Below are 72089 nucleotides of genomic sequence, written 5' to 3' on the forward strand. Positions count from 1 at the left end.
ATCCTAGAGAGGTCAGGTTTGTTTTAGAGTACTCCAAATAACAGCCCCTATTACCTCAAAAAGGAATGGAGTCATTAGCACTTATGGTTTTTAAATGGCACCCAGAATTATGTTGCACGAAGCACAATTTCACATCATTCTGGGTCGATTTGTGTGAAAACAAGGTCCAATCAGGCTGAAACGTTACAAGAAGGTAGAATCTATTGAGTTGTAAGTGATCTGAACGTTTCATGATGATCGCAGATTGCTATAGGGGGTCAAACCATGTCCCAAAGGTCACCGGGCCTGGTGTCACTTTAAAGAAGTAGTCCAGTTACACCTTTGTGGGCTTATAACTTGGCTTCTGAATGTCCTAGAGAGATCAGGTTTGTTTTAGTGTACTCCAATCAACAGCCCCTACAACCACAAAAAGGAATGGAGTCATTAGCACTTATGGTTTGTAAATGGCACCCAGAATTATGTTGCACGAAGCACAATTTCACATCATTCTGGGTCCATTTGTGTGAAACAAGGTCCAATCAGGCTGAAACGTAACAAGAAGGTAGAATCTATTGAGTTGTAAGTGATCTGAATGTTTCATGATGATCGCACATTCCTAAGGGGGTCAAACCATGTCCCAAATGTCACCGGGCCTGGTGTCACTTTAAAGAAGTAGTCCAGTTACACCTTTGTGGGCTTATAACTTGGCTTCTGAATGTCCTAGAGAGATCAGGTTTGTTTTAGTGTACTCCAATCAACAGCCCCTACAACCACAAAAAGGAATGGAGTCATTAGCACTTATGGTTTGTAAATGGCACCCAGAATTATGTTGCACGAAGCACAATTTCACATCATTCTGGGTCCATTTGTGTGAAAAGAATGTCCATTCAGGCTGAAACGTTTCTAAGAAAGTAGAATCTATTGAGTTGTAAGTGATCTGAACGTTTCATGATGATAGCACATTCCTATAGGGGGTCAAACCATGTCCCAAAGGTCACCGGGCCTGGTGTCACTTTAAAGAAGAAGTCCAGTTACACCTTTGTGGGCTTATAACTTGGCTTCGGAATGTCCTAGAGAGGTCAGGCTTGTTTTAGTGTACTCCAATCAACAGCCCCTACAGCCACAAAAAGGAATGGAGTCATTAGCACTTATGGTTTGTAAATGGCACCCAGAATTATGTTGCACGCAGCACAATTTCACATCATTCTGGGTCCATTTGTGTGAAAACAAGGTCCAATCAGGCTGAAACGTCACAAGAAGGTAGAATCAATTGAGTTTTAAGTGATATGAACGTTTCATGATGATCGCACATTCCTATAGGGGGTCAAACCATGTCCCAAAGGTCACCGGGCCTGGTGTCACTTTAAAGAAGTAGTCCAGTTACACCTTTGTGGGCTTATAACTTGGCTTCTGAATGTCCTAGAGAGATCAGGTTTGTTTTAGTGTACTCCAATCAACAGCCCCTACAACCACAAAAAGGAATGGAGTCATTATGGTTTGTAAATGGCACCCAGAATTATGTTGCATGAAGCACAATTTCACATCATTCTGGGTCCATTTGTGTGAAAACAAGGTCCAATCAGGCTGAAATGTTACAAGAAGGTAGAATCTATTGAGGTGTAAGTGATCTGAACGTTTCATGATGATCGCACATTCCTAAGGGGGTCAAACCATGTCCCAAAGGTCACCGGGCCTGGTGTCACTTTAAAGAAGTAGTCCAGTTACACCTTTGTGGGCTTATAACTTGGCTTCTGAATATCCTAGAGAGGTCAGGTTTAATTTAGAGTACTCCAATCAACAGCCCCTACAACCACAAAAAGGAATGGAGTCATTATGGTTTTTAAATGGCACCCAGAATTATGTTGCACGAAGCACAATTTCACATCATTCTGGGTTCATTTGTGTGAAAACAAGGTCCAATCAGGCTGAAACGTTACAGGAAGGTAGAATCTATTGAGTTGTAAGTGATCTGAACGTTTCCTGATGATAGCACTTTCCTATAGGGGGTCAAACCATGTCCCAAAGGTCACTGGATCGGTGTCAATTTAAAGAAGTAGTCCAGTTACACATTTGTGGGCTTATAACTTGGCTTCTGAATGTCCTAGAGAGATCAGGTTTGTTTTAGTGTACTCCAATCAACAGCCCCTACAACCACAAAAAGGAATGGAGTCATTAGCACTTATGGTTTGTAAATGGCACCCAGAATTATGTGGCACGAAGCACAATTTCACATCATTCTGGGTCCATTTGTGTGAAAACAAGGTCCAATCAGGCTGAAACGTTACAAGAAGGTAGAATCTATTGAGTTGTAAGTGATCTGAACGTTTCATGATGATCGCACATTCCTACAGGGGGTCAAACCATGTCCCAAAGGTCACCGGGCCTGGTGTCACTTTAAAGAAGTAGTCCAGTTACACCTTTGTGGGCTTATAACTTGGCTTCTGAATATCCTAAAGAGGTCAGGTTTGTTTTAGAGTACTCCAATTAACAGCCCCCATTACCCCAAAAAGGAATGGAGTCATTAGCACTTATGGTTTTTAAATGGCACCCAGAATTATGTTGCACGAAGCACAATTTCACATCATTCTGGGTCCATTTGGGTGAAAACAAGGTCCAATCAGGCTGAAACGTTACAAGAAGGTAGAATCTATTGAGTTGTAAGTGATCTGAATGTTTCATGATCATTGCACATTCCTATAGGGGGTCAAACCATGTCCCAAAGGTCACCGGGCCTGGTGTCACTTTAAAGAAGTAGTCCAGTTACACCTTTGTGGGCTTGTAACTTGGCTTCTGAATATCCTAAAGAGGTCAGGTTTGTTTTAGAGTACTCCAAATAACAGCCCCCATTCCCCAAAAAGGAATGGAGTCATTAGCACTTATGGTTTTTAAATGGCACCCAGAATTATGTTGCACAAAGCACAATTTCACATCATTCTAGGTTCATTTGTGTGAAAACAATGTCCAATCAGGCTGAAACGTTACAGGAAGGTAGAATCTATTGAGTTGTAAGTGATCTGAACGTTTCATGATGATAGCACTTTCCTAAGGGGGTCAAACCATGTCCTAAAGGTCACCGGATCTTGTGTCACTTTAAAGAAGTAGTCCAGTTACACATTTGTGGGCTTATAACTTGGCTTCTGAATATCCTAGAGAGGTCAGGTTTGTTTTAGAGTACTCCAAATAACAGCCCCTATTACCTCAAAAAGGAATGGAGTCATTAGCACTTATGGTTTTTAAATGGCACCCAGAATTATGTTGCACGAAGCACAATTTCACATCATTCTGGGTCGATTTGTGTGAAAACAAGGTCCAATCAGGCTGAAACGTTACAAGAAGGTAGAATCTATTGAGTTGTAAGTGATCTGAACGTTTCATGATGATCGCAGATTGCTATAGGGGGTCAAACCATGTCCCAAAGGTCACCGGGCCTGGTGTCACTTTAAAAAAGTAGTCCAGTTACACCTTTGTGGGCTTATAACTTGGCTTCTGAATGTCCTAGAGAGATCAGGTTTGTTTTAGTGTACTCCAATCAACAGCCCCTACAACCACAAAAAGGAATGGAGTCATTAGCACTTATGGTTTGTAAATGGCACCCAGAATTATGTTGCACGAAGCACAATTTCACATCATTCTGGGTCCATTTGTGTGAAACAAGGTCCAATCAGGCTGAAACGTAACAAGAAGGTAGAATCTATTGAGTTGTAAGTGATCTGAATGTTTCATGATGATCGCACATTCCTAAGGGGGTCAAACCATGTCCCAAATGTCACCGGGCCTGGTGTCACTTTAAAGAAGTAGTCCAGTTACACCTTTGTGGGCTTATAACTTGGCTTCTGAATGTCCTAGAGAGATCAGGTTTGTTTTAGTGTACTCCAATCAACAGCCCCTACAACCACAAAAAGGAATGGAGTCATTAGCACTTATGGTTTGTAAATGGCACCCAGAATTATGTTGCACGAAGCACAATTTCACATCATTCTGGGTCCATTTGTGTGAAAAGAATGTCCATTCAGGCTGAAACGTTTCTAAGAAAGTAGAATCTATTGAGTTGTAAGTGATCTGAACGTTTCATGATGATAGCACATTCCTATAGGGGGTCAAACCATGTCCCAAAGGTCACCGGGCCTGGTGTCACTTTAAAGAAGAAGTCCAGTTACACCTTTGTGGGCTTATAACTTGGCTTCGGAATGTCCTAGAGAGGTCAGGCTTGTTTTAGTGTACTCCAATCAACAGCCCCTACAGCCACAAAAAGGAATGGAGTCATTAGCACTTATGGTTTGTAAATGGCACCCAGAATTATGTTGCACGAAGCACAATTTCACATCATTCTGGGTCCATTTGTGTGAAAACAAGGTCCAATCAGGCTGAAACGTCACAAGAAGGTAGAATCAATTGAGTTTTAAGTGATATGAACGTTTCATGATGATCGCACATTCCTATAGGGGGTCAAACCATGTCCCAAAGGTCACCGGGCCTGGTGTCACTTTAAAGAAGTAGTCCAGTTACACCTTTGTGGGCTTATAACTTGGCTTCTGAATGTCCTAGAGAGATCAGGTTTGTTTTAGTGTACTCCAATCAACAGCCCCTACAACCACAAAAAGGAATGGAGTCATTATGGTTTGTAAATGGCACCCAGAATTATGTTGCATGAAGCACAATTTCACATCATTCTGGGTCCATTTGTGTGAAAACAAGGTCCAATCAGGCTGAAATGTTACAAGAAGGTAGAATCTATTGAGGTGTAAGTGATCTGAACGTTTCATGATGATCGCACATTCCTAAGGGGGTCAAACCATGTCCCAAAGGTCACCGGGCCTGGTGTCACTTTAAAGAAGTAGTCCAGTTACACCTTTGTGGGCTTATAACTTGGCTTCTGAATATCCTAGAGAGGTCAGGTTTAATTTAGAGTACTCCAATTAACAGCCCCCATTACCCCAAAAAGGAATGGAGTCATTAGAACTTATGGTTTTTAAATGGCACCCAGAATTATGTTGCACGAAGCACAATTTCACATCATTCTGGGTTCATTTGTGTGAAAACAAGGTCCAATCAGGCTGAAACGTTACAGGAAGGTAGAATCTATTGAGTTGTAAGTGATCTGAACGTTTCCTGATGATAGCACTTTCCTATAGGGGGTCAAACCATGTCCCAAAGGTCACTGGATCGGTGTCAATTTAAAGAAGTAGTCCAGTTACACATTTGTGGGCTTATAACTTGGCTTCTGAATGTCCTAGAGAGATCAGGTTTGTTTTAGTGTACTCCAATCAACAGCCCCTACAACCACAAAAAGGAATGGAGTCATTAGCACTTATGGTTTGTAAATGGCACCCAGAATTATGTGGCACAAAGCACAATTTCACATCATTCTGGGTCCATTTGTGTGAAAACAAGGTCCAATCAGGCTGAAACGTTACAAGAAGGTAGAATCTATTGAGTTGTAAGTGATCTGAACGTTTCATGATGATCGCACATTCCTACAGGGGGTCAAACCATGTCCCAAAGGTCACCGGGCCTGGTGTCACTTTAAAGAAGTAGTCCAGTTACACCTTTGTGGGCTTATAACTTGGCTTCTGAATATCCTAAAGAGGTCAGGTTTGTTTTAGAGTACTCCAATTAACAGCCCCCATTACCCCAAAAAGGAATGGAGTCATTAGCACTTATGGTTTTTAAATGGCACCCAGAATTATGTTGCACGAAGCACAATTTCACATCATTCTGGGTCCATTTGGGTGAAAACAAGGTCCAATCAGGCTGAAACGTTACAAGAAGGTAGAATCTATTGAGTTGTAAGTGATCTGAACGTTTCATGATGATCGCACATTCCTAAGTGGGTCAAACCATGTCCCAAAGGTCACCGGATCTGGTGTCACTTTAAAGAAGTAGTCCAGTTACACATTTGTGGGCTTATAACTTGGCTTCTAAATGTCCTAGAGAGATCAGGTTTGTTTTAGTGTACTCCAATCAACAGCCCCTACAACCACAAAAAAGAATGGAGTCATTAGAACTTAAAGAGCGGGTCAATTGAGCCTCGGAGTCCTTCTCCACCCACGTATCAATTTTAAAAAATGCAACATTAGTAGGCGTTGCCTGGAGGACCGAGAGGGCGGAGCCGCGGCAGTGACGAAGACGATGGCTAACTAGACGAAGCTAGCTCCCTTCACTCTGAGCAGTTGATAGAAGTGGAGGACGTTTCTCCCCCTCCTTACACAGACACTCGAGAAGAAAGGGACCAAGTCTATTTGGAGGAGACAAGCGGACCTGAGTCTTATTGTTTTGAGCTTGTGAGTTGCCTGAAACTCCCAGAACCGACCCAACAGAATCACCTCTGAAAGGTAAGTAGCCGTTAGCCATAGCATTGGATTAGCTGCAGGGTTTGTCTCCACGGCCCTAAAAAGCTAGTATTCAGCATGTTTTAGAGGTTTATCTGCTTCAGCACACCTGGTTTTAATCAGCAACAAATAGCTGAGCTGCTTAACAGCTAATCTAACCTGTTAAAGCAGGAAAATCCACTGAAACATGCTGGATAGCTCTCCGGTAGCCCTGGGCTCAAGTTACAGTCTGCTGAACCCTTACCAAAAAGAAGTACACCGAAGTATACTTGAAGTATACTAAAAATGAATACAGTATACTTCCAAGTTTACTTTCAATGTACTTATCAGAAGTATAGTTATCCGAGTACATTTTTTAAATACTACTAAGTATACTTTAATACATACTTACATTAAAGTTTACTTACATTTAGACTATACTTGTACTTGACTCTATCAGAAGTATATTTCACCAAGTAATGTATAAGTATACTTAATATATATATATATATATATATATATATATATATATATATATATACTTATATAATATAATATATATAAGTATATATATAATATATATATAATATATAAATATATATATTTGGAACTTTTTATTTTTGAATTAGAACAACAACATTTACATGGAGATGCATTTGAATTTCTTCTTCCCTTCTCCAGGGCAGTGTTTCCCTGAACAAAGTTCGAATTTCCTTGTGGCCATGAGATCTATCCAACTTAACCAAATCACCAATCATTACATATAGTTCTGACAAGCTTTCTCTGTATTCATCTTATCTGCTCTCTACTACATTCTACATTTTACTTTGATCTAGCTAAATAACTCACCCAAAAGACAAAAATACATAAATAAAAAAATAATAATAATAATTTTCACATGAGAGTACTATCTTTCTAACATTTGTTTTATAGGTTCCCAAATTTTTTCAAATTTCCCTAGTCCCAGTCATAGTCTTGCATTAAATTGTTCCATTTTGTAGACCTGTCTAACTCTGTCTCTCCACTGTGCCACCCTTGGGGGTTCTGTGTCCAGCCATAAAACTGCAATACACTTCTTGGCAGTCATAAGCAGAATTTTGATTAAGTATGTCTCCATTACGTGTGTAAGATAGCATTCCCAGTACAAACCATTTTAACTTAAATTGTAATTTCACCTTCAAGGTTCTTTCAATTTCTCCCTAACACCTTCCCAGAATGGTATGAATTTAGGGCAGTCCAAAAGTATATGTGAAAAGTCTCCCACTAGCCCGCATTTTCTCCAACATAAATTTGAAACATTACTATTTAGACATGATAAGTGGAGTTTTAAAGTATATATAATATATATATATATATATATATATATATATATATATATATATATATATATATATATATATATATATAATATAGAAGTATATATTATTCACCTTCCATTCAAATTCCCTCCAAGACAGACTATTAGTTAGTTCATGGCCTGCTTCAAGTGTTTCCTCCCATTCCTCATCTGTTATCATTATGGTCACTTCCAGTTCCCATTTTTCTTTAATATCTGTATTCTTAACAATCAAATCCTGTTGCAAAGCTTTATATATTTTGAAATCAGTCCTTTTTTTTTGACATGTCCTTTCTGTTTAACATAATCACTTCCTCCATATTAAGTTTATCCTTTTTTGAATCTTTGCCTTATTTTGAAATAACTAGTCAAGTGAGTATTGAGTGGTACTGGACTTCTGTAAAAATAATTTTCATAGGGATGAAAAAAGTACTCTGTCTGCCTGTCCTAAATAACATATTAAGCATGAAATTACGAATTATTGTGAAATTACACGCACAGGAAGTGCTTTTATTTTGTAGCATTTGCTCAGTCGGCTCTCGAAGCTTCTCAGCAGACCGAGAAGAGCAAAGGTTGGAGGAGCATTAACCGTTGGAGGTCGCGCTTTTGTTCTGCATCTGCACTTGACAGTCACTGGTTCTGCACCACTGAGCTAAATGTAAGTAGCCACCATAAAAGTTGCTTAAATGTTTTAAATGTTTTTAAGACGGACATGGTGAATAATGTTGGCCACGTAGCAAGCTAATATGCTAAGTCATTGCATGAGTTAGCTGTGTTATTAACTTTGTGTGGACTAAAGTATTAAATGAAATGAGCAGCGCTATCTCATTATTAAAGGTTAGCATTACTTTAGATACTTTTTTATTAGACTTCTAGAGACTTATTCCCTCCATTTTTGCCCCCTCCATCGTAATTTTTTAAACGTTCTGAGAAAAAAATAAAAGCGGGAGCTCAGCGCCACCAAGTCAAACTTAAACGTCCACTTATTAAAAGTAAATGAGCAGTGGTCTCTTGTACAGCAATGAAAAAATCAGTCTGTGTTGTAAACTATTTCCCCGTAGCACCCGTGCGATAGCTTTGCAAGCAGCCTGCTTTTTTTTTAACCGTAGAAGAGGATTGTGACCGCAAGAGACAAAGCGGTGCTGTATCTCGATGCTGTGTTCCCTCCTTCCCTCCATTTTTGTCCCCTCCATAGTTTTTGTTAAAATGTGATGTTCTGAGGACAAAAAAAAAAAGGTAAGTTCAGTTAGCTCGCGGGAGTTTGTCAGTTTTTGTGAAAAGTTTTATTTAATACACACATAGACATCGAAATTTTGTTAATGTTTTATCATCAAATTAAATAGTGCTCAGTTGCACATATCTTGAACCGCAGAACGCTGTTTTTATTAATTTCACAGTATTTTAGTGTTGTAATTTTGTCCTTGCTGTACGCTGTTACTCCAGATTCTTTTCTTTAAATGTTATGTTTTTAGCTTTGTGTGGATAAGTCAAATTACACTTGAATCTCCTCACATAGCTTCATATATAGTGGAGGACTGCCTAAATTTTGCAGACTAACACAGACCTACCTTGTGATTCACAATGTTTGCTATCTCTGTACTGATTATGCTTCTTGGTGTAGATGTGTAAATGTAGAGCATCTGCGTTCCTATGAGCTGTCAGCCACACCGGGAAGCCTGTCTATGAATCTGCAGCCAGACTTCACTGATCCAACCCCACTCTCTGCACACAAGATTGATGGCATGCTGCTGTTGACCCCCAAGAGGTTCATACAAGGGAGACCACTGGTGAGTAATTCTCACAATCTGCATTTTTGATGGCACATCCTAAATAACATGACTATATATGTATGTATGTATGTATATATGTATACAGATTTGTCTTTTAAAACTGGTGAACATACAATTTACAGGTAATGCCTTTATGCTATGAGTATTAGAGCCACTGATGGAAAAAAAGTATAGAATTCTGAGAAAATAAGTCATAAATCTGAGTTTAATCTCAGAGTTCTGACTGGTACCTAATACAAAAAAAAAGGGAAATTGGGGAAGATTATGAGGGGGGATCAGAATTCTGACTTAAAGTGCATGTCAAGTGTGCCTCAGAGTCTTACCCCACCCACGTATCAATTTTAAAAACTGCAACATTGGTAGGCGTTGCCTGGAGGACCGAGAGGGCGGAGCCGCGGCAGTGACGAAGACGACGGATAACTAGACGAAGCTAGCTCCATTCACTCTGAGCAGTCATTAGAAGTGGAGGACGTTTCTCCCCCTCCTTACCCAGACACTCGAGAAGAAAGGGACCAAGTCTAATTGGAGGAGACAAGCGGACATGAGCCTTATTGTTTTGAGCTTGTGAGTTGCCTGAAATTACCGGAACCGACCCAACAGAACCATCTCTGAATGTAAGTAGCCGTTAGCCATAGCATTGGATTAGCTGCAGTGTTTGGCTCCACGGCCCTAGAGAGCTAGTATTCAGCATGTTTTAGAGATTTATCTGCATCAACACACCTGGTTTTAATCAGCAACAAACAGCTGAGCTGCTTAACAGCTTATCTAACCTATTAAAGTAGGAAAATCCACTGAAACGTGCTGGATAGCAGGTCTCCAGGAGATCTGGGCTCAAGCTACAGTCTGCTGCATAAAGTTATGAAAATATCCCATGAGAAAATTATTCTGTAATGTGTTCAGCCCATTAAAACTGCCCTGATTTCATTATTTATTTACTGATACTAGCTGCTCTTGGTTGCAGGTGATCCTCTGGTGTCTGCAGCTGGTCTCCTGCTGGTGTCTTCAGGATCAGGAGCTTCCAGAAGAATGTGCCTTTCAATGACTCTTTCCACCTTATTTGTTATATTAATTAAATAAATCTCAATTTATATATTTCCTGTTTTTGTTCATGTCCATAAATACTTAAACATGCTTGAAATTAAACCGAGCTTTTAACAGTGAGGTGCTAGTTTAGTTCATCACAATAGAGCTAGATAAACATGCGACAATGTGATAATTCAATTAATGTAATTTATAAATATCCATTAAAATATCAAAACTGGAATCAAAATGAGATATTTGGCAGCACAAAAAACTTGTCAAACACAATATTTATTATAATAATTGTAGGCAGACAGGAGACAGAGCTGATGGAGGTTCTCAGTCATCGAAGGATGGCTGAAGGCTTTCCAGGAACAGGAGATGTGGTGTTGTCTCTTCTCTCTCTATTCTGCCAGATGAGCTGATAGGTTACAGGTGTGTGAGGACGTCCTCATGCTGTCATAACCAGATGACAGGAGTTATCAGGTGATCAGCCAGGCTAATGATGAGATGCAGAAAGAAAACAAATCATGCAGAAAGAAAACAAATTCAGGACAGTGTACAGTAATAAAAATAATATGTGGTGTTGCTCACCTTATGTGCTCTTATAGTTATTAACGTGTGCCTGCCTCATGGTGTAGAGTCCATATTTTGCTGAATGTCCTGCAGTAATGCAGGTTATTAGTTAATTTACTTTTGATAGCAAAAACAAAATATTTAATTTAAAAGTTGTTTTCCAGGTGAATCAGCTCACACGTCACCACCAAGTGTCACAGGGCCAGAATCAGTAGCCTCCTTCATGATGTAATCACATACTTATTTAATTGTTAATATCTTAAAAATTCAGAAATGTTTTAATTTTTTTTACCTTGAACAGTTCACTGAGCTTGTACTGTCACTGAGGTGGAAGCTGGAATCAACAGCAGACACCTCACATCTTGGTCTTTTCAGGAGGTGTGGATGCTCTGGGACCTTCTGGAAGATGAATTTCTGTCATGGTCCCTGTGTCACAAGACACTGAGGCTGTGAGCTCTATAAAAACAAAGAAGCAGCACATTTATAAATGTTTAAAAGAGCATAAAATCACTTGTAACAATCTGTAAAACAAATGAAAACTAGAAGGTAATGAAATGTTTACATAGAAGATTATTAAAAATAATTCACCTTTGCTACGGGTAAGGCTTCACGTCAGCCTGGACAAGTGCATTCTTGCAGACTACAAAATCAGTCTGACAGCCAGTGTCTTGGGTAGATTTAGCCTGAAAAAAAATAGAAGCACATTGATGTTTATAAAGTCAGATAAAATACAAAAGAAACTGTCCCATATAGGCGCTTTATAACATTCCTAGTGTGTGATGTTATTATAACGTAAAAGTCAGTCACATATGATGTGGAGATCCTGAAATGCGACCTCCTGAACAGAATTCCTCACGGAACCGGGTCACGCTGTGCTGGATTTCACGCTGTAATGCTGTCTGTCAACTAGTGCTGCATTAGTTAGAGCCACTGTTGCAGAATTACCGACTGACACAAAAACAACCCGAATTTTCTCTGAGCCTGACAGTCAGGTGGACCGTTTTGTCGGCCAGGCCTTCGAGATATGTTCCGATTCGCCACTGATTCTAACCTTACATCCCGTTCCACATTTTGTGAACTTGACAAATCAGCCCGAAGGCAGTGCAGGCTGATATTAGCTAAATGGAGTGAACCACGTCTCTCAAACTTTGCATTTAGGAAGGGAATTGTCTTTAGAAGATGTTAAAACTTTTATTTAGCTTACTCACCTCAGACTGGAGCCCGTCATGGTGGGGGAGCAGAGTCGGTGGGCTGTATCTAAATCGCGGAAGAGCCACGGTGGGCACAGCCTCCCTCTTGGAACGGAAACGTGCAGAATCGCGGGTAAAATGCTGGTTGCAAACTACAGCACCAGGCGGGAGCTGAATGTTTTCCAGACACGCAACCACTGGCGCCTAATTTCTAAGTCCAGCGGAAAGGAGTGCAACCCGACAGAGCTCCGCAACCATACTACACTACACCATCTCACCATACCAACACGATATGGAGCACTAAACCCGAACTACTTTCCTAATTACACTAACAGCCAAACAGTAACTAAACTACAATATCCAACAGCCAAGCTAACACTAAATAAGTATGTATAACACTAAAAACTATGCTAAAGACTAGGATATGCTAATGCTATATGCTAATGCTGAACTACTGCTAGCCTCCTACACTCGCATGCAAATCCAACTCCCAACTCGCCACAAGGCGTGGCCGAGACTCCCGATGCTTTTATAACGTTGACACAGAGCTGCTACGTAGTACTCTACTGGTTTACGTAGTATCTTACTCTTTAGCCATTGGCTAAAATTTATTCAAAATGAGTCAAATTCTATGTTTTAAGCTGAAGGTGGAGCTATACTGTGGTATTTAGGCAGAATTTTTAATTTTTAAAGAAAATGCACCAAAATGCTAAAATAATGAATACACACATTTAAAACACTATTAGACACTCATTTATACAGTTCATCAGCAAAAAAAAGTTAATTTAGACGTTACTTGCTCTTTAAATCTTAAAATTCAGGCTTTTTTTTGTTTGTTTGTTTTGATTTTTTTTAACAAAAAAATTCCTAAATAGTTTTTTGTTTGTTTGGTTTTAGGTTTATGAAAAAAGTCAGAATTTTGACTTTAATCCCAGAATTTTGAAATTATCTGACCTTTTTTTTCTCAATTTTCTTTTCTTTTTCTTCAGTGACTCTAATTAGGCAATAAGGCAGTTTTAGGGCCACTGAAGGAAACAATTGAATACTGAGATAAATGTCAGAATTCTGACTTTATTTATTTTATTTATTTTCAGATTTTTTTCTTCTTCAGTGGCTCTAATACCCCTCCGTATTATGTAATGTTAAACACTTCAAATTAACTTTTGAATTCAGCAGTTTATCATTGGATTTAGATGCAGATATCATTGTCTTGGAAAATTGGTCACAGCAGTTTGGCATTAAGTTTGATTAGTAAACTTGACAGTATTTACACTCTTAATCTTCTTAGGAATTACATGATGTCCACACAAGGCGTACCACTGTTCTCCATGCCCATCCAGTCTATCTACTTGAGGAAACCTCTGGGTTTTTGAGGACATGTGTGGTAAGTCCCAGTATTGTAAATTTGAACAAATCATTCTATTTATTTATGCATAAAGACAACACAAGGACAACGCACATGAACATTTTGGAAAAAGTGCCATTGTTTCAACTACAAACCTTTGGCAAGATGTTTAAGCCTGCCACACACGAGAGCAATCAGCTGAGCAAACGGCCTCGAATGACTGTTTGCTCAGCAGATTGCTCGCCATGTGCGCCTGATTTTCACTGAGTTTTCTGCCTCACGAGACGCTGAGGTGAATATCTGACCAGTTAGATATTTTCCGCCTCACAGGGGTAAAAACTCGCTGTGTGTGCACTACTGAGCTGCTGGCTGAGCTGAAATATTCTAGTGGCCAATCAAAGCACTTTCTCCGCTCACATGACCCCAAGATGTATTCAGATGCAGCCCCTTACCCTGTCTGCGTGTCTGAAAAATAAACAAAACGGTACCTTGTGGATCGATGGGCCCACTGTTTCCATTACCCTTTCGGAAGGATTCTGGGTCTTCCAGGTGCATCTCTTGGAGTAAATTGGCATAAACTCCTTGCCTGGTCCATCTTTCCAGCTACTGTACCCATATTTTCCTAACCTTCAAATGCCGGTGGCGGCGACGTTTCATCAACAAAAAAGGATAGGTATTTCCTCCGTTTCCAGCTCTGTCTGTGTTGTTTCTTTTCTGACATGCAGACGGGGCTGCCATCTTGGGGTCATGTGAGCGGAGAACGTGCTTTGGTTGTCCACTAGATTATTTCAGCTCAACCAGTAGCTCGGTAATGCGCACACGGTGAGTTTTTACCCCTGTGAGGCGGAAAATATCTTAACTGGTCAGATATTCACCTCAGCGTCTCGTGAGACGGAAAACTCTGTGAAAATCAGGCGCACATGGCGAGGTATCTGCTGAGCAAGCGGTCATTCGAGGCCGTTTGCTCAGCAGATGGCCCTCATGTGTGGCAGGCTTTAAGGCACTGAGAAAAATCAACAATCACTGCAAAGAATTCAAGTAGCTTTCATTAGCATAACACTGGCACACACTGAAGCCATCTCACTTTATTCGTAAATGAGAGCACAAAGCAACAGAATGAACAGGAGTAGGGCTGGGCGATATGGCCTAAAATCAATATCACGATATATTGAAGATCTCACCCCGATAACGATAAGTAGGCGATAACTACAGGAATGCGTAGCAACAATATTTGTCCACTAGATGGGGCTGTCTCATGTATTACATTGACTAAAATTTTACATGACTCAAGGTGCTACAGCTTCTTAAAGGGACATAAATGTGGCCAACTTACACATCTTTTCATTTTTTTATTATCAAATTTATTGACATGGGAAAAATTATCTGGATGAGAGACAAGAAATTTGATAACGATAAATCTTTGATATGTTGCCCAGCCCTAAACAGGAGTCTATCAGACTGCATTTATTGTTACTTACATGACAATCTACTGAAATAAAAATGGCCACAGTCAGAGTTTCAGTTCAGATGTGATTAGTGTATGATCTCCCTTTCATTTTTGTAAGGATGATACCAATGAGCCGGACCTCAGGGATGCAGCAGTTGTCCTCCTGACAACCATCACCGATGATGCAGAGAGTCCAGTTACGTACGACCCAGTGAGAATCTGTTATCCTAGAGGGTGATGTGATTGTCGACCTCTCCAGGCTTCCTGATGCCTTCCTGGTAATGTTCGGCCTCATCTATGCCTTACATCTAGATTATCCGAAGGGACTGACCAACACATTTGAGTTCACGCAGAAAATCTTACTTGGTCTTGATGAGTCTAAACTATCACCCAAGCTGCAGAGTCAAAAATGACCTGATGTTACACGTGTAACTCAAAATCTGAAAGAGTGGTGGATTCAGATGGCTCACTCTGTTAGAGCATTGTCCACATCCACAATGTAATTTACTATTTGTCTGCTCTTTAATTGTTGATGTTAAAGTAACACACCACCATTTGGGCAAATATGTTCATTTTCCACTTCTCCTTGAGTTAACCCTCCCACTGTCCTAATGGGTGTGACCCCCGCGAGGAAAGTTGACCATTGAGCAGGGTTGATGGTTCATCCCTTCGGTCCACGTGGCAGGGGTGAGGAGTGAGCACCACCTCACCCCTGCCACGTGGACCTCAAGGGATAAACCATCAACCCTGCTCAATGGTCAACTTTCCTCGCGGGGTCACACCCATTAGGACAGTGGGAGGAACAGTTGAGTTTTACCTTTTCTCTGTTCGTCCAGCCGTTCTGAGTCTGGCAACTCTCATTTGTGGCTTTAGTTTAGCGTGAATAATTGAATCGGATTAGCCCATAGGCTAATCCGATTCAATACTCAACTGGTTTTATGCCAAATGGCATAAAGTACTCAATGTCTTACTTGATAGTGGTTAGTGTAATTCATATTTTGTTAATGTTGAATTGATGTGCATCCTGGTGTTGCTTTAAACCACCTACTCAAAGAAAGACTACACACTGCTGTTGTCCAGTTTTCAAAAGTGTGCGTTTGTAATTGTTTCTTTCAAATTTTGTTTTATTTTCTGTTTGAGTTGGCTTAATCAGTAACTTTAATTTGATCATAATTTGAAAATATATTTAATATAAACTCCAAATATTTAAGTTTATTTATGGTCTGATTTACTAAAATATCTGAGTTTATAAACTCAGAAAATATGAGGCAACTGATTGCCTTACATTTTTTGAGTTCTGCCTACTTATTCGGGTTTACAGTGTACGAACTGTAAAGATTTTGTGGTGTCAGAGTTCACCTAACAGTTCAAGTGTTCATTTATTTGCTTTGTGTGTTCACAGGGCATGCTCAGTTGAAGTTTCCATCTCTGCGCGTTCAAGATGTAAGAAAAATAACACGAAAGAAATGCAACAATGAAAACTTCAAAAAGGCATCAACAACCAAGCAAGTGGATCCATAAAATGGACTGATTTTTTTAAAGGCATTTTTAAAAAGTCTTTCAAAATGGACAGAATTAACGCGTCATGTTCAGAACAATTTGTGTTCTCATCTTTGATTAATCCTGGTAAACAGGTCTGTTTTTGTTCTGTTCTAATTCTCTCTGTTTAATAAATTTAAACAAAATGACTTAGCTATTTTATTAAATTTTTTTTCTCTGCATAAAGACGAAGTATCAGTAAATAGTGGAAATTAAATGTATTGGTAGTAAGCAAATAGCAGATGTTAAATGTTACTTGCAGTATGTGTTTATAGAAAAAATAGAGATACTTAAATGTACTAAAAGAATATTACGTCAAGTTTACTGTAAAGTGTACTTTCAAAACTGTAAGTATACTCAATTATATAAGAAGTACACTACAAGTAAACATATATTATTACTTTAAGTATAATTTTAAGTATACATTCAAAGAGAAAAGTATACTCAATTATTTCAGAAGTACACTACAAGTAAACTTATAATGTTACTTAAAGTTTATTTTTGAGTATACTTTCAAGGGCAAAAGTTTACTCAATTTTATTAGAAGTAAACTTATACTGTTACTTTTAAGTATACTTTCAATGAGAAAAGTATACTCAACTATATCAGGAGTACACTACAAGTAAACTTATATTGTTACTTTTAAGTAAACTTCCAAGGAGAAAAGTGTACTCAATTATATCAGAAGTACACTACAAGTAAACTTATAAGTATACTTCCAAGGAGAAAAGTATACTCAACTATATCAGGAGTACACTACAAGTAAACTTATATTGTTACTTTTAAGTATACTTCCAAGGAGAAAAGTATACTCAATTATATCAGAAGTACACTACAAGTAAACTTATAAGTATACTTTCAAGGAGAAAAGTATACTCAACTATATCAGGAGTACACTACAAGTAAACTTATATTGTTACTTTTAAGTATACTTCCAAGGAGAAAAGTATACTCAATTATATCAGAAGTACACTACAAGTAAACTTATAAGTATACTTTCAAGGAGAAAAGTATACTCAACTATATCAGGAGTACACTACAAGTAAACTTATATTGTTACTTTTAAGTATACTTCCAAGGAGAAAAGTATACTCAATTATATCAGAAGTAAACTTATAAGTATACTTTCAAGGAGAAAAGTATACTAAATTATATCTGAAGTACACTCCAAGTACACTTGTGAGGTTACTTTAAGTATACTTTCAAAGAGAAAAGTATACTCAATTATATCAGAAGTACACTACAAATAAACTTAAATTATTACTTTGAAGTATACTTGTAGTATACTTCAAGTATACTTTTAGCGGCCCAATTTAGTCCCAAGGAGTATACTTTGAAGTAAACTTTAAGAACAAGTATGCAAATAAACTTCTGTACACTTAAGTATACTTGAAATTAGATACTTAAAGTATACTTCTTTTTCGTAAGGGAATATAAAGTTATGAAAATACCCCATGAGAAAATCATTCTGTAATGTGTTCAGCCCACTAAAACTGCCCTGATTTCTTTATTTATTTACTAATAACAGCTGCTCTCTCGGTTCTAGGTCCTCTGGTGTCTGCAGCTGGTCTCTGCTGGTGTCCTCAGGATCAGGAACTTCCAGAAGAATGTGCCTTTCGATGACTCTTTCCCCCTTATTTGTTATATTAATTAAATAAATCTCAATATATATATTTCCTGTTTTTGTTCATGTCCATAAATACTTAAACATGCTTGAAATTAGAACGAGCTTTTAACAGTGAGGTGCTAGTTTAATTAATCACAATAGAGCTAGTTAAACATGCAACAAAAATGTGATATTCAATGTAATTTATAAATATCCATTAAAATATCAAAACTGGAATCTAAATGAGATATTTGGCAGCACAAAAAACTTGTCAAACACAATATTTATTATAATAATTGTAGGCAGACAGGAGACAGAGCTGATGGAGGTTCTCAGTCATCGAAGGATGGCTGAAGGCTTTCCAGGAACAGGAGATGTGGTGTTGTCTCTTCTCTCTCTATTCTGCCAGATGATCTGATAGGTTACAGGTGAGTGAGGACATCCTCATGCTGTCATAACCAGATGACAGGAGTTATCAGGTGATCAGCCAGGCTAATGAGATGCAGAAAGAAAACAAATTCAGGACAGTGTACAATATGTGGTGTTGCTCACCTTATGTGCTCTTATAGAATATTAATGTGTGCATGCCTCATGGTGTAGAGTCCATATTTTGCTGAATGTCCTGCAATAATGCAGGTTATTAGTTACTTTACTTTTGATAGCAAAAACAAAATATTTAATGTAAAAGTTATTTTCCAGGAGAATCAGCTCACACGTCACCACCAAGTGTCACAGGGGCAGAATCAGTAGCCTCCTTCATGATGTAATCACATACTTATTTAATTGTTAATATCTTAAAAATTCTGAAATGTTTTAATTTTTTTTTTTTACCTTGAACAGTTCACTGAGCTTGCACTGTCACTGAGGTGGAAGCTGGAATCAACAGCAGACACCTTACATCTTGGTCTTTTCAGGGGGTCTGGACGCTCTGGGACCTTCTGGAAGATGAATTTTCATCATGGTCCCTGTGGGTCACCAGACACACTGCGGCTGTGAACTCCATTCTGGCTGGCTATGTAAAAACAAAGAAGCAGCACATTTATAAATGTTTAAAAGAGCATAAAATCACGTGTAAAAATAATCTGTAAAACAAATTAAAACTAGAAGGTGATAATAAAATGTTTACATAGAAGATTATTAAAAATAATTCACCTTTGCTACAGGGAAGGTTTCACGTCAGCCTGGACAAGTGCATTCTTGCAGCTAAATCAGTCTGACAGCCAGTGTCTTGGGTAGATTTAGCCTGAAAAAAAAAAATAGAAGCACATTGTTGTTGGGAGTTTATAAAGTCAGATAATATACAAAAGAATCTCCTATATAGGCGCTTTATAACATTCCTAGTGTGTGATCGTTGTTATAACGTAAAAGTCAGTCACATATGATGTGGAGAGCCTGAAATGCGACCTCCTGAACAGAATTCCTCACAGAACCGGGTCACAAGCTGGATTTCACGCTGTAATGCTGTCAACTAGTGCAGCGTTAGTTAGAGACACTGTTGCAGAATTGCCGACTGACTAGCTAAAGGAAGTGAACCACGTCTCTCAGACTTTGCATTTAGGTAGGGAATTGTCTTTAGAAGATGTTAAAACGTTTATTTAGCTGACTCACCTCAGACTGGAGCCCGCCGTGGTGGGGGAGCAGAGTCAGTGGGCTGCATCTAAATCGCGGAAGAGCCACGGTGGGCAGCCTCCCTCTTCAAACGGAGGCGTGCAGAATCGCGGGTAAAATGCCCACAGAGTCACCGCAACCATACTACACTACACCTACTCACCAATACTAAGACGATATGGAACACTAAACCCGAAATACTTTCCCAATTACACTAACAGCCAAACACTAACTAAACTACAATATACAACAGCCAAGCTAACACTAAATAAGTATTTATAACACTAAAAGATATGCTAAAGACTAGGATATGCTAATGCTATATGCTAATGCTGAACTACCGCTGACCTCCTACACTCGCTTGCAAATCCAACTCCCACTCGCCACAGGGCGTGGCCGAGACGCTCGTTGCTTTTATAACTTTGGCATGGAGCTGCTACGTAGTACTCTACTGGTTTACGTAGTACTTTACTCTTTAGCCATTGGCTAAAATTTATTCAAAATGACTCAAATTCTATGTTTTCAGCTGAAGGTGGCGCATTACTGTGGTTTTTAGACAGAATTTTTAATTTTTAAAGAAAATGCACCAAAATGCTAAAATAAAGAATGCACACATTTAAAACACTATTAGACACTCATTTATACAGTTCATCAGCAAAAAAAAGTTAATTTAGACGTTACTTGCTCTTTAAGGTTTTTAAATGGCACCCAGAATTATGTTGCACGAAGCACAATTTCACATCATTCTGGGTCCATTTGTGTGAAAACAAGGTCCAATCAGGCTGAAACGTTACAAGAAGGTAGAATCTATTGAGTTGTAAGTGATCTGAACGTTTCATGATGATCGCACATTGCTATAGGGGGTCAAACCATGTCCCAAAGGTCACCGGGCCTGGTGTCACTTTAAAGAAGTAGTCCAGTTACACCTTTGTGGGCTTATAACTCGGCTTCTGAATATCCTAGAGAGGTCAGGTTTAATTTAGAGTACTCCAATTAACAGCCCCCATTACCCCAAAAAGGAATGGAGTCATTAGCACTTATGGTTTTTAAATGGCACCCAGAATTATGTTGCACAAAGCACAATTTCACATCATTCTGGGTTCATTTGTGTGAAAACAAGGTCCAATCAGGCTGAAACGTTACAGGAAGGTAGAATCTATTGAGTTATAAGTGATCTGAACGTTTCATGATGATCGCACATTCCTAAGGGGGTCAAACCATGTCCCAAAGGTCACCAGATCTGGTGTCACTTTAAAGAAGTAGTCCAGTTACACATTTGTGGGCTTATAACTTGGCTTCTGAATGTCCTAGAGAGGTCAGGTTTGTTTTAGTGTACTCCAATCAACAGCCCCTACAACCAAAAAAAGGAATGGAGTCATTAGCACTTATGGTTTGTAAATGGCACCCAGAATTATGTTGCACGAAGCACAATTTCACATCATTCTGGGTCCATTTGTGTGAAAACAAGGTCCAATCAGGCTGAAACGTTACAAGAAGGTAGAATCTATTGAGTTGTAAGTGATCTGAACTAGGGCTGCAACAACGAATCGATAAATTCGCTGAAAATCGATTACTAATAGCGTTGGCAACGAATTGCGTCATCGATTCGTTGTGTCGCACAACTCTTCCAAAAGCGCCCCCCCCCCACCCCCTTCCTGCCCGCCGTTGCGCGCAGACCAGAGCAAGTCAGATCAGCGTGAGGGAGAGCCGGCAGATCAGCGGGAGGGAGAGCCGCAGATCAGCGCGAGGGAGAGCCGGCAGATCAGCGCGAGGGAGAGCCGGCAGATCAGCGCGAGGGAGAGCCGCAGATCAGCGGGAGGGAGAGCCGCAGATCAGCGCGAGGGAGAGCCGGCAGATCAGCGCAAGGGAGAGCCGGCAGATCAGCGCGAGGGAGAGCCGCAGATCAGCGTGAGGGAGAGCCGGTAGCTGCAGATCAGCGCGAGGGAGAGCCGGCAGACTTGCGCTGCTGCGAACCGGTTCCGCATTGTTGCACAGCGATCCAGGCAGCTGCTTCCAGCGCACGGTCCATTCTCAAAGTGGCGCAACCAAAAAACTATAATTAGCACACGATCGTTCATGTCCGCACATGTTCTCTATTTTCTGTCTTATTTGTGCCTGAAGCGCGCTACTGCGGAGCTCATCACCTGTGCTGCGGTGATTTCACCTCACGCAGCGTCGAAAACGCGCTCTCCGCTTTATGGTCAGGAGATCCCTTTGATCTGCTCAAAAGTAACTGATGAGGTGAAAAGGTAAGAATCCAGGCAGCAGTTTTTCTGGAGAATTAAGAGGAGATGCAGGAAGATGAGAGACAGACAGGACAGGAAAATAGTTCAATAAAAACAAGAAAACAAAACAAAGTGTTGAAAAGTAAAATGTAGGTAGATTTATCTCCACTACACGTTTTTACCAGTAAAAAACAATAAGTTATACACATGTAATATTTATACATCTGATACAATTCAGATCACCTTCAAAACTCAGTCACACACCCAGGGCCGTTTCAAGACATTTTGGGGGCCAAGGCAAAATGCCCCCCCCCCCCCCCCCAATAACTGGGCTCCCCAGAAGCCTCAGTGTAATTCATGCCCTCTCCAGTAGTGTTAGTTATATGGTGTTTATAAAAGCCCCTCAGACATTACTGACATGTTCTAATATTATCAGATGAAAAACTAAATTATCAGACATGCTGTCTCATCTGCTTCTTTTCTAAACTTGCAAAAAGTAACAAAACCATGTGAAAGCCACTATTTGTGGATTCTCTGAAAGTTTCCATGGAGTGTGTGACAACTTATTTTTTCATTGATCCTATCGTCTAATCTCACAGCTGAAACAAGCATCCTTAATAATCTGTGCATAGGAAGCTTACCGATGCTGTAGTAAAACAAAAGGTATTATAATTTATTATTAATAAAACCTTGTTGCAGCACTAAAGCAGAAAAATTAGATTTTGCATTAAATATGCAAAATATTTACATATGAATTGTTTTAGAGCCCTTTAATTGGCAGAATCTGATATTAATTTAGTTCTTACAAAAAATGGGTCCCAACATGGTTTGTGTGGCGTTGCCATAGTGTGACGTCATAGGCACAGATCCCTGTCCTCTTGTTTGGAAATGGAAATATGGTCACCCTACATTAAACAAACTGTCCACCCGGGCTTTTGCGCTGCACAGAGACGCATCGCTGCCTACGACTGAACGTCAGTTGAGAGTCAGTCTCATGCAGAATGACCAATGAAGAGAGGGCCTCAAGTTAAGACCCTTTCCTCATTGGTCAGTCCACACGAGGTGGGTCAAAGGTTACTCTGGGCGGGTTACGTGTTGTCAGGCATTCAAGTATTGAGTATATTTACTGCACATTACAGTAAAATATTCTGTATGTGACCACATTATGGTGATCCTTGGGTCGTGATGATGGAGCCCTTGAATATTGTTGCCCAGGGTACAACAAAGTGTTAATCTGGCCCTGGTTCCGCCGTCACATTCCCGCAGAAACTGGTTGATCACACCGGGGCCAGACTAGCATGTGGTTTTACAACCACAATGTCCTCAGAAGCAAAAACGCTTTTAAAAGGGAGGGAGGACTCCTAACTGTTGCTGCAGGCGTGTTGTGTGAGAGTGCAGTTATATACTGGTTAATATATTTTTGGGTTCAGTTGCTTTCATGTGGCCTAATGTGAGTCTATTTGGGATCATTGGAATGATCAGCAGCATTTCTTGATGTGACTTTATGGCAGTTGCCCAGGGCATCAACGCAAGGAGGATGGCATTCATTTACTTTTGTTTTATTTGGTATTTTTTCAGTCATTTTTGGAAATAGTGATCAATTTTGATTAATTCACGGCCTATGTTTAATTACATTTAAAATAAATGTCAACAGATGAGATCAAACAAAACAGATGAGAATTGCCCTTAAGCTGTTTAACTTGGACCAAGCATTTTAGGTCACAGATAGATGTAGCTTAGGGTCTCTGTCTATACACCTTATGAGACAATTTAGGTGATGGTATGTTGTTTTTCTGCTATTGAACTGTTTTCTAATAATGTTGTGTTAAATAAAGTGAAGGAAGGAGAGAAATAACGTTTCCCTAGCAGTTTTTAAAAATTTCCCCATGTAATCCGATTAATCGATTAATCGTGTCGAGACCCCATCCGATTAATCGATTATCCAAATAATCGTTTGTTGCAGCCCTAATCTGAACGTTTCATGATGATAGCACATTCCTAAGTGGGTCAAACCATGTCCCAAAGGTCACCGGATCTGGTGTCACTTTAAAGAAGTAGTCCAGTTACACCTTTGTGGGCTTATAACTTGGCTTCTGAATGTCCTAGAGAGATCAGGTTTGTTTTACTGTACTCCAATCAACAGCCCCTACAACCACAAAAAGGAATGGAGTCATTAGCACTTATGGTTTGTAAATGGCAGCCAGAATTATGTTGCACGAAGCACAATTTCACATCATTCTGGGTCCATTTGTGTGAAAACAAGGTCCAATCAGGCTGAAACGTTACAAGAAGGTAGAATCTATTGAGTTGTAAGTGATCTGAACGTTTCATGATGATCGCAGATTCATGTAGGGGGTCAAACCATGTCCCAAAGGTCACCGGGCCTGGTGTCACTTTAAAGAAGTAGTCCAGTTACACCTTTGTGGGCTTAAAACTTGGCTTCTGAATATCCTAGAGAGGTCAGGTTTAATTTAGAGTACTCCAATTAACAGCCCCCATTACCCCAAAAAGGAATGGAGTCATTAGCACTTATGGTTTTTAAATGGCACCCAGAATTATGTTGCACGAAGCACAATTTAACATCATTCTGAGTTCATTTGTGTGAAAACAAGGTCCAATCAGGCTGAAACGTTACAGGAAGGTAGAATCTATTGTGTTGTAAGTGATCTGAACGTTTCATGATGATAGCACTTTCCTAAGGGGGTAAAACCATGTCCCAAAGGTCACCGGATCGGTGTCAATTTAAAGAAGTAGTCCAGTTACACCTTTGTGGGCTTATAACTTGGCTTCTGAATGTCCTAGAGAGGTCAGGTTTGTTTTAGTGTACTCCAATCAACAGCCCCTACAACCACAAAAAGGAATGGAGTCATTAGCACTTATGGTTTGTAAAGAGCACCCAGAATTATGTTGCACGAAGCACAATTGCACGTCATTCTGGGTCCATTTGTGTGAAAACAAGGTCCAATCACGCTGAAACGTTACAAGAAGGTAGAATCTATTGAAATGTAAGTGATCTGAACGTTTCATGATGATAGCACTTTCCTAAGGGGGTCAAACCATGTCCCAAAGGTCACCGGATCTGGTGTCAATTTAAAGAAGTAGTCCAGTTACACATTTGTGGGCTTATAACTTGGCTTCTGAATGTCCTAGAGAGATCAGGCTTGTTTTAGTGTACTCCAATCAACAGCCCCTACAACCACAAAAAGGAATGGAGTCATTAGCACTTATGGTTTGTAAATGGCACCCATAATTATGTTGCACAAAGCACAATTTCACATCATTCTGGGTCCATTTGTGTGAAAACAAGGTCCAATCAGGCTGAAACGTTACAAGAAGGTAGAATCAATTGAGTTGTAAGTGATCTGAACGTTTCATGATGATAGCACTTTCCTAAGGGGGTCAAACCATGTCCCAAAGGTCACCGGATCTGGTGTCAATTTAAAGAAGTAGTCCAGTTACATATTTGTGGGCTTATAACTTGGCTTCTCAATGTCCTAGAGAGGTCAGATTTGTTTTAGTGTACTCCAATCAACAGCCCCTACAACCACAAAAAGGAATGGAGTCATTAGCACTTATGGTTTGTAAATGGCACCCAGAATTATGTTGCACGAAGCACAATTTCACATCATTCTGGGTCCATTTGTGTGAAAACAAGGTCCAATCAGGCTGAAACGTTACAGGAAGGTAGAATCTATTGAGTTGTAAGTTATCTGAACGTTTTATGATGATAGCACTTTCCTAAGGGGGTCAAACCATGTCCTAAAGGTCACCGGATCTGGTGTCACTTTAAAGAAGTAGTCCAGTTACACATTTGTGGGCTTATAACTTGGCTTCTGAATATCCTAGAGAGGTCAGGTTTGTTTTAGAGTACTCCAATTAACAGCCCCTATTACCTCAAAAAGGAATGGAGTCATTAGCACTTATGGTTTTTAAATGGCACCCAGAATTATGTTGCACGAAGCACAATTTCACATCATTCTGGGTCCATTTGTGTGAAAACAAGGTCCAATCAGGCTGTAACGTTACAAGAAGGTAGAATCTATTGAGTTGTAAGTGATCTGAACGTTTCATGATGATTGCACATTCCTAAGTGAGTCAAACCATGTCCCAAAGGTCACCGGATCTGGTGTCACTTTAAAGAAGTAGTCCAGTTACACATTTGTGGGCTTATAACTTGGCTTCTGAATGTCCTAGAGAGATCAGGTTTGTTTTAGTGTACTCCAATCAACAGCCCCTACAACCACAAAAAGGAATGGAGTCATTAGCACTTATGGTTTGTAAATGGCACCCAGAATTATGTTGCACGAAGCACAATTTCACATCATTCTGGGTCGATTTGTGTGAAAACAAGGTCCAATCAGGCTGAAACGTTAGAAGAAGGTAGAATCTATTGAGTTGTAAGTGATATGAACGTTTCATGATGATTGCACATTCCTATAGGGGGTCAAACCATGTCCCAAAGGTGACCGGGCCTGGTGTCACTTTAAAGAAGTAGTCCAGTAACACCTTTGTGGGCTTATAACTTGGCTTCTGAATGTCCTACAGAGATCAGGTTTGTTTTAGTGTACTCCAATCAACAGCCCCTACAACCACAAAAAGGAATGGAGTCATTAGCACTTATGGTTTGTAAATGGCACCCAGAATTATGTTGCACGAAGCACAATTTCACATCATTCTGGGTCGATTTGTGTGAAAACAAGGTCCAATCAGGCTGAAACGATACAAGAAGGTAGAATCTATTGAGTTGTAAGTGATCTGAACGTTTCATGATGATCGCACATTCCTAAGTGTGTCAAACCATGTCCCAAAGGTCACCGGATCTGGTGTCACTTTAAAGAAGTAGTCCAGTTACACATTTGTGGGCTTATAACTTGGCTTCTAAATGTCCTAGAGAGATCAGGTTTGTTTTAGTGTACTCCAATCAACAGCCCCTACAACCACAAAAAGGAATGGAGTAATTAGCACTTATGGTTTGTAAATGGCACCCAGAATTATGTGGCACGAAGCACAATTTCACATCATTCTGGGTCCATTTGTGTGAAAACAAGGTCCAATCAGGCTGAAACGTTACAAGAAGGTAGAATCTATTGAGTTGTAAGTGATCTGAACGTTTCATGATGATCGCACATTCCTACAGGGGGTCAAACCATGTCCCAAAGGTCACCGGGCCTGGTGTCACTTTAAAGAAGTAGTCCAGTTACACCTTTGTGGACTTATAACTTGGCTTCTGAATGTCCTAGAGAGATCAGGTTTGTTTTAGTGTACTCCAATCAACAGCCCCTACAACCACAAAAAGGAATGGAGTCATTAACACTTATGGTTTGTAAATGGCACCCAGAATTATGTTGCACGAAGCACAATTTCACATCATTCTGGGTTCATTTGTGTGAAAACAAGGTCCAATCAGGCTGAAACGTTACAGGAAGGTAGAATCTATTGAGTTGTAATTGATCTGAACGTTTCATGATGATAGCACTTTCCTAAGGGGGTCAAACCATGTCCCAAAGGTCACTGGATCTGGTGTCAATTTAAAGAAGTAGTCCAGTTACACATTTGTGGGCTTATAACTTGGCTTCTGAATGTCCTAGAGTGATCAGGTTTGTTTCAGAGTACTCCAATCAACAGCCCCTACAACCACAGAAAGGAATGGAGTCATTAGCACTTATGGTTTGTAAATGGCACCCAGAATTATATTGCACGAAGCACAATTTCACATCATTCTGGGTCCATTTGTGTGAAAACAAGGTCCATTCAGGCTGAAACGTTACAAGAAGGTAGAATCTATTGAGTTGTAAGTGATCTGAACGTTTCATGATGATCGCACATTCCTATAGGGTGTCAAACCATGTCCCAAAGGACACCGGGCCTGGTGCCACTTTAAAGGAGACATAACATGCTTTTAAGTTATTCCTTTTTACATCTAAATCCTTCAGTTGGGGGTCTAAAAACAGTGGAACTGCAGTTCTTTGGTCTGATTTCCTCATTATTGTTGCTCTACAGACCCTCATCTACCCCTGTTCTGAGGAGAGTCTTGAGAACGAGCCGTTTTGGGGTACTGTCTCTTTAAACTGGAGGAGGAGCTGTAAACTCCGCCCCCCTCCATAGTGCAGTCCTGTACTCTCCTCCCCCAGTCGGACTTTGTAGTTCTATAGAGAAATCATTATTTAGCATAGCAGATTTAGCATAGCATATTAGCATTTTTAAAACACGTGGGGAGAGTAGTTCATCAAGCTGTTTCATGGCTGCTAACTCTCTCATGCATTTGTCTGTAGTCACTCACACACACCCGTCACGGCCGACGGAGGGACAAGCGAGCAGGCACACGCGCGCGCGCACACACACACACAAGGAATGCTGCTTGCTTATTTCTGTAAAAAAATTTTAAAAAAATGATACACCTCATTAAAACACCATTCAAAGAATATATTTTATTAAGATCTCTATCTATATACATACATATAATTATAAATAATTTTATAAGTAGTCTTATTTTATATTGGGTGTCTTAATGGCTGAAAATGGATAAAAAGCAGTTACATTTTAATTTAAAGAGTTGAGATTCTAGTCAAAAATAAAGAACATTCCTCCAAGTGTTCTTTAATGTCATCATTATAATTCTAATGCGTACAACTTTGTTTTTATTGTCTGCAATGCGTAGCCTATATCTTTATTAAATGTGTTTAGCTGTAAAGTGGTAATTCTCTCTAATGTGTACAGATAGGTGGACATCAGTGCTGCAGTGAAATTCCCAAGATCAGTCTGCTTTGCTAACAAATATAGTTAAATCTTACCTGCATTCTAAATAAATACCGTTAGGTGAAAACATCAGTAGGCATTGAGTTATTGATACAATCCCTAACAGCCAGAATGGAAGAAGAGCATGCTGGGTCATCCTGGACCTGAGCCTGTTCTGTGTATGTACCTACAGGATGCAATAAATGTCTACAAGGCTGAGTTTGGACCATTACATCTAAAAGAAAGCATACAATCAGTGATTTTTTTTATTGTTTACATTAATATACAAATTTTCTAAGTATTAACCTCACAGCAAATAAGTAGAACAATATAATAAACAGGCTTTAGTAGTTAAAACAGGCGTTGTGCACACAGGTGCTTTGTGTCCCGGTGCTGGTGGTATCTAGGTCTCAGAGTTCCTGTCCTCCTGCCGTCTTCTGTTGTCCTCAGGATACGGATTGATTTTTCCTGATGATGAGGGAGGGGCAGTATGTGGGCTTCAAACTGGTCCTGGACAACAGTGGGAGACCTCCGTTGTCTGAATACTGAGACCAGAGAGTTGGTGAGATGCAGATCTTCTCTACCTCATCTAGAAACGGAGTTGGTTCAGGGAAAACTTTTCCAAAGACCAGTTCCATGATGTCATCGCCATATTCTGCAATGATAGACAATAACTTTAATGACATATTTTGTTTACAAGCAGCTTTAGGAAAGTTGTTTCTTTAGCTTTCATGTTTATAGTCACGTTTGTGTTGTTTTGGTTTACTTTGTTTACAAGTTCACTTTGCTGCAGTGACTTCATATTTTCTTACAAATGTGATAAAATAGTGACACTAAAATTATACGAATGATTCCTTATGAAAGGAAGCTCATTAGAGAGCAGTGCAGACAGACTTACTACATGCTGCAGCTGTTTTTGTAGGCCAGCTGCTGCTGAATTTGGGGAAAGTTATTCTGCACACATCCAGATCAGATGGTCGATTACAGAAAATAATGTAATTCAATAATTTCTAAACAGACTAAACAAGTAAAACATCAAATAAATCACTCTGCTGTCATCAGACGGAGTGATTCAGGGAGTGAGGTGTTCTTAATGATGAGGGTGGCTGAGGTGTGTCATCACTCACTTTGGTCTGGTCCAGACCGTCTCTTTACTGGTGGGTCTCCTTCCTCAGTAGGTGACGTGAAACGCCAACATCTGAACGTTCTGTGTTCCTTAGAGGAGAAGAAAAGTAACATTAGCAAGCTGGCTAAATTATTTTTTACTAGCATCTCAAGGCCTTGGAGAAGCAGATCTTCACTTACCTAAACATCAGACCAGTTTGTCCCAGCTGAGCTCATCAGGGCGTTAGTCTGACAGCCTGTCAGTGAAACACGGCTCCAGTCTTCTGGATGTGGACTCTAAAAAGCAAAGGAACATTTTTACTTTGTTTTAATTATTTTACAGCCAATTTTATCAGCTTTCCGACGCTCACGCTCATACAGACGGTGAGCTTTGCTGCGTCTGACTGATGCAGAGTTAGTTTTTATATCTGCAGTGAGACAAAAAACTAACCTCACTTCACTTAGAGATCGTTCTTTAAAACTCTATTAAATCCACTGTGTTGACGCACTTTAATGACTTTGTCACGCTGCATTTTAGCTGATATGGGACTTTATTTACTGGATGCTAAGATTATATCACACTCATGTAGAATAACACACAGGCTCTCTGCTGTTACAATCAGTGGGAGGTTATCATCTGGTGTAAAATAAGGCGTTGATCAGAAATAAAGTTTTATTCCACGAAAATCAGCCAAATCCACATTAATCTGGGTGCTAACTTTACTAGCATACTGTGCTAGCGATAGCAAGCCGGATGCTAACGCTTTAGTGCTGCTAATGCCCGTAAATCTAAAGTAAAGTTTGTCGACATTTTAGAGTGATATGAAGCTTACCGCTCTGCTGCTGTGTCCCGGTGCTGCCAAATTCAGATGGAAATAACTCCTTTTAGATAGATGAAGCCCTCAGTACTTAGCCACTAGCCTGGAGACAGAACGAACGAACCACGCGCGCGCGCGCGCACGCACACACACACAAACAAACAAACAAACGCAAACACACTACTTTTTCTTCTGTGTTTTTTTTAGCAGTAGTGTCATCAGCTCCTGGGTTTAAATACTGCCACACCACCCTTCCTTAAAACGAGGAACAGTTTTGAGCTGTGTGTGGCTAAAATAACCAGACATTCTGCATTTTTCCAATAGGACTACAAAAAATCTTAGCGAGAAGAAAAAATGGCGGATTGGCTCTGTGTTTAGCCGAGGGCCATTACCATATTTGGTAGTTATCCTCACTAAATTAATTACTAATGTAATAGATAATGTAAAAACTGAACGGGTGGACAAATATGCCCAAAACTTAATTATTAAATATCTAAATAGCAACTCCAGTGAATAATATAAGCCTTTTTGCTCACTTAGACACTTAAAATGTGAAACACACCGTGTTAATGGATAAAAAAGTGGGTTTTTCATGTTATGTCTCCTTTAAAGAAGTAGTCCAGTTACACCTTTGTGGGCTTATAACTTGGCTTCTTAATGTCCTAGAGAGGTCAGGCTTGTTTTAGTGTACTCCAATCATCAGCCCCTACAGCCACAAAAAGGAATGGAGTCATTAGCACTTATGGTTTGTAAATGGCACCTAGAATTATGTTGCACAAAGCACAATTTCACATCATTCTGGGTTCATTTGTGTGAAAACAAGGTCCAATCAGGCTGAAATGTTACAGGAAGGTAGAATCTATTGAGTTGTAAGTGATCTGAACGTTTCATGATGATAGCACTTTCCTAAGGGGGTCAAACCATGTCCCAAAGGTCACTGGATCTGGTGTCAATTTAAAGAAGTAGTCCAGTTACACATTTGTGGGCTTATAACTTGGCTTCTTAATGTCCTAGAGAGGTCAGGCTTGTTTTAGTGTACTCCAATCATCAGCCCCTACAGCCACAAAAAGGAATGGAGTCATTAGCACTTATGGTTTGTAAATGGCACCTAGAATTATGTTGCACAAAGCACAATTTCACATCATTCTGGGTTCATTTGTGTGAAAACAAGGTCCAATCAGGCTGAAATGTTACAGGAAGGTAGAATCTATTGAGTTGTAAGTGATCTGAACGTTTCATGATGATAGCACTTTCCTAAGGGGGTCAAACCATGTCCCAAAGGTCACTGGATCTGGTGTCAATTTAAAGAAGTAGTCCAGTTACACATTTGTGGGCTTATAACTTGGCTTCTGAATGTCCTAGAGTGATCAGGTTTGTTTCAGAGTACTCCAATCAACAGCCCCTACAACCACAAAAAGGAATGGAGTCATTAGCACTTATGGTTTGTAAATGGCACCCAGAATTATGTTGCACGAAGCACAATTTCACATCATTCTGGGTCCATTTGTGTGAAAACAAGGTCCAATCAGGCTGTAACGTTACAAGAAGGTAGAATCTATTGAGTTGTAAGTGATCTGAACGTTTCATGATGATTGCACATTCCTATAGGGGGTCAAACCATGTCCCGAAGGTCACCGGATCTGGTGTCACTTTAAAGAAGTAGTCCAGTTACACATTTGTGGGCTTATAACTTGGCTTCTGAATGTCCTAGAGAGATCAGGTTTGTTTTAGTGTACTCCAATAAACAGCCCCTACAACCACAAAAAGGAATGGAGTCATTAGCACTTATGGTTTGTAAATGGCACCCAGAATTATGTTGCACGAAGCACAATTTCACATCATTCTGGGTCGATTTGTGTGAAAACAAGGTCCAATCAGGCTGAAACGTTACAAGAAGGTAGAATCTATTGAGTTGTAAGTGATATGAACGTTTCAAATGATCGCACATTCCTATAGGGGGTCAAACCATGTCCCAAAGGTGACCGGGCCTGGTGTCACTTTAAAGAAGTAGTCCAGTAACACCTTTGTGGGCTTATAACTTGGCTTCTGAATGTCCTAGAGAGATCAGGTTTGTTTTAGTGTACTCCAATCAACAGCCCCTACAACCACAAAAAGGAATGGAGTCATTAGCACTTATGGTTTGTAAATGGCACCCAGAATTATGTTGCACGAAGCACAATTTCACATCATTCTGGGTCGATTTGTGTAAAAACAAGGTCCAATCAGGCTGAAACGATACAAGAAGGTAGAATCTATTGAGTTGTAAGTGATCTGAACGTTTCATGATGATCGCACATTCCTAAGTGTGTCAAACCATGTCCCAAAGGTCACCGGATCTGGTGTCACTTTAAAGAAGTAGTCCAGTTACACATTTGTGGGCTTATAACTTGGCTTCTGAATGTCCTAGAGAGATCAGGTTTGTTTTAGTGTACTCCAATCAACAGCCCCTACAACCACAAAAAGGAATGGAGTCATTAGCACTTATGGTTTGTAAATGGCACCCAGAATTATGTTGCACGAAGCACAATTTCACATCATTCTGGGTCCATTTGTGTGAAAACAAGGTCCAATCAGGCTGAAACGTTATAAGAAGGTAGAATCTATTGAGTTGTAAGTTATATGAATGTTTCATGATGATCGCACATTCCTATAGGGGGTCAAACCATGTCCCAAAGGTCACCGGGCCTGGTGTCACTTTAAAGAAGTAGTCCAGTTACACCTTTGTGGGCTTATAACTTGGCTTCTGAATGTCCTAGAGAGATCAGGTTTGTTTTAGTGTACTCCAATCAACAGCCCCTACAACCACAAAAAGGAATGGAGTCATTAACACTTATGGTTTGTAAATGGCACCCAGAATTATGTTGCACGAAGCACAATTTCACATCATTCTGGGTTCATTTGTGTGAAAACAAGGTCCAATCAGGCTGAAACGTTACAGGAAGGTAGAATCTATTGAGTTGTAAGTGATCTGAACGTTTCATGATGATAGCACTTTCCTAAGGGGGTCAAACCATGTCCCAAAGGTCACCGGATCTGGTGTCAATTTAAAGAAGTAGTCCAGTTACACATTTGTGGGCTTATAACTTGGCTTCTGAATGTCCTATAGTGATCAGGTTTGTTTCAGAGTACTCCAATCAACAGCCCCTACAACCACAAAAAGGAATGGAGTCATTAGCACTTATGGTTTGTAAATGGCACCCAGAATTATGTTGCACGAAGCACAATTTCACATCATTCTGGGACCATTTGTGTGAAAACAAGGTCCATTCAGGCTGAAACGTTACAAGAAGGTAGAATCTATTGAGTTGTAAGTGATCTGAACTAGGGCTGCAACAACGAATCGATAAATTCGATGAAAATCGATTACTAAAAGCGTTGGCAACGAATTGCGTCATCGATTCGTTGTGTCGCACAACTCTTCCAAAAGCACCCCCCCCCTTCACGCCCGCCGTTGCGCGCAGACCAGAGCAAGTCAGATCAGCGTGAGGGAGAGCCGGCAGATCAGCGGGAGGGAGAGCCGCAGATCAGCGCGAGGGAGAGCCGGCAGATCAGCGCGAGGGAGAGCCGGCAGATCAGCGCGAGGGAGAGCCGCAGATCAGCGGGAGGGAGAGCCGCAGATCAGCGCGAGGGAGAGCCGGCAAATCAGCGCAAGGGAGAGCCGGCAGATCAGCGCGAGGGAGAGCCGCAGATCAGCGTGAGGGAGAGCCGGTAGCTGCAGATCAGCGTGAGGGAGAGCCGGCAGACTTGCGCTGCTGCGAACCGGTTCCGCATTGTTGCACAGTGATCCAAGCAGCTGCTTCCAGCGCACGGTCCATTCTCAAAGTGGCGCAACCAAAAAACTATAATTAGCACACGATCGTTCATGTCTGCACATGTTCTCTATTTTCTGTCTTATTTGTGCCTGAAGCGCGCTACTGCGGAGCTCATCACCTGTGCTGCGGTGATTTCACCTCACGCAGCGTCGAAAACGCGCTCTCCGCTTTATGGTCAGGAGATCCCTTTGATCTGCTCAAAAGTAACTGATGAGGTGAAAAGGTAATAATCCAGGCAGCAGTTTTTCTGGAGAATTAAGAGGAGATGCAGGAAGATGAGAGACAGACAGGACAGGAAAATAGTTCAATAAAAACAAGAAAACAAAACAAAGTGTTGAAAAGTAAAATGTAGGTAGATTTATCTCCACTACACGTTTTTACCAGTAAAAAACAATAAGTTATACACATGTAATATTTATACATCTGATACAATTCAGATCACCTTCAAAACTCAGTCACACACCCAGGGCCGTTTCAAGACATTTTGGGGGCCAAGGCAAAATGCCCCCCCCCCACCCCCCCAATAACTGGGCTCCCCAGAAGCCTCAGTGTAATTCATGCCCTCTCCAGTAGTGTTAGTTATATGGTGTTTATAAAAGCCCCTCAGACATTACTGACATGTTCTAATATTATCAGATGAAAAACTAAATTATCAGACATGCTGTCTCATCTGCTTCTTTTCTAAACTTGCAAAAAGTAACAAAACCATGTGAAAGCCACTATTTGTGGATTCTCTGAAAGTTTCCATGGAGTGTGTGACAACTTATTTTTTCATTGATCCTATCGTCTAATCTCACAGCTGAAACAAGCATCCTTAATAATCTGTGCATAGGAAGCTTACCGATGCTGTAGTAAAACAAAAGGTATTATAATTTATTATTAATAAAACCTTGTTGCAGCACTAAAGCAGAAAAATTAGATTTTGCATTAAATATGCAAAATATTTACATATGAATTGTTTTAGAGCCCTTTAATTGGCAGAATCTGATATTAATTTAGTTCTTACAAAAAATGGGTCCCAACATGGTTTGTGTGGCGTTGCCATAGTGTGACATCATAGGCACAGATCCCTGTCCTCTTGTTTGGAAATGGAAATATGGTCACCCTACATTAAACAAACTGTCCACTCGGGCTTTTGCGCTGCACAGAGACGCATCGCTGCCTACGACTGAACGTCAGTTGAGAGTCAGTCTCATGCAGAATGACCAATGAAGAGAGGGCCTCAAGTTAAGACCCTTTCCTCATTGGTCAGTCCACACGAGGTGGGTCAAAGGTTACTCTGGGCGGGTTACGTGTTGTCAGGCATTCAAGTATTGAGTATATTTACTGCACATTACAGTAAAATATTCTGTATGTGACCACATTATGGTGATCCTTGGGTCGTGATGATGGAGCCCTTGAATATTGTTGCCCAGGGTACAACAAAGTGTTAATCTGGCCCTGGTTCCGCCGTCACATTCCCGCAGAAACTGGTTGATCACACCGGGGCCAGACTAGCATGTGGTTTTACAACCACAATGTCCTCAGAAGCAAAAACGCTTTTAAAAGGGAGGGAGGAGTCCTAACTGTTGCTGCAGGCGTGTTGTGTGAGAGTGCAGTTATATACTGGTTAATATATTTTTGGGTTCAGTTGCTTTCATGTGGCCTAATGTGAGTCTATTTGGGATCATTGGAATGATCAGCAGCATTTCTTGATGTGACTTTATGGCAGTTGCCCAGGGCATCAACGCAAGGAGGATGGCATTCATTTACTTTTGTTTTATTTGGTATTTTTTCAGTCATTTTTGGAAATAGTGATCAATTTTGATTAATTCACGGCCTATGTTTAATTACATTTAAAATAAATGTCAACAGATGAGATCAAACAAAACAGATGAGAATTGCCCTTAAGCTGTTTAACTTGGACCAAGCATTTTAGGTCACAGATAGATGTAGCTTAGGGTCTCTGTCTATACACCTTATGAGACAATTTAGGTGATGGTATGTTGTTTTTCTGCTATTGAACTGTTTTCTAATAATGTTTTGTTAAATAAAGTGAAGGAAGGAGAGAAATAACGTTTCCCTAGCAGTTTTTAAAAATTTCCCCATGTAATCCGATTAATCGATTAATCGTGTCGAGACCCCATCCGATTAATCGATTATCCAAATAATCGTTTGTTGCAGCCCTAATCTGAACGTTTCATGATGATAGCACATTCCTAAGTGGGTCAAACCATGTCCCAAAGGTCACCGGATCTGGTGTCACTTTAAAGAAGTAGTCCAGTTACACCTTTGTGGGCTTATAACTTGGCTTCTGAATGTCCTAGAGAGATCAGGTTTGTTTTAGTGTACTCCAATCAACAGCCCCTACAACCACAAAAAGGAATGGAGTCATTAGCACTTATGGTTTGTAAATGGCAGCCAGAATTATGTTGCACGAAGCACAATTTCACATCATTCTGGGTCCATTTGTGTGAAAACAAGGTCCAATCAGGCTGAAACGTTACAAGAAGGTAGAATCTATTGAGTTGTAAGTGATCTGAACGTTTCATGATGATCGCACATTCCTAAGGGCGTCAAACCATGTCCCAAAGGTCACCGGGCCTGGTGTCACTTTAAAGAAGTAGTCCAGTTACACCTTTGTGGGCTTAAAACTTGGCTTCTGAATATCCTAGAGAGGTCAGGTTTAATTTAGAGTACTCCAATTAACAGCCCCCATTACTCCAAAAGGAATGGAGTCATTAGCACTTATGGTTTGTAAATGGCACCCAGAACTATGTTGCACGAAGCACAATTTCACATCATTCTGGGTCCATTTGTGTGAAAACAAGGTCCATTCAGGCTGAAACGTTACAAGAAGGTAGAATCTATTGAGTTGTAAGTGATCTGAACGTTTCATGATGATCGCAGATTCATATAGGGAGTCAAACCATGTCCCAAAGGTCACCGGGCCTGGTGTCACTTTAAAGAAGTAGTCCAGTTACACCTTTGTGGGCTTAAAACTTGGCTTCTGAATATCCTAGAGAGGTCAGGTTTAATTTAGAGTACTCCAATTAACAGCCCCCATTACCCCAAAAAGGAATGGAGTCATTAGCACTTATGGTTTTTAAATGGCACCCAGAATTATGTTGCACGAAGCACAATTTCACATCATTCTGTGTCCATTTGTGTGAAAACAAGGTCCAATCAGGCTGAAACGTTACAAGAAGGTAGAATCTATTGAAATGTAAGTGATCTGAACGTTTCATGATGATAGCACTTTCCTAAGGGGGTCAACCCATGTCCCAAAGGTCACCGGATCTGGTGTCAATTTAAAGAAGTAGTCCAGTTACACATTTGTGGGCTTATAACGTGGCTTCTGAATGTCCTAGAGAGATCAGGCTTGTTTTAGTGTACTCCAATCAACAGCCCCTACAACCACAAAAAGGAATGGAGTCATTAGCACTTATGGTTTGTAAATGGCACCCAGAATAATGTTGCACAAAGCACAATTTCACATCATTCTGGGTCCATTTGTGTGAAAACAAGGTCCAATTAGGCTGAAACGTTACAAGAAGGTAGAATCAATTGAGTTGTAAGTGATCTGAACGTTTCATGATGATAGCACTTTCCTAAGGGGGTCAAACCATGTCCCAAAGGTCACCGGATCTGGTGTCAATTTAAAGAAGTAGTCCAGGTACATATTTGTGGGCTTATAACTTGGCTTCTCAATGTCCTAGAGAGGTCAGATTTGTTTTAGTGTACTCCAATCAACAGCCCCTACAACCACAAAAAGGAATGGAGTCATTAGCACTTATGGTTTGTAAATGGCACCCAGAATTATGTTGCACGAAGCACAATTTCACATCATTCTGGGTCCATTTGTGTGAAAACAAGGTCCAATCAGGCTGAAACGTTACAAGAAGGTAGAATCAATTGAGTTGTAAGTGATCTGAACGTTTCATGATGATCGCACATTCCTATAGGGGGTCAAACCATGTCCCAAAGGTCACCGGGCCTGGTGTCACTTTAAAGAAGTAGTCCAGTTACACCTTTGTGGGCTTATAACTTGGCTTCTGAATATCCTAGAGAGGTCAGGTTTGTTTTAGAGTACTCCCATTAACAGCCCCTATTACCTCAAAAAGGAATGGAGTCATTAGCACTTGTGGTTTTTAAATGGCACCCAGATTTATGTTGCACGAAGCACAATTTCACATCATTCTGGGTCCATTTGTGTGAAAAAAAGGTTCAATCAGGCTGAAACGTTACAAGAAGGTAGAATCTATTGAGTTGTAAGTGATCTGAACGTTTCATGATGATCGCACATTCCTAAGGGGGTCAAACCATGTCCCAAAGGTCACCAGATCTGGTGTCACTTTAAAGAAGTAGTCCAGTTACACATTTGTGGGCTTATAACTTGGCATCTGATTGTCCTAGAGAGGTCAGGTTTGTTTTAGTGTACTCCAATCAACAGCCCCTACAACCACAAAAAGGAATGGAGTCATTAGCACTTATGGTTTGTAAATGGCACCCAGAATTATGTTGCACGAAGCACAATTTCACATCATTCTGGGTCCATTTGTGTGAAAACAAGGTCCAATCAGGCTGAAACGTTACAGGAAGGCAGAATCTATTGAGTTGTAAGTGATCTGAACGTTTTATGATGATAGCACTTTCCTAAGGGGGTCAAACCATGTCCTAAAGGTCACCGGATCTGGTGTCACTTTAAAGAAGTAGTCCAGTTACACCTTTGTGGGCTTATAACTTGGCTTCTGAATATCCTAGAGAGGTCAGGTTTGTTTTAGAGTACTCCAATTAACAGCCCCTATTACCTCAAAAAGGAATGGAGTCATTAGAACTTATGGTTTTTAAATGGCACCCAGAATTATGTTGCACGAAGCACAATTTCACATAATTCTGGATCCATTTGTGTGAAAACAAGGTCCAATCAGGCTGTAACGTTACAAGAAGGTAGAATCTATTGAGTTGTAAGTGATCTGAACGTTTCATGATGATTGCACATTCCTAAGTGAGTCAAACCATGTCCCAAAGGTCACCGGATCTGGTGTCACTTTAAAGAAGTAGTCCAGTTACACATTTGTGGGCTTATAACTTGGCTTCTGAATGTCCTAGAGAGATCAGGTTTGTTTTAGTGTACTCCAATCAACAGCCCCTACAACCACAAAAAGGAATGGAGTCATTAGCACTTATGGTTTGTAAATGGCACCCAGAATTATGTTGCACGAAGCACAATTTCACATCATTCTGGGTCGATTTGTGTGAAAACAAGGTCCAATCAGGCTGAAACGTTACAAGAAGGTAGAATCTATTGAGTTGTAAGTGATATGAACGTTTCATGATGATCGCACATTCCTATAGGGGGTCAAACCATGTCCCAAAGGTGACCGGGCCTGGTGTCACTTTAAAGAAGTAGTCCAGTAACACCTTTGTGGGCTTATAACTTGGCTTCTGAATGTCCTAGAGAGATCAGGTTTGTTTTAGTGTACTCCAATCAACAGCCCCTACAACCACAAAAAGGAATGGAGTCATTAGCCCTTATGGTTTGTAAATTGCACCCAGAATTATGTTGCACGAAGCACAATTTCACATCATTCTGGGTCGATTTGTGTGAAAACAAGGTCCAATCAGGCTGAAACGATACAAGAAGGTAGAATCTATTGAGTTGTAAGTGATCTGAACGTTTCATGATGATCGCACATTCCTAAGTGTGTCAAACCATGTCCCAAAGGTCACCGGATCTGGTGTCACTTTAAAGAAGTAGTCCAGTTACACATTTGTGGGCTTATAACTTGGCTTCTGAATGTCCTAGAGAGATCAGGTTTGTTTTAGTGTACTCCAATCAACAGCCCCTACAACCACAAAAAGGAATGGAGTCATTAGCACTTATGGTTTGTAAATGGCACCCAGAATTATGTGGCACGAAGCACAATTTCACATCATTCTGGGTCCATTTGTGTGAAAACAAGGTCCATTCAGGCTGAAACGTTACAGGAAGGTAGAATCTATTGAGTTGTAAGTGATCTGAACGTTTCATGATGATAGCACTTTCCTAAGGGGGTCAAACCATGTCCCAAAGGTCACTGGATCTGGTGTCAATTTAAAGAAGTAGTCCAGTTACACATTTGAGGGCTTATAACTTGGCTTCTGAATGTCCTAGAGTGATCAGGTTTGTTTCAGAGTACTCCAATCAACAGCCCCTACAACCACAAAAAGGAATGGAGTCATTAGCACTTATGGTTTGTAAATGGCACCCAGAATTATGTTGCACAAAGCACAATTTCACATCATTCTGGGTCCATTTGTGTGAAAACAAGGTCCATTCAGGCTGAAACGTTACAAGAAGGTAGAATCTATTGAGTTGTAAGTGATCTGAACGTTTCATGATGATCGCACATTCCTATAGGGGGTCAAACCTTGTCCCAAAGGTCACCGGGCCTGGTGCCACTTTAAAGAAGTAGTCCAGTTACACCTTTGTGGGCTTATAACTTGGCTTCTGAATTTCCTAGAGAGGTCAGGCTTGTTTTAGTGTACTCCAATCAACAGCCCCTACAGCCACAAAAAGGAATGGAGTCATTAGCACTTATGGTTTGTAAATGGCACCCAGAATTATGTTGCACAAAGCACAATTTCACATCATTCTTGGTTCATTTGTGTGAAAACAAGGTCCAATCAGGCTGAAATGTTACAGGGAGGTAGAATCTATTGAGTTGTAAGAGATCTGAACGTTTCATGATGATAGCACTTTCCTAAGGGGGTCAAACCATGTCCCAAAGGTCACCAGATCTGGTGTCACTTTAAAGAAGTAGTCCAGTTACACATTTGTGGGCTTATAACTTGGCATCTGATTGTCCTAGAGAGGTCAGGTTTGTTTTAGTGTACTCCAATCAACAGCCCCTACAACCACAAAAAGGAATGGAGTCATTAGCACTTATGGTTTGTAAATGGCACCCAGAATTATGTTGCACGAAGCACAATTTCACATCATTCTGGGTCCATTTGTGTGAAAACAAGGTCCAATCAGGCTGAAACGTTACAGGAAGGCAGAATCTATTGAGTTGTAAGTGATCTGAACGTTTTATGATGATAGCACTTTCCTAAGGGGGTCAAACCATGTCCTAAAGGTCACCGGATCTGGTGTCACTTTAAAGAAGTAGTCCAGTTACACCTTTGTGGGCTTATAACTTGGCTTCTGAATATCCTAGAGAGGTCAGGTTTGTTTTAGAGTACTCCAATTAACAGCCCCTATTACCTCAAAAAGGAATGGAGTCATTAGAACTTATGGTTTTTAAATGGCACCCAGAATTATGTTGCACGAAGCACAATTTCACATAATTCTGGATCCATTTGTGTGAAAACAAGGTCCAATCAGGCTGTAACGTTACAAGAAGGTAGAATCTATTGAGTTGTAAGTGATCTGAACGTTTCATGATGATTGCACATTCCTAAGTGAGTCAAACCATGTCCCAAAGGTCACCGGATCTGGTGTCACTTTAAAGAAGTAGTCCAGTTACACATTTGTGGGCTTATAACTTGGCTTCTGAATGTCCTAGAGAGATCAGGTTTGTTTTAGTGTACTCCAATCAACAGCCCCTACAACCACAAAAAGGAATGGAGTCATTAGCACTTATGGTTTGTAAATGGCACCCAGAATTATGTTGCACGAAGCACAATTTCACATCATTCTGGGTCGATTTGTGTGAAAACAAGGTCCAATCAGGCTGAAACGTTACAAGAAGGTAGAATCTATTGAGTTGTAAGTGATATGAACGTTTCATGATGATCGCACATTCCTATAGGGGGTCAAACCATGTCCCAAAGGTGACCGGGCCTGGTGTCACTTTAAAGAAGTAGTCCAGTAACACCTTTGTGGGCTTATAACTTGGCTTCTGAATGTCCTAGAGAGATCAGGTTTGTTTTAGTGTACTCCAATCAACAGCCCCTACAACCACAAAAAGGAATGGAGTCATTAGCCCTTATGGTTTGTAAATTGCACCCAGAATTATGTTGCACGAAGCACAATTTCACATCATTCTGGGTCGATTTGTGTGAAAACAAGGTCCAATCAGGCTGAAACGATACAAGAAGGTAGAATCTATTGAGTTGTAAGTGATCTGAACGTTTCATGATGATCGCACATTCCTAAGTGTGTCAAACCATGTCCCAAAGGTCACCGGATCTGGTGTCACTTTAAAGAAGTAGTCCAGTTACACATTTGTGGGCTTATAACTTGGCTTCTGAATGTCCTAGAGAGATCAGGTTTGTTTTAGTGTACTCCAATCAACAGCCCCTACAACCACAAAAAGGAATGGAGTCATTAGCACTTATGGTTTGTAAATGGCACCCAGAATTATGTGGCACGAAGCACAATTTCACATCATTCTGGGTCCATTTGTGTGAAAACAAGGTCCATTCAGGCTGAAACGTTACAGGAAGGTAGAATCTATTGAGTTGTAAGTGATCTGAACGTTTCATGATGATAGCACTTTCCTAAGGGGGTCAAACCATGTCCCAAAGGTCACTGGATCTGGTGTCAATTTAAAGAAGTAGTCCAGTTACACATTTGAGGGCTTATAACTTGGCTTCTGAATGTCCTAGAGTGATCAGGTTTGTTTCAGAGTACTCCAATCAACAGCCCCTACAACCACAAAAAGGAATGGAGTCATTAGCACTTATGGTTTGTAAATGGCACCCAGAATTATGTTGCACAAAGCACAATTTCACATCATTCTGGGTCCATTTGTGTGAAAACAAGGTCCATTCAGGCTGAAACGTTACAAGAAGGTAGAATCTATTGAGTTGTAAGTGATCTGAACGTTTCATGATGATCGCACATTCCTATAGGGGGTCAAACCTTGTCCCAAAGGTCACCGGGCCTGGTGCCACTTTAAAGAAGTAGTCCAGTTACACCTTTGTGGGCTTATAACTTGGCTTCTGAATTTCCTAGAGAGGTCAGGCTTGTTTTAGTGTACTCCAATCAACAGCCCCTACAGCCACAAAAAGGAATGGAGTCATTAGCACTTATGGTTTGTAAATGGCACCCAGAATTATGTTGCACAAAGCACAATTTCACATCATTCTTGGTTCATTTGTGTGAAAACAAGGTCCAATCAGGCTGAAATGTTACAGGGAGGTAGAATCTATTGAGTTGTAAGAGATCTGAACGTTTCATGATGATAGCACTTTCCTAAGGGGGTCAAACCATGTCCCAAAGGTCACCAGATCTGGTGTCACTTTAAAGAAGTAGTCCAGTTACACATTTGTGGGCTTATAACTTGGCATCTGATTGTCCTAGAGAGGTCAGGTTTGTTTTAGTGTACTCCAATCAACAGCCCCTACAACCACAAAAAGGAATGGAGTCATTAGCACTTATGGTTTGTAAATGGCACCCAGAATTATGTTGCACGAAGCACAATTTCACATCATTCTGGGTCCATTTGTGTGAAAACAAGGTCCAATCAGGCTGAAACGTTACAGGAAGGCAGAATCTATTGAGTTGTAAGTGATCTGAACGTTTTATGATGATAGCACTTTCCTAAGGGGGTCAAACCATGTCCTAAAGGTCACCGGATCTGGTGTCACTTTAAAGAAGTAGTCCAGTTACACCTTTGTGGGCTTATAACTTGGCTTCTGAATATCCTAGAGAGGTCAGGTTTGTTTTAGAGTACTCCAATTAACAGCCCCTATTACCTCAAAAAGGAATGGAGTCATTAGAACTTATGGTTTTTAAATGGCACCCAGAATTATGTTGCACGAAGCACAATTTCACATAATTCTGGATCCATTTGTGTGAAAACAAGGTCCAATCAGGCTGTAACGTTACAAGAAGGTAGAATCTATTGAGTTGTAAGTGATCTGAACGTTTCATGATGATTGCACATTCCTAAGTGAGTCAAACCATGTCCCAAAGGTCACCGGATCTGGTGTCACTTTAAAGAAGTAGTCCAGTTACACATTTGTGGGCTTATAACTTGGCTTCTGAATGTCCTAGAGAGATCAGGTTTGTTTTAGTGTACTCCAATCAACAGCCCCTACAACCACAAAAAGGAATGGAGTCATTAGCACTTATGGTTTGTAAATGGCACCCAGAATTATGTTGCACGAAGCACAATTTCACATCATTCTGGGTCGATTTGTGTGAAAACAAGGTCCAATCAGGCTGAAACGTTACAAGAAGGTAGAATCTATTGAGTTGTAAGTGATATGAACGTTTCATGATGATCGCACATTCCTATAGGGGGTCAAACCATGTCCCAAAGGTGACCGGGCCTGGTGTCACTTTAAAGAAGTAGTCCAGTAACACCTTTGTGGGCTTATAACTTGGCTTCTGAATGTCCTAGAGAGATCAGGTTTGTTTTAGTGTACTCCAATCAACAGCCCCTACAACCACAAAAAGGAATGGAGTCATTAGCCCTTATGGTTTGTAAATTGCACCCAGAATTATGTTGCACGAAGCACAATTTCACATCATTCTGGGTCGATTTGTGTGAAAACAAGGTCCAATCAGGCTGAAACGATACAAGAAGGTAGAATCTATTGAGTTGTAAGTGATCTGAACGTTTCATGATGATCGCACATTCCTAAGTGTGTCAAACCATGTCCCAAAGGTCACCGGATCTGGTGTCACTTTAAAGAAGTAGTCCAGTTACACATTTGTGGGCTTATAACTTGGCTTCTGAATGTCCTAGAGAGATCAGGTTTGTTTTAGTGTACTCCAATCAACAGCCCCTACAACCACAAAAAGGAATGGAGTCATTAGCACTTATGGTTTGTAAATGGCACCCAGAATTATGTGGCACGAAGCACAATTTCACATCATTCTGGGTCCATTTGTGTGAAAACAAGGTCCATTCAGGCTGAAACGTTACAGGAAGGTAGAATCTATTGAGTTGTAAGTGATCTGAACGTTTCATGATGATAGCACTTTCCTAAGGGGGTCAAACCATGTCCCAAAGGTCACTGGATCTGGTGTCAATTTAAAGAAGTAGTCCAGTTACACATTTGAGGGCTTATAACTTGGCTTCTGAATGTCCTAGAGTGATCAGGTTTGTTTCAGAGTACTCCAATCAACAGCCCCTACAACCACAAAAAGGAATGGAGTCATTAGCACTTATGGTTTGTAAATGGCACCCAGAATTATGTTGCACAAAGCACAATTTCACATCATTCTGGGTCCATTTGTGTGAAAACAAGGTCCATTCAGGCTGAAACGTTACAAGAAGGTAGAATCTATTGAGTTGTAAGTGATCTGAACGTTTCATGATGATCGCACATTCCTATAGGGGGTCAAACCTTGTCCCAAAGGTCACCGGGCCTGGTGCCACTTTAAAGAAGTAGTCCAGTTACACCTTTGTGGGCTTATAACTTGGCTTCTGAATTTCCTAGAGAGGTCAGGCTTGTTTTAGTGTACTCCAATCAACAGCCCCTACAGCCACAAAAAGGAATGGAGTCATTAGCACTTATGGTTTGTAAATGGCACCCAGAATTATGTTGCACAAAGCACAATTTCACATCATTCTTGGTTCATTTGTGTGAAAACAAGGTCCAATCAGGCTGAAATGTTACAGGGAGGTAGAATCTATTGAGTTGTAAGAGATCTGAACGTTTCATGATGATAGCACTTTCCTAAGGGGGTCAAACCATGCCCCAAAGGTCACCGGATCTGGTGTCAATTTAAAGTAGTCCAGTTACACATTTGTGGGCTTATAACTTGGCTTCTGAATGTCCTAGAGTGATCAGGTTTGTTTCAGAGTACTCCAATCAACAGCCCCGACAACCACAAAAAGGAATGGAGTCATTAGCACTTATGGTTTGTAAATGGCACCCAGAATTATGTTGCACGAAGCACAATTTCACATCATTCTGGGTCCATTTGTGTGAAAACAAGGTCCATTCAGGCTGAAACGTTACAAGAAGGTAGAATCTATTGAGTTGTAAGTGATCTGAACGTTTCATGATGATCGCACATTCCTATAGGGGGTCAAACCATGTCCCAAAGGTCACCGGGCCTGGTGTCACTTTAAAGAAGTATCCAGTTACACCTTTGTGGGCTTATAACTTGGCTTCTGAATATCCTAGAGAGGTCAGGTTTGTTTTAGAGTACTCCCATTAACAGCCCCTATTACCTCAAAAAGGAATGGAGTCATTAGCACTTGTGGTTTTTAAATGGCACCCAGATTTATGTTGCACGAAGCACAATTTCACATCATTCTGGGTCCATTTGTGTGAAAAAAAGGTTCAATCAGGCTGAAACGTTACAAGAAGGTAGAATCTATTGAGTTGTAAGTAATCTGAACGTTTCATGATGATCGCACATTCCTAAGGGGGTCAAACCATGTCCCAAAGGTCACCAGATCTGGTGTCACTTTAAATAAGTAGTCCAGTTACACATTTGTGGGCTTATAACTTGGCATCTGATTGTCCTAGAGAGGTCAGGTTTGTTTTAGTGTACTCCAATCAACAGCCCCTACAACCACAAAAAGGAATGGAGTCATTAGCACTTATGGTTTGTAAATGGCACCCAGAATTATGTTGCACGAAGCACAATTTCACATCATTCTGGGTCCATTTGTGTGAAAACAAGGTCCAATCAGGCTGAAACGTTACAGGAAGGCAGAATCTATTGAGTTGTAAGTGATCTGAACGTTTTATGATGATAGCACTTTCCTAAGGGGGTCAAACCATGTCCTAAAGGTCACCGGATCTGGTGTCACTTTAAAGAAGTAGTCCAGTTACACCTTTGTGGGCTTATAACTTGGCTTCTGAATATCCTAGAGAGGTCAGGTTTGTTTTAGAGTACTCCAATTAACAGCCCCTATTACCTCAAAAAGGAATGGAGTCATTAGCACTTATGGTTTTTAAATGGCACCCAGAATTATGTTGCACGAAGCACAATTTCACATAATTCTGGATCCATTTGTGTGAAAACAAGGTCCAATCAGGCTGTAACGTTACAAGAAGGTAGAATCTATTGAGTTGTAAGTGATCTGAACGTTTCATGATGATTGCACATTCCTAAGTGAGTCAAACCATGTCCCAAAGGTCACCGGATCTGGTGTCACTTTAAAGAAGTAGTCCAGTTACACATTTGTGGGCTTATAACTTGGCTTCTGAATGTCCTAGAGAGATCAGGTTTGTTTTAGTGTACTCCAATCAACAGCCCCTACAACCACAAAAAGGAATGGAGTCATTAGCACTTATGGTTTGTAAATGGCACCCAGAATTATGTTGCACGAAGCACAATTTCACATCATTCTGGGTCGATTTGTGTGAAAACAAGGTCCAATCAGGCTGAAACGTTACAAGAAGGTAGAATCTATTGAGTTGTAAGTGATATGAACGTTTCATGATGATCGCACATTCCTATAGGGGGTCAAACCATGTCCCAAAGGTGACCGGGCCTGGTGTCACTTTAAAGAAGTAGTCCAGTAACACCTTTGTGGGCTTATAACTTGGCTTCTGAATGTCCTAGAGAGATCAGGTTTGTTTTAGTGTACTCCAATCAACAGCCCCTACAACCACAAAAAGGAATGGAGTCATTAGCCCTTATGGTTTGTAAATTGCACCCAGAATTATGTTGCACGAAGCACAATTTCACATCATTCTGGGTCGATTTGTGTGAAAACAAGGTCCAATAAGGCTGAAACGATACAAGAAGGTAGAATCTATTGAGTTGTAAGTGATCTGAACGTTTCATGATGATCGCACATTCCTAAGTGTGTCAAACCATGTCCCAAAGGTCACCGGATCTGGTGTCACTTTAAAGAAGTAGTCCAGTTACACATTTGTGGGCTTATAACTTGGCTTCTGAATGTCCTAGAGAGATCAGGTTTGTTTTAGTGTACTCCAATCAACAGCCCCTACAACCAAAAAAAGGAATGGAGTCATTAGCACTTATGGTTTGTAAATGGCACCCAGAATTATGTGGCACGAAGCACAATTTCACATCATTCTGGGTCCATTTGTGTGAAAACAAGGTCCATTCAGGCTGAAACGTTACAGGAAGGTAGAATCTACTGAGTTGTAAGTGATCTGAACGTTTCATGATGATAGCACTTTCCTAAGGGGGTCAAACCATGTCCCAAAGGTCACTGGATCTGGTGTCAATTTAAAGAAGTAGTCCAGTTACACATTTGTGGGCTTATAACTTGGCTTCTGAATGTCCTAGAGTGATCAGGTTTGTTTCAGAGTACTCCACTCAACAGCCCCTACAACCACAAAAAGGAATGGAGTCATTAGCACTTATGGTTTGTAAATGGCACCCAGAATTATGTTGCACAAAGCACAATTTCACATCATTCTGGGTCCATTTGTGTGAAAACAAGGTCCATTCAGGCTGAAACGTTACAAGAAGGTAGAATCTATTGAGTTGTAAGTGATCTGAACGTTTCATGATGATCGCACATTCCTATAGGGGGTCAAACCTTATCCCAAAGGTCACCGGGCCTGGTGCCACTTTAAAGAAGTAGTCCAGTTACACCTTTGTGGGCTTATAACTTGGCTTCTGAATGTCCTAGAGAGAACAGGTTTGTTTTAGTGTACTCCAATCAACAGCCCCTACAACCACAAAAAGGAATGGAGTCATTAGCACTTATGGTTTGTAAATGGCACCCAGAATTATGTTGCACGAAGCACAATTTCACATCATTCTGGGTCCATTTGTGTGAAACAAGGTCCAATCAGGCTGAAACGTAACAAGAAGGTAGAATCTATTGAGTTGTAAGTGATCTGAACGTTTCATGATGATCGCACATTCCTAAGGGGGTCAAACCATGTCCCAAATGTCACCGGGCCTGGTGTCACTTTAAAGAAGTAGTCCAGTTACACCTTTGTGGGCTTATAACTTGGCTTCTGAATGTCCTAGAGAGATCAGGTTTGTTTTAGTGTACTCCAATCAACAGCCCCTACAACCACAAAAAGGAATGGAGTCATTAGCACTTATGGTTTGTAAATGGCACCCAGAATTATGTTGCACGAAGCACAATTTCACATCATTCTGGGTCCATTTGTGTGAAAAGAATGTCCATTCAGGCTGAAACGTTTCTAAGAAGGTAGAATCTATTGAGTTGTAAGTGATCTGAACGTTTCATGATGATCGCACATTCCTATAGGGGGTCAAACCATGTCCCAAAGGTCACCGGGCCTGGTGTCACTTTAAAGAAGTAGTCCAGTTACACCTTTGTGGGCTTATAACTTGGCTTCTGAATGTCCTAGAGAGATCAGGTTTGTTTTAGTGTACTCCAATCAACAGCCCCTACAACCACAAAAAGGAATGGAGTCATTATGGTTTGTAAATGGCACCCAGAATTATGTTGCATGAAGCACAATTTCACATCATTCTGGCTCCATTTGTGTGAAAACAATGTCCAATCAGGCTGAAACGTTACAAGAAGGTAGAATCTATTGAGTTGTAAGTGATCTGAACGTTTCATGATGATCGCACACTCCTAAGGGGGTCAAACCATGTCCCAAAGGTCACCGGGCCTGGTGTCACTTTAAAGAAGTAGTCCAGTTACACCTTTGTGGGCTTATAACTTGGCTTCTGAATATCCTAGAGAGGTCAGGTTTAATTTAGAGTACTCCAATTAACAGCCCCCATTACCCCAAAAAGGAATGGAGAACTTATGGTTTTTAAATGGCACCCAGAATTATGTTGCACGAAGCACAATTTCACATCATTCTGGGTTCATTTGTGTGAAAACAAGGTCCAATCAGGCTGAAACGTTACAGGAAGGTAGAATCTATTGAGTTGTAAGTGATCTGAACGTTTCCTGATGATAGCACTTTCCTATAGGGGGTCAAACCATGTCCCAAAGGTCACTGGATCGGTGTCAATTTAAAGAAGTAGTCCAGTTACACATTTGTGGGCTTATAACTTGGCTTCTGAATGTCCTAGAGAGATCAGGTTTGTTTTAGTGTACTCCAATCAACAGCCCCTACAACCACAAAAAGGAATGGAGTCATTAGCACTTATGGTTTGTAAATGGCACCCAGAATTATGTGGCACGAAGCACAATTTCACATCATTCTGGGTCCATTTGTGTGAAAACAAGGTCCAATCAGGCTGAAACGTTACAAGAAGGTAGAATCTATTGAGTTGTAAGTGATCTGAACGTTTCATGATGATCGCACATTCCTACAGGGGGTCAAACCATGTCCCAATGGTCACCGGGCCTGGTGTCACTTTAAAGAAGTAGTCCAGTTACACCTTTGTGGGCTTATAACTTGGCTTCTGAATATCCTAAAGAGGTCAGGTTTGTTTTAGAGTACTCCAATTAACAGCCCCCATTACCCCAAAAAGGAATGGAGTCATTAGCACTTATGGTTTTTAAATGGCACCCAGAATTATGTTGCACGAAGCACAATTTCACATCATTCTGGGTCCATTTGGGTGAAAACAAGGTCCAATCAGGCTGAAACGTTACAAGAAGGTAGAATCTATTGAGTTGTAAGTGATCTGAACGTTTCATGATGATCGCACATTCCTAAGTGGGTCAAACCATGTCCCAAAGGTCACCGGATCTGGTGTCACTTTAAAGAAGTAGTCCAGTTACACATTTGTGGGCTTATAACTTGGCTTCTGAATCTCCTAGAGAGATCAGGTTTGTTTTAGTGTACTCCAATCAACAGCCCCTACAACCACAAAAAAGAATGGAGTCATTAGAACTTAAGGTTTTTAAATGGCACCCAGAATTATGTTGCACGAAGCACAATTTCACATCATTCTGGGTCCATTTGTGTGAAAACAAGGTCCAATCAGGCTGAAACGTTACAAGAAGGTAGAATCTATTGAGTTGTAAGTGATCTGAACGTTTCATGATGATCGCACATTGCTATAGGGGGTCAAACCATGTCCCAAAGGTCACCGGGCCTGGTGTCACTTTAAAGAAGTAGTCCAGTTACACCTTTGTGGGCTTATAACTCGGCTTCTGAATATCCTAGAGAGGTCAGGTTTAATTTAGAGTACTCCAATTAACAGCCCCCATTACCCCAAAAAGGAATGGAGTCATTAGCACTTATGGTTTTTAAATGGCACCCAGAATTATGTTGCACAAAGCACAATTTCACATCATTCTGGGTTCATTTGTGTGAAAACAAGGTCCAATCAGGCTGAAACGTTACAGGAAGGTAGAATCTATTGAGTTATAAGTGATCTGAACGTTTCATGATGATCGCACATTCCTAAGGGGGTCAAACCATGTCCCAAAGGTCACCAGATCTGGTGTCACTTTAAAGAAGTAGTCCAGTTACACATTTGTGGGCTTATAACTTGGCTTCTGAATGTCCTAGAGAGGTCAGGTTTGTTTTAGTGTACTCCAATTAACAGCCCCTACAACCAAAAAAAAGGAATGGATTCATTAGCACTTATGGTTTGTAAATGGCACCCAGAATTATGTTGCACGAAGCACAATTTCACATCATTCTGGGTCCATTTGTGTGAAAACAAGGTCCAATCAGGCTGAAACGTTACAAGAAGGTAGAATCTATTGAGTTGTAAGTGATCTGAATGTTTCATGATCATTGCACATTCCCTATAGGGGGTCAAACAATGTCCCAAAGATCACCGGGCCTGGTGTCACTTTAAAGAAGTAGTCCAGTTACACCTTTGTGGGCTTGTAACTTGGCTTCTGAATATCCTAAAGAGGTCAGGTTTGTTTTAGAGTACTCCAATTAACAGCCCCCATTACCCAAAAAGGAATGGAGTCATTAGCACTTATGGTTTTTAAATGGCACCCAGAATTATGTTGCACAAAGCACAATTTCACATCATTCTGGGTTCATTTGTGTGAAAACAAGGTCCAATCAGGCTGAAACGTTACAGGAAGGTAGAATCTATTGAGTTGTAAGTGATCTGAACGTTTCATGATGATAGCACTTTCCTAAGGGGGTCAAACCATGTCCTAAAGGTCACCGGATCTTGTGTCACTTTAAAGAAGTAGTCCAGTTACACATTTGTGGGCTTATAACTTGGCTTCTGAATATCCTAGAGAGGTCAGGTTTGTTTTAGAGTACTCCAAATAACAGCCCTATTACCTCAAAAAGGAATGGAGTCATTAGCACTTATGGTTTTTAAATGGCACCCAGAATTATGTTGCACGAAGCACAATTTCACATCATTCTGGGTCGATTTGTGTGAAAACAAGGTCCAATCAGGCTGAAACGTTACAAGAAGGTAGAATCTATTGAGTTGTAAGTGATCTGAACGTTTCATGATGATCGCACATTGCTATAGGGGGTCAAACCATGTCCCAAAGGTCACCGGGCCTGGTGTCACTTTAAAGAAGTAGTCCAGTTACACCTTTGTGGGCTTATAACTTGGCTTCTGAATGTCCTAGAGAGATCAGGTTTGTTTTAGTGTACTCCAATCAACAGCCCCTACAACCACAAAAAGGAATGGAGTCATTAGCACTTATGGTTTGTAAATGGCACCCAGAATTATGTTGCACGAAGCACAATTTCACATCATTCTGGGTCCATTTGTGTGAAAACAAGGTCCAATCAGGCTGAAACGTAACAAGAAGGTAGAATCTATTGAGTTGTAAGTGATCTGAACGTTTCATGATGATCGCACATTCCTAAGGGGGTCAAACCATGTCCCAAATGTCACCGGGCCTGGTGTCACTTTAAAGAAGTAGTCCAGTTACACCTTTGTGGGCTTATAACTTGGCTTCTGAATGTCCTAGAGAGATCAGGTTTGTTTTAGTGTACTCCAATCAACAGCCCCTACAACCACAAAAAGGAATGGAGTCATTAGCACTTATGGTTTGTAAATGGCACCCAGAATTATGTTGCACGAAGCACAATTTCACATCATTCTGGGTCCATTTGTGTGAAAAGAATGTCCATTCAGGCTGAAACGTTTCTAAGAAGGTAGAATCTATTGAGTTGTAAGTGATCTGAACGTTTCATGATGATCGCACATTCCTAAGGGGGTCAAACCATGTCCCAAAGGTCACCGGGCCTGGTGTCACTTTAAAGAAGTAGTCCAGTTACACCTTTGTGGGCTTATAACTTGGCTTCTGAATATCCTAGAGAGGTCAGGTTTAATTTAGAGTACTCCAATTAACAGCCCCCATTACCCCAAAAAGGAATGGAGTCATTAGAACTTATGGTTTTTAAATGGCACCCAGAATTATGTTGCACGAAGCACAATTTCACATCATTCTGGGTTCATTTGTGTGAAAACAAGGTCCAATCAGGCTGAAACGTTACAGGAAGGTAGAATCTATTGAGTTGTAAGTGATCTGAACGTTTCCTGATGATAGCACTTTCCTATAGGGGGTCAAACCATGTCCCAAAGGTCACTGGATCGGTGTCAATTTAAAGAAGTAGTCCAGTTACACATTTGTGGGCTTATAACTTGGCTTCTGAATGTCCTAGAGAGATCAGGTTTGTTTTAGTGTACTCCAATCAACAGCCCCTACAACCACAAAAAGGAATGGAGTCATTAGCACTTATGGTTTGTAAATGGCACCCAGAATTATGTGGCACGAAGCACAATTTCACATCATTCTGGGTCCATTTGTGTGAAAACAAGGTCCAATCAGGCTGAAATGTTACAAGAAGGTAGAATCAATTGAGTTGTAAGTGATCTGAACGTTTCATGATGATCGCACATTCCTACAGGGGGTCAAACCATGTCCCAAAGGTCACCGGGCCTGGTGTCACTTTAAAAAAGTAGTCCTTTTACACCTTTGTGGGCTTATAACTTGGCTTCTGAATATCCTAAAGAGGTCAGGTTTGTTTTAGAGTACTCCAATTAACAGCCCCCATTACCCCAAAAAGGAATGGAGTCATTAGCACTTATGGTTTTTAAATGGCACCCAGAATTATGTTGCACGAAGCACAATTTCACATCATTCTGGGTCCATTTGGGTGAAAACAAGGTCCAGTCAGGCTGAAACGTTACAAGAAGGTAGAATCTATTGAGTTGTAAGTGATCTGAACGTTTCATGATGATCGCACATTCCTAAGTGGGTCAAACCATGTCCCAAAGGTCACCGGATCTGGTGTCACTTTAAAGAAGTAGTCCAGTTACACATTTGTGGGCTTATAACTTGGCTTCTGAATGTCCTAGAGAGATCAGGTTTGTTTTAGTGTACTCCAATCAACAGCCCCTACAACCACAAAAAAGAATGGAGTCATTAGAACTTAAGGTTTGTAAATGGCACCCAGAATTATGTTGCACGAAGCACAATTTCACATCATTCTGGGTCCATTTGTGTGAAAACAAGGTCCAATCAGGCTGAAACGTTACAAGAAGGTAGAATATATTGAGTTGTAAGTGATATGAACGTTTCATGATGATCGCACATTCCTATAGGGGGTCAAATCATGTCCCAAAGGTCAACGGGCCTGGTGTCAATGTAAAGAAGTAGTCCAGTTACACATTTGTGGGCTTATAACTTGGCTTCTGAATGTCCTAGAGTGATCAGGTTTGTTTCAGAGTACTACAATCAACAGCCCCTACAACCACAAAAAGGAATGGAGTCATTAGCACTTATGGTTTGTAAATGGCACCCAGAATTATGATGCACGAAGCACAATTTCACATCATTCTGGGTCCATTTGTGTGAAAACAAGGTCCATTCAGGCTGAAACGTTACAAGAAGGTAGAATCTATTGAGTTGTAAGTGATCTGAACTTTTCATTATGATCGCACATTCCTATAGGGGGTCAAACCATGTCCCAAAGGTCACCGGGCCTGGTGTCACTTTAAATAAGTAGTCCAGTTACACATTTGTGGGCTTTTAACTTGGCTTCTGAATGTCCTAGAGAGATCAGGTTTGTTTTAGTGTACTCCAATCAACAGCCCCTACAACCACAAAAAGGAATGGAGTCATTAGCACTTATGGTTTGTAAATGGCGCCCAGAATTATGTTGCACGAAGCACAATTTCACATCATTCTGGGTTCATTTGTGTGAAAACAAGGTCCAATCAGGCTGAAACGTTACAGGAAGGTAGAATCTATTGAGTTATAAGTGATCTGAACGTTTCATGATGATCGCACATTCCTAAGGGGGTCAAACCATGTCCCAAATGTCACCAGATCTGGTGTCACTTTAAAGAAGTAGTCCAGTTACACATTTGTGGGCTTATAACTTGGCTTCTGAATGTCCTAGAGAGGTCAGGTTTGTTTTAGTGTACTCCAATCAACAGCCCTTACAACCACAAAAAGGAATGGAGTCATTAGCACTTATGGTTTGTAAATGGCACCCAGAATTATGTTGCACGAAGCACAATTTCACATCATTCTGGGTCCATTTGTGTGAAAAAAAAGGTCCAATCAGGCTGAAACGTTACAAGAAGGTAGAATCTATTGAGTTGTAAGTGATCTGAATGTTTCATGATCATCGCACATTCCTATAGGGGGTCAAACCATGTCCCAAAGGTCACCGGGCCTGGTGTCACGTTAAAGAAGTAGTCCAGTTACACCTTTGTGGGCTTGTAACTTGGCTTCTGAATATCCTAAAGAGGTCAGGTTTGTTTTAGAGTACTCCAATTAACAGCCCCCATTCCCCAAAAAGGAATGGAGTCATTAGCACTTATGGTTTTTAAATGGCACCCAGAATTATGTTGCACAAAGCACAATTTCACATCATTCTGGGTTCATTTGTGTGAAAACAAGGTCCAATCAGGCTGAAACGTTACAGGAAGGTAGAATCTATTGAGTTGTAAGTGATCTGAACGTTTCATGATGATAGCACTTTCCTAAGGGGGTCAAACCATGTCCTAAAGGTCACCGGATCTTGTGTCACTTTAAAGAAGTAGTCCAGTTACACATTTGTGGGCTTATAACTTGGCTTCTGAATATCCTAGAGAGGTCAGGTTTGTTTTAGAGTACTCCAAATAACAGCCCCTATTACCTCAAAAAGGAATGGAGTCATTAGCACTTATGGTTTTTAAATGGCACCCAGAATTATGTTGCACGAAGCACAATTTCACATCATTCTGGGTCAATTTGTGTGAAAACAAGGTCCAATCAGGCTGAAACGTTACAAGAAGGTAGAATCTATTGAGTTGTAAGTGATCTGAACGTTTCATGATGATCGCACATTGCTATAGGGGGTCAAACCATGTCCCAAAGGTCACCGGGCCTGGTGTCACTTTAAAGAAGTAGTCCAGTTACACCTTTGTGGGCTTATAACTTGGCTTCTGAATGTCCTAGAGAGATCAGGTTTGTTTTAGTGTACTCCAATCAACAGCCCCTACAACCACAAAAAGGAATGGAGTCATTAGCACTTATGGTTTGTAAATGGCACCCAGAATTATGTTGCACGAAGCACAATTTCACATCATTCTGGGTCCATTTGTGTGAAAACAAGGTCCAATCAGGCTGAAACGTAACAAGAAGGTAGAATCTATTGAGTTGTAAGTGATCTGAACGTTTCATGATGATCGCACATTCCTAAGGGGGTCAAACCATGTCCCAAATGTCACCGGGCCTGGTGTCACTTTAAAGAAGTAGTCCAGTTACACCTTTGTGGGCTTATAACTTGGCTTCTGAATGTCCTAGAGAGATCAGGTTTGTTTTAGTGTACTCCAATCAACAGCCCCTACAACCACAAAAAGGAATGGAGTCATTAGCACTTATGGTTTGTAAATGGCACCCAGAATTATGTTGCTCGAAGCACAATTTCACATCATTCTGGGTCCATTTGTGTGAAAAGAATGTCCATTCAGGCTGAAACGTTTCTAAGAAGGTAGAATCTATTGAGTTGTAAGTGATCTGAACGTTTCATGATGATCGCACATTCCTATAGGGGGTCAAACCATGTCCCAAAGGTCACCGGGCCTGGTGTCACTTTAAAGAAGTAGTCCAGTTACACCTTTGTGGGCTTATAACTTGGCTTCGGAATGTCCTAGAGAGGTCAGGCTTGTTTTAGTGTACTCCAATCAACAGCCCCTACAGCCACAAAAAGGAATGGAGTCATTAGCACTTATGGTTTGTAAATGGCACCCAGAATTATGTTGCACGAAGCACAATTTCACATCATTCTGGGTCCATTTGTGTGAAAACAAGGTCCAATCAGGCTGAAACGTTACAAGAAGGTAGAATCAATTGAGTTTTAAGTGATATGAACGTTTCATGATGATCACATATTCCTATAGGGGGTCAAACCATGTCCCAAAGGTCACCGGGCCTGGTGTCACTTTAAAGAAGTAGTCCAGTTACACCTTTGTGGGCTTATAACTTGGCTTCTGAATGTCCTAGAGAGATCAGGTTTGTTTTAGTGTACTCCAATCAACAGCCCCTACAACCACAAAAAGGAATGGAGTCATTATGGTTTGTAAATGGCACCCAGAATTATGTTGCATGAAGCACAATTTCACATCATTCTGGGTCCATTTGTGTGAAAACAAGGTCCAATCAGGCTGAAACGTTACAAGAAGGTAGAATCTATTGAGGTGTAAGTGATCTGAACGTTTCATGATGATCGCACATTCCTAATGGGGTCAAACCATGTCCCAAAGGTCACCGGGCCTGGTGTCACTTTAAAGAAGTAGTCCAGTTACACCTTTGTGGGCTTATAACTCGGCTTCTGAATATCCTAGAGAGGTCAGGTTTAATTTAGAGTACTCCAATTAACAGCCCCCATTACCCCAAAAAGGAATGGAGTCATTAGTACTTATGGTTTTTAAATGGCACCCAGAATTATGTTGCACAAAGCACAATTTCACATCATTCTGGGTTCATTTGTGTGAAAACAAGGTCCAATCAGGCTGAAACGTTACAGGAAGGTAGAATCTATTGAGTTGTAAGTGATCTGAACGTTTCCTGATGATAGCACTTTCCTATAGGGGGTCAAACCATGTCCCAAAGGTCACTGGATCGGTGTCAATTTAAAGAACTAGTCCAGTTACACATTTGTGGGCTTATAACTTGGCTTCTGAATGTCCTAGAGAGGTCAGGTTTGTTTTAGTGTACTCCAATCAACAGCCCCTACAACCACAAAAAGGAATGGAGTCATTAGCACTTATGGTTTGTAAATGGCTCCCGGAATTATGTTGCACGAAGCACAATTTCACATCATTCTGGGTCCATTTGTGTGAAAAGAATGTCCATTCAGGGTGAAACGTTTCTAAGAAGGTAGAATCTATTGAGTTGTAAGTGATCTGAACGTTTCATGATGATCGCACATTCCTATAGGGGGTCAAACCATGTCCCAAAGGTCACCGGGCCTGGTGTCACTTTAAAGAAGTAGTCCAGTTACACCTTTGTGGGCTTATAACTTGGCTTCGGAATGTCCTAGAGAGGTCAGGCTTGTTTTAGTGTACTCCAATCAACAGCCCCTACAGCCACAAAAAGGAATGGAGTCATTAGCACTTATGGTTTGTAAATGGCACCCAGAATTATGTTGCACGAAGCACAATTTCACATCATTCTGGGTCCATTTGTGTGAAAACAAGGTCCAATCAGGCTGAAACGTCACAAGAAGGTAGAATCAATTGAGTTTTAAGTGATATGAACGTTTCATGATGATCGCACATTCCTATAGGGGGTCAAACCATGTCCCAAAGGTCACCGGGCCTGGTGTCACTTTAAAGAAGTAGTCCAGTTACACCTTTGTGGGCTTATAACTTGGCTTCTGAATGTCCTAGAGAGATCAGGTTTGTTTTAGTGTACTCCAATCAACAGCCCCTACAACCACAAAAAGGAATGGAGTCATTATGGTTTGTAAATGGCACCCAGAATTATGTTGCATGAAGCACAATTTCACATCATTCTGGGTCCATTTGTGTGAAAACAAGGTCCAATCAGGCTGAAACGTTACAAGAAGGTAGAATCTATTGAGGTGTAAGTGATCTGAACGTTTCATGATGATCGCACATTCCTAAGGGGGTCAAACCATGTCCCAAAGGTCACCGGGCCTGGTGTCACTTTGAAGAAGTAGTCCAGTTACACCTTTGTGGGCTTATAACTTGGCTTCTGAATATCCTAGAGAGGTCAGGTTTAATTTAGAGTACTCCAATTAACAGCCCCCATTACTCCAAAAAGGAATGGAGTCATTAGAACTTATGGTTTTTAAATGGCACCCAGAATTATGTTGCACGAAGCACAATTTCACATCATTCTGGGTTCATTTGTGTGAAAACAAGGTCCAATCAGGCTGAAACGTTACAGGAAGGTAGAATCTATTGAGTTGTAAGTGATCTGAACGTTTCCTGATGATAGCACTTTCCTATAGGGGGTCAAACCATGTCCCAAAGGTCACTGGATCGGTGTCAATTTAAAGAAGTAGTCCAGTTACACATTTGTGGGCTTAGAACTTGGCTTCTGAATGTCCTAGAGAGATCAGGTTTGTTTTAGTGTACTCCAATCAACAGCCCCTACAACCACAAAAAGGAATGGAGTCATTAGCACTTATGGTTTGTAAATGGCACCCAGAATTATGTGGCACGAAGCACAATTTCACATCATTCTGGGTCCATTTGTGTGAAAACAAGGTCCAATCAGGCTGAAACGTTACAAGAAGGTAGAATCTATTGAGTTGTAAGTGATCTGAACGTTTCATGATGATCGCACATTCCTACAGGGGGTCAAACCATGTCCCAAAGGTCACCGGGCCTGGTGTCACTTTAAAGAAGTAGTCCAGTTACACCCTTGTGGGCTTATAACTTGGCTTCTGAATATCCTAAAGAGGTCAGGTTTGTTTTAGAGTACTCCAATTAACAGCACCCATTACCCCAAAAAGGAATGGAGTCATTAGCACTTATGGTTTTTAAATGGCACCCAGAATTATGTTGCACGAAGCACAATTTCACATCATTCTGGGTCCATTTGGGTGAAAACAAGGTCCAATCAGGCTGAAACGTTACAAGAAGGTAGAATCTATTGAGTTGTAAGTGATATGAACGTTTCATGATGATCGCACATTCCTATAGGGGGTCAAATCATGTCCCAAAGGTCAACGGGCCTGGTGTCAATGTAAAGAAGTAGTCCAGTTACACATTTGTGGGCTTATAACTTGGCTTCTGAATGTCCTAGAGTGATCAGGTTTGTTTCAGAGTACTACAATCAACAGCCCCTACAACCACAAAAAGGAATGGAGTCATTAGCACTTATGGTTTGTAAATGGCACCCAGAATTATGATGCACGAAGCACAATTTCACATCATTCTGGGTCCATTTGTGTGAAAACAAGGTCCATTCAGAATGAAACGTTACAAGAAGGTAGAATCTATTGAGTTGTAAGTGATCTGAACTTTTCATTATGATCGCACATTCCTATAGGGGGTCAAACCATGTCCCAAAGGTCACCGGGCCTGGTGTCACTTTAAAGAAGTAGTCCAGTTACACCTTTGTGGGCTTATAACTTGGCTTCTGAATGTCCTAGAGAGATCAGGTTTGTTTTAGTGTACTCCAATCAACAGCCCCTACAACCACAAAAAGGAATGGAGTCATTAGCACTTATGGTTTGTAAATGGCACCCAGAATTATGTTGCACGAAGCACAATTTCACATCATTCTGGGTCCATTTGTGTGAAAACAAGGTCCAATCAGGCTGAAACGTAACAAGAAGGTAGAATCTATTGAGTTGTAAGTGATCTGAACGTTTCATGATGATCGCACATTCCTAAGGGGGTCAAACCATGTCCCAAATTTCACCGGGCCTGGTGTCACTTTAAAGAAGTAGTCCAGTTACACCTTTGTGGGCTTATAACTTGGCTTCTGAATGTCCTAGAGAGATCAGGTTTGTTTTAGTGTACTCCAATCAACAGCCCCTACAACCACAAAAAGGAATGGAGTCATTAGCACTTATGGTTTGTAAATGGCACCCAGAATTATGTTGCACGAAGCACAATTTCACATCATTCTGGGTCCATTTGTGTGAAAAGAATGTCCATTCAGGCTGAAACGTTTCTAAGAAGGTAGAATCTATTGAGTTGTAAGTGATCTGAACGTTTCATGATGATCGCACATTCCTATAGGGGGTCAAACCATGTCCCAAAGGTCACCGGGCCTGGTGTCACTTTAAAGAAGTAGTCCAGTTACACCTTTGTGGGCTTATAACTTGGCTTCGGAATGTCCTAGAGAGGTCAGGCTTGTTTTAGTGTACTCCAATCAACAGCCCCTACAGCCACAAAAAGGAATGGAGTCATTAGCACTTATGGTTTGTTAATGGCACCCAGAATTATGTTGCACGAAGCACAATTTCACATCATTCTGGGTCCATTTGTGTGAAAACAAGGTCCAATCAGGCTGAAACGTTACAAGAAGGTAGAATCAATTGAGTTTTAAGTGATATGAACGTTTCATGATGATCGCACATTCCTATAGGGGGTCAAACCATGTCCCAAAGGTCACCGGGGCTGGTGTCAATTTTAAAGAAGTAGTCCAGTTACACCTTTGTGGGCTTATAACTTGGCTTCTGAATGTCCTAGAGAGATCAGGTTGGTTTTAGTGTACTCCAATCAACAGCCCCTACAACCACAAAAAGGAATGGAGTCATTATGGTTTGTAAATGGCACCCAGAATTATGTTGCATGAAGCACAATTTCACATCATTCTGGGTCCATTTGTGTGAAAACAAGGTCCAATCAGGCTGAAACGTTACAAGAAGGTAGAATCTATTGAGGTGTAAGTGATCTGAACGTTTCATGATGATCGCACATTCCTAAGGGGGTCAAACCATGTCCCAAAGGTCACCGGGCCTGGTGTCACTTTAAAGAAGTAGTCCAGTTACACCTTTGTGGGCTTATAACTCGGCTTCTGAATATCCTAGAGAGGTCAGGTTTAATTTAGAGTACTCCCATTAACAGCCCCCATTACCCCAAAAAGGAATGGAGTCATTAGCACTTATGGTTTTTAAATGGCACCCAGAATTATGTTGCACAAAGCACAATTTCACATCATTCTGGGTTCATTTGTGTGAAAACAAGGTCCAATCAGGCTGAAACGTTACAGGAAGGTAGAATCTATTGAGTTGTAAGTGATCTGAACGTTTCCTGATGATAGCACTTTCCTAAGGGGGTCAAACCATGTCCCAAAGGTCACTGGATCGGTGTCAATTTAAAGAACTAGTCCAGTTACACATTTGTGGGCTTATAACTTGGCTTCTGAATGTCCTAGAGAGATCAGGTTTGTTTTAGTGTACTCCAATCAACAGCCCCTACAACCACAAAAAGGAATGGAGTCATTAACACTTATGGTTTGTAAATGGCACCCAGAATTATGTTGCACGAAGCACAATTTCACATCATTCTGGGTCCATTTGTGTGAAAACAAGGTCCAATCAGGCTGAAACGTTACAAGAAGGAAGAATCTATTGAGTTGTAAGTGATCTGAATGTTTCATGATCATCGCACATTCCTATATGGGGTCAAACCATGTCCCAAAGGTCACCGGGCCTGGTGTCACGTTAAAGAAGTAGTCCAGTTACACCTTTGTGGGCTTGTAACTTGGCTTCTGAATATCCTAAAGAGGTCAGGTTTGTTTTAGAGTACTCCAATTAACAGCCCCCATTCCCCAAAAAGGAATGGAGTCATTAGCACTTATGGTTTTTAAATGGCACCCAGAATTATGTTGCACAAAGCACATTTTCACATCATTCTGGGTTCATTTGTGTGAAAACAAGGTCCAATCAGGCTGAAACGTTACAGGAAGGTAGAATCTATTGAGTTGTAAGTGATCTGAACGTTTCATGATGATAGCACTTTCTTAAGGGGGTCAAACCATGTCCTAAAGGTCACCGGATCTTGTGTCACTTTAAAGAAGTAGTCCAGTTACACATTTGTGGGCTTATAACTTGGCTTCTGAATGTCCTAGAGAGATCAGGTTTGTTTTAGTGTACTCCAATCAACAGCCCCTACAACCACAAAAAGGAATGGAGTCATTAGCACTTATGGTTTGTAAATGGCACCCAGAATTATGTTGCACGAAGCACAATTTCACATCATTCTGGGTCCATTTGTGTGAAAACAAGGTCCAATCAGGCTGAAACGTAACAAGAAGGTAGAATCTATTGAGTTGTAAGTGATCTGAACGTTTCATGATGATCGCACATTCCTAAAGGGGTCAAACCATGTCCCAAATTTCACCGGGCCTGGTGTCACTTTAAAGAAGTAGTCCAGTTACACCTTTGTGGGCTTATAACTTGGCTTCTGAATGTCCTAGAGAGATCAGGTTTGTTTTAGTGTACTCCAATCAACAGCCCCTACAACCACAAAAAGGAATGGAGTCATTAGCACTTATGGTTTGTAAATGGCACCCAGAATTATGTTGCACGAAGCACAATTTCACATCATTCTGGGTCCATTTGTGTGAAAACAAGGTCCAATCAGGCTGAAACGTTACAAGAAGGTAGAATCAATTGAGTTTTAAGTGATATGAACGTTTCATGATGATCGCACATTCCTATAGGGGGTCAAACCATGTCCCAAAGGTCACCGGGCCTGGTGTCACTTTAAAGAAGTAGTCCAGTTACACCTTTGTGGGCTTATAACTTGGCTTCTGAATGTCCTAGAGAGATCAGGTTTGTTTTAGTGTACTCCAATCAACAGCCCCTACAACCACAAAAAGGAATGGAGTCATTATGGTTTGTAAATGGCACCCAGAATTATGTTGCATGAAGCACAATTTCACATCATTCTGGGTCCATTTGTGTGAAAACAAGGTCCAATCAGGCTGAAACGTTACAAGAAGGTAGAATCTATTGAGGTGTAAGTGATCTGAACGTTTCATGATGATCGCACATTCCTAAGGGGGTCAAACCATGTCCCAAAGGTCACCGGGCCTGGTGTCACTTTAAAGAAGTAGTCCAGTTACACCTTTGTGGGCTTATAACTCGGCTTCTGAATATCCTAGAGAGGTCAGGTTTAATTTAGAGTACTCCAATTAACAGCCCCCATTACCCCAAAAAGGAATGGAGTCATTAGCACTTATGGTTTTTAAATGGCACCCAGAATTATGTTGCACGAAGCACAATTTCACATCATTCTGGGTTCATTTGTGTGAAAACAAGGTCCAATCAGGCTGAAACGTTACAGGAAGGTAGAATCTATTGAGTTGTAAGTGATCTGAACGTTTCCTGATGATAGCACTTTCCTATAGGGGGTCAAACCATGTCCCAAAGGTCACTGGATCGGTGTCAATTTAAAGAAGTAGTCCAGTTACACATTTGTGGGCTTATAACTTGGCTTCTGAATGTCCTAGAGAGATCAGGTTTGTTTTAGTGTACTCCAATCAACAGCCCCTACAACCACAAAAAGGAATGGAGTCATTAGCACTTATGGTTTGTAAATGGCACCCAGAATTATGTGGCACGAAGCACAATTTCACATCATTCTGGGTCCATTTGTGTGAAAACAAGGTCCAATCAGGCTGAAACGTTACAAGAAGGTAGAATCTATTGAGTTGTAAGTGATCTGAACGTTTCATGATGATCGCACATTCCTACAGGGGGTCAAACCATGTCCCAAAGGTCACCGGGCCTGGTGTCACTTTAAAGAAGTAGTCCAGTTACACCTTTGTGGGCTTATAACTTGGCTTCTGAATATCCTAAAGAGGTCAGGTTTGTTTTAGAGTACTCCAATTAACAGCCCCCATTACCCCAAAAAGGAATGGAGTCATTAGCACTTATGGTTTTTAAATGGCACCCAGAATTATGTTGCACGAAGCACAATTTCACATCATTCTGGGTCCATTTGGGTGAAAACAAGGTCCAATCAGGCTGAAACGTTACAAGAAGGTAGAATCTATTGAGTTGTAAGTGATCTGAACGTTTCATGATGATCGCACATTCCTAAGTGGGTCAAACCATGTCCCAAAGGTCACCGGATCTGGTGTCACTTTAAAGAAGTAGTCCAGTTACACATTTGTGGGCTTATAACTTGGCTTCTGAATGTCCTAGAGAGATCAGGTTTGTTTTAGTGTACTCCAATCAACAGCCCCTACAACCTCAAAAAAGAATGGAGTCATTAGAACTTAAGGTTTGTAAATGGCACCCAGAATTATGTTGCACGAAGCACAATTTCACATCATTCTGGGTCCATTTGTGTGAAAACAAGGTCCAATCAGGCTGAAACGTTACAAGAAGGTAGAATATATTGAGTTGTAAGTGATATGAACGTTTCATGATGATCGCACATTCCTATAGGGGGTCAAATCATGTCCCAAAGGTCAACGGGCCTGGTGTCAATGTAAAGAAGTAGTCCAGTTACACATTTGTGGGCTTATAACTTGGCTTCTGAATGTCCTAGAGTGATCAGGTTTGTTTCAGAGTACTACAATCAACAGCCCCTACAACCACAAAAAGGAATGGAGTCATTAGCGCTTATGGTTTGTAAATGGCACCCAGAATTATGATGCACGAAGCACAATTTCACATCATTCTGGGTCCATTTGTGTGAAAACAAGGTCCAATCAGGCTGAAACGTTACAAGAAGGAAGAATCTATTGAGTTGTAAGTGATCTGAATGTTTCATGATCATCGCACATTCCTATATGGGGTCAAACCATGTCCCAAAGGTCACCGGGCCTGGTGTCACGTTAAAGAAGTAGTCCAGTTACACCTTTGTGGGCTTGTAACTTGGCTTCTGAATATCCTAAAGAGGTCAGGTTTGTTTTAGAGTACTCCAATTAACAGCCCCCATTCCCCAAAAAGGAATGGAGTCATTAGCACTTATGGTTTGTAAATGGCACCCAGAATTATGTGGCACGAAGCACAATTTCACATCATTCTGGGTCCATTTGTGTGAAAACAAGGTCCAATCAGGCTGAAACGTTACAAGAAGGTAGAATCTATTGAGTTGTAAGTGATCTGAACGTTTCATGATGATCGCACATTCCTACAGGGGGTCAAACCATGTCCCAAAGGTCACCGGGCCTGGTGTCACTTTAAAGAAGTAGTCCAGTTACACCTTTGTGGGCTTATAACTTGGCTTCTGAATATCCTAAAGAGGTCAGGTTTGTTTTAGAGTACTCCAATTAACAGCCCCCATTACCCCAAAAAGGAATGGAGTCATTAGCACTTATGGTTTTTAAATGGCACCCAGAATTATGTTGCACGAAGCACAATTTCACATCATTCTGGGTCCATTTGGGTGAAAACAAGGTCCAATCAGGCTGAAACGTTACAAGAAGGTAGAATCTATTGAGTTGTAAGTGATCTGAACGTTTCATGATGATCGCACATTCCTAAGTGGGTCAAACCATGTCCCAAAGGTCACCGGATCTGGTGTCACTTTAAAGAAGTAGTCCAGTTACACATTTGTGGGCTTATAACTTGGCTTCTGAATGTCCTAGAGAGATCAGGTTTGTTTTAGTGTACTCCAATCAACAGCCCCTACAACCTCAAAAAAGAATGGAGTCATTAGAACTTAAGGTTTGTAAATGGCACCCAGAATTATGTTGCACGAAGCACAATTTCACATCATTCTGGGTTCATTTGTGTGAAAACAAGGTCCAATCAGGCTGAAACGTTACAAGAAGGTAGAATATATTGAGTTGTAAGTGATATGAATGTTTCATGATGATCGCACATTCCTATAGGGGGTCAAATCATGTCCCAAAGGTCAACGGGCCTGGTGTCAATGTAAAGAAGTAGTCCAGTTACACATTTGTGGGCTTATAACTTGGCTTCCGAATGTCCTAGAGTGATCAGGTTTGTTTCAGAGTACTACAATCAACAGCCCCTACAACCACAAAAAGGAATGGAGTCATTAGCACTTATGGTTTGTAAATGGCACCCAGAATTATGATGCACGAAGCACAATTTCACATCATTCTGGGTCCATTTGTGTGAAAACAAGGTCCATTCAGGCTGAAACGTTACAAGAAGGTAGAGTCTATTGAGTTGTAAGTGATCTGAACTTTTCATTATGATCGCACATTCCTATAGGGGGTCAAACCATGTCCCAAAGGTCACCGGGCCTGGTGTCACTTTAAATAAGTAGTCCAGTTACACCTTTGTGGGCTTATAACTTGGCTTCTGAATGTCCTAGAGTGATCAGGTTTGTTTCAGAGTACTACAATCAACAGCCCCTACAACCACAAAAAGGAATGGAGTCATTAGCACTTATGGTTTGTAAATGGCGCCCAGAATTATGTTGCACGAAGCACAATTTCACATCATTCTGGGTCCATTTGTGTGAAAACAAGGTCCAATCAGGCTGAAACGTTACAAGAAGGTAGAATCTATTGAGTTGTAAGTGATCTGAACGTTTCATGATGATCACACATTCCTAAGGGGGTCAAACCATTTCCCAAAGGTCACCGGGCCTGGTGTCACTTTAAAGAAGTAGTCCAGTTACACCTTTGTGGGCTTATAACTTGGCTTCTGAATGTCCTAGAGGGGTCAGGTTTAATTTAGAGTACTCCAATTAACAGCCCCCATTACCCCAAAAAGGAATGGAGTCATTAGCACTTATGGGTTGTAAATGGCACCCAGAATTATGTGGCACGAAGCAAAATTTCACATCATTCTGGGTTCATTTGTGTGAAAACAAGGTCCAATCAGGCTGAAACGTTACAGGAAGGTAGAATCTATTGAGTTGTAAGTGATCTGAAAGTTTCATGATGATAGCACTTTCCTAAGGAGGTAAAACCATGTCCCAAAGGTCACCGGATCGGTGTCAATTTAAAAAAGTAGTCCAGTTACACATTTGTGGGCTTATAACTTGGCTTCTGAATGTCCTAGAGAGATCAGGTTTGTTTTAGTGTGCTCCAATCAACAGCCCCTACAACCACAAAAAGGAATGGAGTCATTAGCACTTATGGTTTTTAAATGGCACCCAGAATTATGTTGCACGAAGCACAATTTCACATCATTCTGGGTTCATTTGTGTGAAAACAAGGTCCAATCAGGCTGAAACGTTACAGGACGGTAGAATCTATTGAGTTGTAAGTGATCTGAACGTTTCATGATGATAGCACATTCCTAAGGGGGTCAAACCATGTCCCAAAGGTCACCGGGCCTGGTGCCACTTTAAAGAAGTAGTCCAGTTACACCTTTGTGGGCTTATAACTTGGCTTCTGAATGTCCTAGAGAAGTCAGGCTTGTTTTAGTGTACTTCTTCAATAAACAGCCCCTACAACCACAAAAAGGAATGGAGTCATTAGCACTTATGGTTTTTAAATGGCACCCAGAATTATGTTGCACATGGTTTTTAAATGGCACCCAGAATTATGTTGCACAAAGCACAATTTCACATCATTCTGGGTTCATTTGTGTGAAAACAAGGTCCAATCAGGCTGAAACGTTACAAGAAGGTAGAATCTGTTGAGTTGTAAGTGATCTGAACGTTTCATGATGATTGCACTTTCCTAAGGGGGTCAAACCATGTCCCAGAGGTCACCGGATCTGGTGTCAATTTAAAGAAGTAGTCCAGTTACACATTTGTGGGCTTATAACTTGGCTTCTAAATGTCCTAGAGAGATCAGGTTTGTTTTAGTGTACTCCAATCAACAGCCCCTACAACCACAAAAAGGAATGGAGTCATTAGCACTTATGGCTTTTAAATGGCACCCAGAATTATGTTGCACGAAGCACAATTTCACATCATTCTGGGTCCATTTGTGTGAAAACAAGGTCCAGTCAGGCTGAAACGTTACAAGAAGGTAGAATCTGTTGAGTTGTAAGTGATCTGAAAGTTTCATGATGATCGCACATTCCTATAGGGGGTCAAACCATGTCCCAAAGGTCACCGGGCCTGGTGTCACTTTAAAGAAGTAGTCCAGTTACACCTTTGTGGGCTTATAACTTGGCTTCTGAATATCCTACAGAGGTCAGGTTTGTTTTAGAGTACTCCAATTAACAGCCCCCATTACCCCAAAAAGGAATGGAGTCATTAGCACTTATGGTTTTTAAATGGCACCCAGAATTATGTTGCACAAAGCACAATTTCACATCATTCTGGGTTCATTTGTGTGAAAACAAGGTCCAATCAGGCTGAAACGTTACAAGAAGGTAGAATCAATTGAGTTGTAAGTGATCTGAAAGTTTCATGATGATCGCACATTCCTATAGGGGGTCAAACCATGTCCCAAAGGTCACCGGGCCTGGTGTCACTTTAAAGAAGTAGTCCAGTTACACCTTTGTGGGCTTATAACTTGGCTTCTGAATGTCCTAGAGAGATCAGGTTTGTTTTAGTGTACTCCAATCAACAGCCCCTACAACCACTAAAAGGAATGGAGTCATTATGGTTTGTAAATGGCACCCAGAATTATGTTGCATGAAGCACAATTTCACATCATTCTGGGTCCATTTGTGTGAAAACAAGGTCCAATCAGGCTGAAACGTTACAAGAAGGTAGAATCTATTGAGTTGTAAGTGATCTGAACGTTTCATGATGATCGCACATTCCTATAGGGGGTCAAACCATGTCCCAAAGGTCACCGGGCCTGGTGTCACTTTAAAGAAGTAGTCCAGATACACCTTTGTGGGCTTATAACTTGGCTTCTGAATATCCTAGAGAGGTCAGGTTTAATTTAGAGTACTCCAATTAACAGCCCCCATTACCCCAAAAAGGAATGGAGTCATTAGAACTTATGGTTTTTAAATGGCACCCAGAATTATGTTGCACGAAGCACAATTTCACATCATTCTGGGTTCATTTGTGTGAAAACAAGGTCCAATCAGGCTGAAACGTTACAGGAAGGTAGAATCTATTGAGTTGTAAGTGAACTGAACGTTTCATGATGATAGCACTTTCCTATAGGGGGTCAAACCATGTCCCAAAGGTCACTGGATCGGTGTCAATTTAAAGAAGTAGTCCAGTTACACATTTGTGGGCATATAACTTGGCCTCTGAATGTCCTAGAGAGATCAGGTTTGTTTTAGTGTACTCCAATCAACAGCCCCTACAACCACAAAAAGGAATGGAGTCATTAGCACTTATGGTTTGTAAATGGCACCCAGAATTATGTGGCACGAAGCACAATTTCACATCATTCTTGGTCCATTTGTGTGAAAACAAGGTCCAATCAGGCTGAAACGTTACAAGAAGGTAGAATCTATTGAGTTGTAAGTGATCTGAACGTTTCATGATGATCGCACATTCCTACAGGTGGTCAAACCATGTCCCAAAGGTCACCGGGCCTGGTGTCACTTTAAAGAAGTAGTCCAGTTACACCTTTGTGGGCTTATAACTTTGCTTCTGAATATCCTAAAGAGGTCAGGTTTGTGTTAGAGTACTCCAATTAACAGCCCCCATTACCCCAAAAAGGAATGGAGTCATTAGCACTTATGATTTTAAATGGCACCCAGAATTATGTTGCACAAAGCACAATTTCACATCATTCTGGGTTCATTTGTGTGAAAACAAGGTCCAATCAGGCTGAAACGTTACAGGAAGGTAGAATCTATTGAGTTGTAAGTGATCTGAACGTTTCCTGATGATAGCAGTTTCCTAAGGGTGTCAATCCATGTCCTAGAGGTCACCGGATCTGGTGTCACTTTAAAGAAGTAGTCCAGTTACACATTGGTGGGCTTATAACTTGGCTTCTGAATATCCTAGAGAGGTCAGGTTTGTTTTAGAGTACTCCAATTAACAGCCCCTATTACCTCAAAAAGGAATGGAGTCATTAGCACTTACTGTTTTTAAATGGCACCCAGAATTATGTTGCACGAAGCACAATTTCACATCATTCTGGGTCCATTTGGGTGAAAACAAGGTCCAATCAGGCTGAAACGTTACAAGAAGGTAGAATCTATTGAGTTGTAAGTGATCTGAACGTTTCATGATGATCGCACATTCCTAAGTGGGTCAAACCATGTACCAAAGGTCACCGGATCTGGTGTCACTTCAAAGAAGTAGTCCAGTTACACATTTGTGGGCTTATAACTTGGCTTCTGAATGTCCTAGAGAGATCAGGTTTGTTTTAGTGTACTCCAATCAACAGCCCCTACAACCACAAAAAAGAATGGAGTCATTAGAACTTATGGTTTGTAAATGGCACCCAGAATTATGTTGCACGAAGCACAATTTCACATCATTCTGGGTCCATTTGTGTGAAAACAAGGTCCAATCAGGCTGAAATGTTACAAGAAGGTAGAATCTATTGAGTTGTAAGTGATATGAACGTTTCATGATGATCGCACATTCCTATAGGGGGTCAAACCATGTCCCAAAGGTCAACGGGCCTGGTGTCAATGTAAATAAGTTGTCCAGTTACACATTTGTGGGCATATAACTTGGCTTCTGAATGTCCCAGAGTGATCAGGTTTGTTTCAGAGTACTACAATCAACAGCCCCTACAACCACAAAAAGGAATGGAGTCATTAGCACTTATGGTTTGTAAATGGCTCCCAGATTTATGATGCACGAAGCACAATTTCACATCATTCTGGGTCCATTTGTGTGAAAACAAGGTCAATTCAGGTTGAAACGTTACAAGAAGGTAGAATCTATTGAGTTGTAAGTGATTTGAACGTTTCATGATGATCGCACATTCCTATAGGGGGTCAAATCATGTCCCAAAGGTCACCGGGCCTGGTGTCACTTTAAATAAGTAGTCCAGTTACACCTTTGTGGGCTTATAACTTGGCTTCTGAATGTCCTAGAGAGGTCAGGCTTGTTTTAGTGTACTCCAATAAACAGCCCCTACAGCCACAAAAAGGAATGGAGTCATTAGCACTTATGGTTTGTAAATGGCGCCCAGAATTATGTTGCACGAAGCACAATTTCACATCATTCTGGGTCCATTTGTGTGAAAACAAGGTCCAATCAGGC

General features: G+C 40.8%; 2 long non-coding RNA genes across 2 annotated transcripts; one reads left to right on the plus strand and one right to left on the minus strand.

Moving 5' to 3' along the window:
* The first annotated feature begins 7814 nt into the window (after positions 1 to 7814).
* Positions 7815 to 16581, plus strand: LOC139070633 (uncharacterized). Its single transcript, XR_011521118.1, has 5 exons — positions 7815 to 8281; positions 9245 to 9410; positions 13488 to 13583; positions 15110 to 15269; positions 16394 to 16581. It is a non-coding gene; the product is annotated as an uncharacterized lncRNA (long non-coding RNA).
* Positions 16582 to 29177: 12596 nt separating this feature from the next.
* Positions 29178 to 30779, minus strand: LOC139070634 (uncharacterized). The gene is made up of 4 exons (XR_011521119.1): positions 30642 to 30779; positions 30010 to 30105; positions 29832 to 29919; positions 29178 to 29359 (listed from the first exon to the last, which is right to left on the minus strand). It is a non-coding gene; the product is annotated as an uncharacterized lncRNA (long non-coding RNA).
* Between the last annotated feature and the right edge of the window lie 41310 nt (positions 30780 to 72089).

Source organism: Nothobranchius furzeri, chromosome 7 (assembly GCF_043380555.1).
Source record: "Nothobranchius furzeri strain GRZ-AD chromosome 7, NfurGRZ-RIMD1, whole genome shotgun sequence".
Lineage (NCBI taxonomy): Eukaryota > Metazoa > Chordata > Actinopteri > Cyprinodontiformes > Nothobranchiidae > Nothobranchius > Nothobranchius furzeri.